Source organism: Citrus clementina, unplaced genomic scaffold, assembly GCF_000493195.1.
Source record: "Citrus clementina cultivar Clemenules unplaced genomic scaffold, Citrus_clementina_v1.0 scaffold_5, whole genome shotgun sequence".
Taxonomy (NCBI): Eukaryota; Viridiplantae; Streptophyta; class Magnoliopsida; order Sapindales; family Rutaceae; genus Citrus; species Citrus x clementina.
In genome coordinates this window covers 33423414-33494104 of record NW_006262201.1, presented here as the reverse complement: position 1 = coordinate 33494104, position 70691 = coordinate 33423414, and the positions used below count along the sequence as shown (strand labels likewise).

The 70691-nt window shown below is 36.2% G+C and overlaps 9 protein-coding genes and 1 pseudogene across 10 annotated transcripts; 8 read left to right on the top strand and 2 right to left on the bottom strand.

Annotated features, from left to right (window-relative positions):
• The first annotated feature begins 9934 nt into the window (after positions 1-9934).
• LOC18042697 (F-box/kelch-repeat protein At3g06240) lies at positions 9935-11304 on the top strand. The gene is made up of 2 exons (XM_006433384.2): positions 9935-11107; positions 11266-11304. The coding sequence occupies exon 1, from the start codon at positions 9940-9942 to the stop codon at positions 11095-11097; it is 1158 nt and encodes a 385-aa protein (XP_006433447.1). The 5' UTR covers positions 9935-9939; the 3' UTR covers positions 11098-11107; positions 11266-11304.
• Positions 11305-12395: 1091 nt separating this feature from the next.
• Positions 12396-13826, top strand: LOC18042696 (anthocyanidin 3-O-glucosyltransferase 5). The gene has a single exon (XM_024184716.1). It carries the CDS (start codon positions 12396-12398, stop codon positions 13824-13826), a length of 1431 nt encoding a protein of 476 aa, XP_024040484.1.
• Positions 13827-16768: 2942 nt separating this feature from the next.
• On the top strand, positions 16769-18722 carry LOC18041594 (probable carboxylesterase 15). Its single transcript, XM_006433382.2, has 2 exons — positions 16769-17436; positions 18401-18722. The coding sequence occupies exons 1-2, from the start codon at positions 16769-16771 to the stop codon at positions 18720-18722; spliced, it is 990 nt and encodes a 329-aa protein (XP_006433445.1).
• Positions 18723-21437: 2715 nt separating this feature from the next.
• LOC18041593 (bidirectional sugar transporter SWEET17) lies at positions 21438-24300 on the top strand. Of its 2 annotated transcripts, XR_002905196.1 has the most exons (7): positions 21438-21640; positions 21728-21764; positions 21900-22110; positions 22309-22470; positions 22677-22796; positions 22909-23671; positions 23760-24300. XR_002905196.1 is itself a non-coding variant. In XM_024183042.1 (6 exons), the coding sequence occupies exons 1-6, from the start codon at positions 21607-21609 to the stop codon at positions 23074-23076; spliced, it is 732 nt and encodes a 243-aa protein (XP_024038810.1). In that variant the 5' UTR covers positions 21438-21606; the 3' UTR covers positions 23077-24300. The 2 variants fall into 2 exon arrangements, 1 of the variants encoding a protein (XP_024038810.1); XM_024183042.1 differs by having other exon boundaries at positions 22909-24300.
• Positions 24301-24877: 577 nt separating this feature from the next.
• LOC18041592 (probable mediator of RNA polymerase II transcription subunit 37b) lies at positions 24878-27561 on the bottom strand. Its single transcript, XM_006433380.2, has 7 exons — positions 27504-27561; positions 27045-27339; positions 26572-26783; positions 25603-26316; positions 25340-25503; positions 25163-25245; positions 24878-25073 (listed from the first exon to the last, which is right to left on the bottom strand). Exons 1-7 carry the CDS (start codon positions 27550-27552, stop codon positions 24878-24880), a joined length of 1713 nt encoding a protein of 570 aa, XP_006433443.2. The 5' UTR covers positions 27553-27561.
• An 8188-nt stretch (positions 27562-35749) lies between these two features.
• LOC112098185 lies at positions 35750-37863 on the top strand. The gene is made up of 3 exons (XM_024183825.1): positions 35750-36326; positions 36702-36893; positions 36950-37863. Exons 1-3 carry the CDS (start codon positions 35750-35752, stop codon positions 37861-37863), a joined length of 1683 nt encoding a protein of 560 aa, XP_024039593.1.
• Positions 37864-55222: 17359 nt separating this feature from the next.
• On the top strand, positions 55223-57173 carry LOC18042908 (probable carboxylesterase 15). The gene is made up of 2 exons (XM_006433378.1): positions 55223-55890; positions 56852-57173. Exons 1-2 carry the CDS (start codon positions 55223-55225, stop codon positions 57171-57173), a joined length of 990 nt encoding a protein of 329 aa, XP_006433441.1.
• Positions 57174-59812: 2639 nt separating this feature from the next.
• On the top strand, positions 59813-63195 carry LOC18042907 (bidirectional sugar transporter SWEET17). Its single transcript, XM_024183060.1, has 7 exons — positions 59813-60103; positions 60192-60228; positions 60364-60574; positions 60773-60934; positions 61143-61262; positions 61375-61552; positions 62024-63195. The coding sequence occupies exons 1-6, from the start codon at positions 60070-60072 to the stop codon at positions 61540-61542; spliced, it is 732 nt and encodes a 243-aa protein (XP_024038828.1). The 5' UTR covers positions 59813-60069; the 3' UTR covers positions 61543-61552; positions 62024-63195.
• A 1027-nt stretch (positions 63196-64222) lies between these two features.
• LOC18041170 lies at positions 64223-66713 on the bottom strand (annotated as a pseudogene).
• A 412-nt stretch (positions 66714-67125) lies between these two features.
• Positions 67126-67931, top strand: LOC18042060. The gene has a single exon (XM_006433375.2). The coding sequence runs from the start codon at positions 67324-67326 to the stop codon at positions 67840-67842; it is 519 nt and encodes a 172-aa protein (XP_006433438.1). The 5' UTR covers positions 67126-67323; the 3' UTR covers positions 67843-67931.
• Positions 67932-70691: the final 2760 nt, after the last annotated feature.

Here is a 70691-nt window from a genome sequence, read left to right as displayed (position 1 = left end):
TTCTTTTCCTTTGCTTCCTCTTGGCCCACCATCATTCTCTTTTTGCTTTTCTAATTTTTCTCTTTTCTTTATCTTCTTCCAGGCTCCATTAACAATTCTCATCCAGGTAAACAATCTTCATTTACTTCTTTTTTTCCTTTCTCTTTCTTGGCCCACCATCACTTTTTCTTTCTCTTTTTCTTTTCTCCTTTCTTTCAGTCAACTCTCTTTTTTTTCTTTTTTTTTCTTTTTCTCATTTTCCTTCCCTCTCGGCTGCACTTCTTTTTGCGCGTTTCCGGTGGGCTCTCGGCGGTTGCTACGACGGTCTCCAGTGCCCGATCTGCCCGGCGTGCGGCTGTATCTCGTGGCTTCCGGCCAGGTCTCCTTCCCGCGGGTTGGCGCGGTGTTTCCCTTCTCCCCCCCCCCCTACATTCACTTCTTTTTCTTCTTATCTCTTTTCTTCCTGTACTGCGTTTTTTTGGCTTTTTTTTTATCATCCAGGCTCCCTTTGTTTTTTTTTTTTGCTTATCATCCCGACTTCCTCTTTTTTTTTTATCATCCAAGCTCACTTTCTTTTTTTTCATATCATCCTGACTCCCTTTTCTTCTCTTTATTATTATTATTTGTGTAGGCGGCTTTCTACCTTAGCCACAGTCTCCGAGACTTTAGTGGCATCTCGGCTACACAGACAGAGGTAGAGAGGCTGCGAGGTGAGGTTAGGCTCGGCCAATCTCAGGAAGAGAAGCTGGGAGAGGAGGTCAGGGCTTTGCATAGGCACTTGGACGACCACGCCCGGGAGAACAGCTGAATGTTCAAGAAGTTAGAAGAGGCGGAGTCTAAGCACGGCAAGCTACTATCTCCTTCTCCCCAACCGGAGATGATGGACAAGGCCTTTACTCTTATCATAACTGAGGTCTGGAGCGTCAACCCAGAGCTAGCGGTACCCTGGGTGGAGAAATGGGTGGACAAGTCGGCCATCCTGAAAGCGATAGAAGACAAAAGGGTAACCCAGGCTCTACCATCTCACAGTCCACTGCGATCTTCGGGGGTACCCTAGGTACCCCAGGCGGATCTCCTTTCTGTTAGCGCTGTTCATGAGGGTAACAACTCTTTGACCGCGAGTGTTCCTGTTGATACCCCCGTTGAGGGGAGTGATGGAGAGGATGTCCCCCCTTCTGCGTGATCTTGCTTGCTATTTAGAGTTTTATCCCATGATATTTCAATAGTTTTCTTTCCTTGTTTCTGTACCTTTTGTAGTTTGGTATCATGCTTTCGATGTGTTGGGATAATTGTCTTTTGGAAGGTTGCCTCGGCAATCTCGCTACTTGTTTTGCATTAAACTTCTGCAATAGACTTGATTTGGCATGTCATCGAATTCCTTGCTTATGATTGATTTGTGCAGATTTGTGGGGGTTCTTCGGGTACCCCCTGATGTGTTTTGGCGCTTGTGTGGTGATTCCCATAGATATGCTCGCTGCTCGTCTTAATAAAGATTATGGCATATCTCAAATAATTTAATAATTCGTGTATCATCATAATATAAAACAAAATTCATAATTGGCGCAACTAGGATATAAATAAAAATTATGGCGTATCTCAAATAGACTTGTGGAGCTTTTCGAGTACCCCAAGTACCCTCTTTTTTTACGAAGACTTTTTAACATAAGTCTTTTTACATAATTCGAGGTACCCGGAGATTTTACGTAAAGATTAAGGCCCGCATACTAGGATATAAATAAAGTCATTTGGTAAATATGCGGGCCTCAACTCGAGGTACCCCGCATAGATTGGGGTACCCCGTATAATTCGAGGTACCCGGCACGGTCAGAGGTACCCCGCATAACTCCAGAGTAACTCGAGGTACCTCACATATCCACCGTCATCTCAATCCTCCTTCACTCCACAAAAAGCCTAAACAGCCCACACGTGCCGAACAAGCGAGATACCCCGTTCCCCGACAAAAATATAAATTTATTGCTCTTGGGTTGGTTTTGTGGTTTTTTATTCATTGACCCAAAATCAGCCGCAAATAATTGGCGCCGTTTGTCGGGACACGCGCAAAAAGCCTCCTCACGGTGCTAAGCTTGCCAGTACGTGTGCTTGCGCAACCATGGCACTCGACGTACCCGCTGATAACCAAATGTTAGGCTGTGATGGAGCGGAGGACCACGGCAGTGATGAAAGGGGTGACTCGACTAGAAGGGCATCCCGCCTAGAGAAAGGCAAATATGTTAAGCAATCAGCTGGTATTCAACCCGACGAGGATTCCGTTACTCATAAACACTTTGAAGATTTAGCTCATGCGATTCTCAAAGCAATAGGATCTCGGGTACCCGAAGCAGCACTTCCCCGATAACTCAAGATGTCCCGCCCCCACGCGATGAGAAACAGATCATACCAAGATCTGAAATACCGAAAAGAAGTAGACCAGAGCATGGGCCGTCAGGCACCTGTTCAAAGTTTCAAACCGGCGGCTCTCGGGAAGAACGCTCCACTGTTTCTTGTTATTCCCTTAGTAGCCAGGGTACCAAACGTAAACAAAAAGTCCATGAAGATCTCCGGCACAAGTTGAACACCAAAAGAGCTTCCCAACCAACTGCGGCATCCTCAGGTGCACCTGGGGTACCCCGCGAGTTCCTGGAAAAAATGGAGTACCTCGAAGCTCAAGTGAAGCTCCTTTCTGAAAAACAAAACCCCACCAATGCTCTAGCGCCAGTAGCGTATAAATCGTCATTCACCATGGAGATTCAGACAACGGTTCTCCTGGAAGCGTTCACCATGCCTCAAATACAACAATACTCGGGTACCTCGGATCCCGTGGAACATGCTGAGTTGTATCGTGACCAAATGATGATTAAAGGAGTGGGCGACAATGCTATGTGCTGGATGTTCCCGCATACCCTCACCGGACCAGCCAAATTATGATTCCGATCGTTGAAAGTAGGTAGTGTATCCTTCTTAGACCAACTCCTAAAAGATTTTGTTCATGAGTTTGGTTATGCATCCGCCCAAGATATAACATCCTCCAAGCTTGCTTTCATCAAGTAAGGGGATTCAGAGCTTTTAGCCGAGTACATAACCCGCTTCCACCAAGAGGTGTTGCTTACCGGTACGTTTGGTCACCAACATACTCTCACTCATTTTAAAAAGAATTTGCATTTAGGGAAGTTATAGCGGTCATTTCAAAAACACCGCCCTCTTTCATATGGGGAAGCTCATTCTCGAGCCCTGCAACAAATAGAAATGAATGAGAAGTGTAACCTAAAGCGGGAAAGAAGCTTCAATGGACCGCCAAGTGCGAAGAGGCTTTTCAGAAGCTAAAAGAGTACCTCATTAATTCACCGTTGCTCGCCAAGCCTAAGCATGGAGTAGTGCTTCTGTTGTACCTCGCTGTTTCCGAGCACGCCACTAGCTCGGTGTTGCTTAGAGAAGATGAAGATGGGGTGCAATGACCTATTTACTACACTAGTAGGGCAATGGTGGATGCGGAAAAGAGGTACCCCGCCACAGAGAAGCTGGTTTTGGCTTTGGTAATCTCTGTAAGGAAACTCCGGCCATATTTTCAGGCCCACACCATTGCCATTGTAACAAACCTTCTCCTTCGACAAATCCTCCCGAAGTTGGACATGTTTGAAAGACTTCTTCGCTGGTCTCTTGAATTGAGTGAATTCGACATCATCTTCAAGCCACGCTCAACTATTAAAGCCCAAGCCATCGTCGATTTCATTACAGAATTCACCAATGACTCCGAGGGTGAGGAGATCCCGGGGTACCCGGGCGAAACTACATCAGCTATTGAAGAAGCGCGTGTTTGGAAAATTTATGTAGATGGTTCCTCCAATTTCGCACAGAAGTAGTGCGGGAGTAATAATCATTGATCTGTTAAGGTATGCACACGCCCACACCTCCATTCTTTTACTTGAGCCAAGTAAAGAATAGATAAACGAAACGAGGTAGGCAAGCATGCCCATCTATTCGCATTATTTTATTAAATATTGATTAGAAGCGGATGGCAAAACAAGCATGTTTTTTACCATTTCTACAAGAAATGTGGGCCAAGAAGGTCCCCGAGAAACTCCACAAATCTATTCGAGATACGACATAATCTTTATTTTATCCTAGTTGTGTCAATTATGAATTTCGTTTTACCTTATGATGATGTACGAATTATTAAACTATTTTGAGATACGCCAAATCTTTATTAAGACGAGCAGTGAGCACATCTACGGAAATCACCACGCAAGCACCAAAAATACATCAGGGGGTGTCTGGGGTACCCGAGGAACCCCCACAAGTCAACACAAATTAATCATAAGCAATGAATTCAATGGCATGCCAAATAAAGTCTATTGCAGAAGTTTAATGCGAACAAGAAGCAAGATTGCTAAGGCAACCTTCCAAAAGACAAGTATCCCAACACACCGAAAGGATGATACCATACTACAAAGGTACAAAAGCAAAGAAATGAAGCTGCTAAGACATCTCGAGATAAAACTCTAAATAGCAAGCAAGATCAAGCAGAATGGGGGACATCCTCTCCACTGTTCCCCTCAACAGGGGCATCAACAGGAACACTCGCGGCCAAAAAGCTGCTACTTGCATGAACAGTGCTAACCGAAGGGAGATCCGCCTAGGGTACATGGGGTACCCCCGAAGATTGTTGTGGGCTGTGAGATGGTGGAGCTCGGGTTACCCTCTTGTCCTCTATCGCTTTCAGGATGGCCGACTTGTCCACCCATTTCTCCATCTGGGGTACTACCAACTCAGGCTCGACGCTCCAGACCTCAGTCATGATAAGAGTAAAGGTCTTGTCCATCATCTCCGGTTGGCGAGATAGTAGCTCGCCGTGCTTAGACTCCGTCTCTTCTAACTTCTTGGACATTCGGCTGTTCTCTCGGGCGTGGTCATCCAAGCGCCTCTACAAAGCCCTGACCTCCTCTCCCAGCTTCTCTTCTCGAGACTAGCCGAGCTTAACCTCACCTCACAGCCTCTCTACCTCGGTCTGTGCATCCGAGATGCCACTAAGGTCTCGGAGACCGTGGCTAAGGTAGAAAGCCGCCTACACAAATAATAATAATAATAAAGAGAAGAAAATGGAGTCAGGACGATATAAAAAAAAGTGAGAGGCGCTCACGTCATGACAAGCTTTGAGCGCTCGGCTATAGCGCTCATTTAAGTCCAATCTATCCGCCTTCATGGCCATGTCAGTGGAAATGCACTCGGAGGAATGGAGGAAGCAATCAGCCAGATGAGATATCCGCTTGTTTGCCACCGGGTCCAGCTCACCCTCCACAAGATCTCCAAGAGCTGTGAACAGAGAGCTAAGCTTCCTCTTGTGAGTAGCCGAGGTACCCCGAGAACCCCCAAAAGAGGAGACGGGCAATTTTTCTTTGCCGCCTGGAACGACAGGAGGTCGGTCACCTTTTGTTGAGGTACCGGAGGAGCTGCCGCTCATGCGACTGAAGAAGGTGTCAAAATCTTCGGCAAGAGGGTCCATGCCTATCCAACATCGAGTAAACAAAAAAAAAAGAGGTAAGACAGAGAGACAAATCAGAAAAATAAACAGCAGAGTCGTCACTAGCAAAAAGGCATATTAAGAAGAAACAAATAAGAGATGATCACCAAAAAAAAAGAATGCATAAAAAAAAGTTTGTTCAAATAATGGGGGCACCCCACAGAGCCAATGAAGGCGGGGTACCCCAGCAACACCACATAGCCATACATGAATCGCCCTCCGAAGAAGACGAAAAACTCTCCTCAATCAGACCATCTCTCGCCAGCCGGGTAGTGCTTAGAACATCACCCTCACTCTGCAAAAACTGGAACTTCTCTATAACACCACTCACTTTCCTCCCCATTTCATGAACTGGGCATGTTCCCTTGGTCCAAGTGATGTATGCAAAAATCCCAAGAAACAATGAATAAGAAGAAAATTCATGTGAGAAATGTATATATACATATAAAGGGAGAGAGGAGGAAAGAAACACATATTATCTTCATTGAATAAGTTCCGAACTTGCACAACTTCATTCCCCGCTAGAATGCTCCTCCCTCACTCGCCCTCAGCCACAAACCACTCATATCTGTAGCCCTTTTTCAGCAAGGGATCTAGTCTCACTAAATTACCATGAACCCCCCAAGTAGCAAAATAAGCTACGGATAAACCAGCGGGCTTCTTCAACTGATAAAGCCCCCTTAGATCTCCATAAGAAATATCCTCCCCAAAAATATCTAGCCACAGAACCTCCAGTCCTGTGAGCAGTCTCCAATCGGGTAAGGATAACTGTCCGGGAGCAATTTTCATCTCAGTAAACATTTTTCTAAAAAATGGCTGAAGAGGTAAACAGAGACCTAAGTCAAAAAGGTCAATATGAAGGGCTACACCATCGGAATGGGGGTGCTCAGGGCGCTCGCCCTTGCGAGGTCCCTAAGGTGGACAGAATGATGTATGTGATATTTAACTCTAACTCTTTCTAAATCTCTCGGAGTAGCTAGCCTACCCCCTAGTGCATAGGGCTTACGAGCTACAGAGACAGAGGGGGAGATCAGGGGAGGTTCTGGAATGCTGACAGGAATAGGAGATTTGAGTCTGGAATTCTTTGCACAAGTTTTTCTATGGGCTGGCTTGGCTGGTTGTCTGCCTTTAGTCTTTGATTTTTTACTAGGTTTGGTTCGAGATAACTTCGAACTAGCTGAAGGGGACCCATCGTCGTCACTAAGGGATATATAAGGGGCTGAATTAGAAAGGGGAGCCTCCTCACTCATCTCCTCCGGCTCTCTGACCACATTACGACCCTTTTTCCCAACAGTTTTTCTCCCTATCTTGTTCCCCTAAAAACACAAGACACAAGTTGAAAAAGAAAGCCTCCACATCAAAACATGCCCCCACAACTTCAAACCTCATCCATCACAAGCCAAACACCAACATCCACCAATAAAAGCATAAACAAAAAAGAAAAAATACCAACACTTCACATGAAAACCAGAAACAAAATCAAAACAATATTTTTCAGAATAAAGAAGCCAAAAATGGGTATAAAAATTCATACCAAAAGTAGCAAATTGAAGGCGCCAAAAAATGCAGATTTGAGGATAAATAGACTGTAAACCGCCGAGAGAAGTTGCGGATCGCCGGAAATTACTCAAAAGATGAAGTTGTGCAGAGGCGGTTTACAGTCTCTTTATCCTCAAATCTGCATTGATTTGTAATATTGTAGGAATTAATTCTATTAGGGTTGAATTACGTAAAGATTTCTATTGAGCCTTAATTATGTCAAATCGAGACTGGCTTATGAATCCTATTCCTTCTAGCCACCCCGTACAATTGAATTTCGTTAAAATAATACTTGATAAATTAATAATTATAATTAAATAATAAATTTTTTCGGTCCTAACTTGAGATCAACATAGTAAATTAATAATGCAATTATTTTATTAGATAATATATCTTTTTTTTTAAAAAAAAATCTCATTTTTTTAGTAGTTTGTTTAGATTAGCTAAAAGTTTTCATGACATTACTTGTCGAACTCGTTCTTGCTTGTGGTCAATTGCTTGTGAAGAGGGTCTCGTTTCACCGCATTGATCTCGTCTTTGTATGAGTACGTACAATATGTATTTTGCTTTGAGATTCGTGTTTGTTTTCAAGTTTCATCTCATGAGTTAAATTTTAGATTTTTTTTTTCCTTATATACTCAATTAGCATGTTTGAATAGTAATGTGTATGTGAAAAGTTACACGTCATTTATTATTATAACGTTCTTTGTGCCACTTATGGCGCAAATGAAATTTTTTGATGTGGTAACAAAAAGTTATTTATATTTGCAATAAATTATTTTTGGCCGAATGGACATCTCCGAATTCAAGAATTAATTGTTGAACAACTTATATAGAAAACTTGTGTGTACCACAAAATTAGTAATATAACCACACGCAAATTTTATCAATTTGTTATCTTTTTTTTTTTACTGAATATAAGTCGACTGTCGAATTCATTTTTTCCATCACTCTCAGTTCCTCACTTTTATTTTAATTTTTCATTTCTTCTTTCTCACTCTCAGATTTTCTTTATTTTCTTTATTCCGAGCCAATCCCGACTTTGGTAGCCCACAGTTCAATACTCAAAAGAATAAATAATAAATTTTAACTAGAAACGTATGTGATTAGTTGAGTTTTATTGATGTTACCATATTGTGGAAATTTATTAAAATAACCCCGATTTTTTTAGGTTTTTCGAAATTGAACCTTCCAGTTTTTTTTATCATAATTAGTCAAAATACAAGTTCTTTTTTTTTTTTTTACCAAATAGCCCACTTAAAAAATCATCAAACCTCACCGCCTCACCAAATCAACGAACCTTATCACTCTTAACAAACTATTAAATTCATCAAACAAATGTAATAATGCATAATGAAAAATAAAATCATCAATTAAAGAGCAAGAAGTTAACGTTAGTATATATTTTTACACAATGTCAGTCTTTTATATTTTTAAGTTTAAGCTTTAAGTTGGAAATTAATGTAGATTTTATTGTAAGGTTGTTATTTTTCATTTATAAAATTATATGGGTTCTTAAAGTAATTAGTTTGAATTGATGGGTCAAAAAAATCATTGAAACCAATAAATATTTGAATTAAAATGATTGGAGATGAAATCTAAGACGTGTGCAACATCTATTATTGCCAATAGGCAAGTTTTAATTATGTGTGATAGGCATTTGTCACCTTACTTGTCATAAAAAAACAGATGCATGTTGTATATACTATGAGAATGTACGATATCTAAGGATATGAAATGTGGGAATGTTCTAGTAGGGGTCAATTTGAAAAACTAAAAATTTTGAAACTATTTTTGTAAATTTCCGATTATATCGTCAACTCCAATTGATGCGACAAAGTGTTAGTAATTATCACTTAACATTTAGGGTTAATTACTTCTGGATGACACATTTTTGATATATTTTAAAAAAGTAACACATTTTAAAAAAATACTTGAGTGGGTGACAATCCGTTAACTTTGCTGTTAAATTTAACGAGAACAATAAATTAATTACAAAAATAACATTTTTGCCCATATAATTAATTATAAAATGACGTTTCTACCCTATAATAGCTACAAAATGACATTTCTATCCTTACAAGTAGTTAAAAATATGTTTTTGCCCTCTACTCAATTATTTTTTTATTTTTAAGTAGAAAAATTATTTAAAAATTACATCTAAATGTAATTAATAGGCTTTTTTTATTAAATCATACAGATTTTAAAAAAAAATTCTTGTTGAATCAAACTTTGCCGTTAATAAGAAAATTTTGTTTGATTAAACAATAAATTTTTGTAAAAAAAATTGTATGACTTAATTAAAAAAAATCCATTAATTACACTTAAATGGAATTTTTTATAATTTTTTTATTTAAAAAATAAAAATAATTGAGTAGGGGAAAAATATATATTTTGTAACTAATTGTAAGGATAAAAATGTTATTTTGTAGCTATTATAGGGGTAGAAACGTCATTTTATAATTAATTCTAGGGACAAAAATATCATTTTGTAATTAATTTATTGTTTCAGATAAAGTTAACGGATTGTCACCCTCTCGAGTATTTTTAAAAAACGTATCACTTTTTTAAAATTTATCAAAAAATGTGTCACCCACGGATAATTAACCCTAACATTTATAATGGAAAAGTAAAATTATAAACCGCAAAAAATTAATAAATACTAATGATTAATATGATGCTATAGTTACAATGATAATAATTAAGACTATTAATTGATAAAAATGTGAATAATTAGGTTAATGTTAAGCCAAATCGAGTTAGAAAACCTAGTGGGACTATACTTCAGCTCTGCGGAGCCGCCGCCGCCACCCCCCCCCCCCCCCCCAAACACACATATATATAAAAACAGAATAAGTGGATTAGTAACAGTAAATTGCATACATGACTCATTCAAGAATGTGAGGATGTTGGATCGTCTTCCTTGTGATATAGTCCTCCAGATATTTTCACGGTTGCCTGTCGAGTCTCTGGCACGAGTTAAATGGGTGTGCAAGGCTTTGCTGTCTCTGACTTCCGGTCCCATCGTCGCTAACATGCTAGCCTCTAGGGGCCCTAGAATCCTTATATTAACACCATCCTCAGGTCTAAAATCCTTGGACTGTTCATCAAAAACGTCTTTTACTGACGAAGATGGGCTGATAGACCTTGATTTTCCCCCGTCGCATAATGACATTGGTGGTGAAAATACTAGGAGATACATTCGTCTTGTAGGCGCTTGCAACGGCCTGGTAGGCGTATCTCTTTGTGATTGCCCCGACAAAAACGACAGAAATTTCTTTTTGTGGAACCCATCTACCGGGTTCCACAAGAAATTACCTGATTTTTTGGGCGGTAGCAACGAGGAAACAAAATATATGTTGGGTTTCGGTTACGATTCAACCATTAACGACTACAAGGTTATTATCGTTCGTGAGACTCTTTTATTTACAGATCGTTATTTTTATACAAACCACAGGTATAGTGTTTTGGAAACTAAAACAGATTCTTGGAGAGAGATTAATTACGACGGTTACTGCGAAAATCACCATGATTATAGCTACTTGTATGGTGCTCTCCCACGAGGGTATTTTTTGAATGGAGTCCTCCATTGGCTTACGAGCACGACTATTTTAGCTCTGGACTTGACATCAGAGAAATTCAGTAACGTGCCAATGCCGAAGGTTCAGGACCAAGTGAATTTCACCACATTGTCAGTTCTGGATGGGTGCCTTTGTTTAGTCTCTAATTCGTCAAGGGATGATCGTTATGTGGAGTTATGGACAATGAAGGAATATGGAGCGCAGTCAAGTTGGCAGAAGCTCTTCAGGGTAACTGAGAATTATGGTGAAATTACTTTTAATACTAAGCTGAGGCCGCTGTGCTTTACAACAACAGGAGATGAGGAAGAAGCTCTATTCTTCTTGGACAATGACGATGAGTTGAGAAGGTTTAAACCCAAAGATAGGACAATCGAATGTTTGACGATAACCGAACGTCCGTTCTATTGTGACAACTGGCTAGCAACGTCAATTGCATACGAACAGAGTCTCGTTTCACTTCGCCCAATTAACGGCTTTGTATGACTGGTCATATGTACGTATTTTGATTTAGTTTGTTATATACAAATTCAGGTTTCAATTTTTTTACGCAAATCTAAATCTCGTATATATGCAGTAACGACTATCTGAATTTTGAATAAGGTTGTGTCTGATACATGATATATTGATTTAGAGCTGTGTTATTTATTTTAGATCGTGTAGGTAATGATGGTTTCGCAGAGTCATGGACAATGAAGGAGTATGGAGATGAATCAACTTGGCATACGAAGAGAGTCTTGTTCCACCCAATTAAAGCCTTTGTATGAGAGCATATTTTAATTTATTTTGCTTTTGCTTTGTTTTATCATTCGGTTTGTGTCTGATCTATGGTAAACTGAGAGTTTTGTTTGCTTTCAAGTTTCATCTTAACTGGGTTATAGTTTAGACTTTTATACAGTCAATAGCATTTTTTATTAGTAATGTGCATGTACTGCGGCAGTGGCAGACTACTATTCTAACACATGTGCTAATCGGAGATGCTTCAATCACTTAAACATTCGAATTAAAAACAATATCTTAATTGATGAGTCTTCTTGGGTGTGTTCTTTAACCTTTAAGAAAAAATTGTAAACTTAAGAAAATCCTGTTTATTGTTTTATTTTTTTATTTTTTCCTTAAACAATGTTACTTTGACAAAATATTGGGCTATAAAATTTTGCACTCTCACCCCTCATTGGATATTGAAGCCTCGAAGGCATCGACTGCATCAACCAATCCATTTCCAGTACTTGGTGGGTCTCTGCTCCGAGGCAATCTCTTCCATCAATAGCTGGCTGGGTATCTCATTGAGGGAAACTAACCCTGTTGCTAGTCTTTGCCTTTCTATTGTCCTCCTCTGACTCTGAACGGCTCTATTCCTTAGGTCGCTCTCAAGAATACGACCGGAGGCCAATCTTCTTAACAAGTTTTTGTCGCATAATATGCCTAGGATGGGAGGGAGTAGGTCTTGCTTCATATCTAATATCTGTTAATTCATTTCAGGTTTACACGACTTCAAGCACCCAAAGCTGTTGTCAAAGCTATGGTTGTCAATCAAGTCGGTGATTTTGGATTAGATCTTGCGATCATTATTCAAACTTTTAATCAAAACTTGTAATCCAATGTTTTGACGAATATAATAACATTTTCCTTTTCTTCAATTTTTTTGTGCCACATGTGACTTGAGTTTGGCGTAAACTCAATTATTAGCCACATGCACACTAATTCCACCTTTGCGGTCATCGGTGAAGCGGTGACTGCGGACATTATATTTGAAAAAAATCACTCTTCTTAATTCAAAGGCCATGGCAGTTGAGAGCTTGCAGCCACATGTGGCGGTCTTGCCGAGCCCAGGACTGGGCCACCTCATTCCTCTCCTGGAGTTCGCGAAGCGGCTAGTCCTGAACCATGGCGTCCACGTCAGTTTCCTTGTCATCACCACCAATGAAGCCTCGGCAGCCAAGAACAACCTCCTCCGTTCACTCCCGCATGGTCTCGACGTTGTTGACCTGCCACCGGTTGACGTCTCAGCCGTCACTAGCGATGACATGCCTGTTGTCACTCGCCTTCATGCCATTGTAGAGGAGAGTCTGAGCAAGTCTTTAAAGTCAGTACTAACTGAATTATGCAACCCAAATGCTCTTGTTATCGATTTATTCTGTACCCAAGCTTTCGAAATATGCAGTCAACTTTCGATTCCAACGTATTCATTTGTTACAACGTCCGTCCACTTCTTTGCCTTCATCACGTACCTTCCCACACTTGACCGCGAGGTACAAGGCGAGTTTGTTGATCTTCCTGAACCGATTAAGATCCCGGGTTGCCCGCCTGTACGACCCGAAGACTTGCTTGACCAGGTCCGAAACAGGAAGATCGATGAGTATAAATTCTTTTTGCTTCACGTTAGCCGTTTGCCTCTTGCAGCCGGAATCTTCCTAAACTCTTGGGAGAATCTTGAGTTTGTCCCTCTCAAAGCAATCAGAGAACACTCTTTCTACCTACAAATTCCAACACCGCCGATTTACCCAATTGGCCCATTGATCAAGGAAGACGAACCGTTGAGTGCTTCAGATGAAGAGTGCCTGGCTTGGCTGGACAAGCAGCCGCCTGATTCAGTTCTCTTCGCGGTGCCGGGTAGTGGCGGCACTTTGACAGCCGAGCAAGTCACGGAGATGGCATGGGGTCTGGAACAGAGCAAGCAAAGATTCATATGGGTTGTACGAATGCCTAGCGATGCTAGTGCCTCTGCTACATTTTTTAACGTGGGAAGTGATGTCAACGATCCAAAAGCATACTTGCCAGAAGGGTTTTTACAGAGGACCCGAGCTCAAGGAGCGGGGATGGTGGTACCGTCGTGGGCCCCGCAGGTCCATATTCTCCGCCATCCATCGACAGGTGGATTTTTATCTCACTGTGGATGGAACTCAACCTTGGAGAGCATATGTCACGGTGTGCCAATGATTGCGTGGCCACTTTATGCGGAGCAGAGAATGAATGCGGCGATGTTGACAGCAGAGGAGACAGGGGTGGCCGTAAAGCCAGAAATAGAACCCGGAAAGAAAGTGATCGGACGGGAAGAGATAGAGAGGGTAGTGAGGTTGGTAATGGAGGGTGAGGAAGGGAAGGTTATGAGGCGTAGGGTTCAGGAGCTCAAAGAAAGTGCCTCCCGAGAATTGGGGGATGGTGGCTCTTCTTCCGATTCGCTTGCTTCTTTTATCAAGAAATGCAAACACTGATCGTCTTCAAATCTAGAGGTTACCCTTTAGCTTGTTTCCTTATATTTCCAGAATTTGAAATAAAGCTGCGTGACCTGCGTCGTTTCCTTCTTATTTACAATTTGAAATAATAACCTGTGTCGTGGGGGTGTCTCGCTCTGTGAATACATTCAGTATACGATGGCCGCCGCATATAAGTGCCATCATTATGCCATCAGGTTACCCATTAGTTTGTTTCCTTCTTATATTTTCAGTGATCATGCGCAGTAAATATATTCTTATACTAACTCAAAGATCGGGTTACTCAGTACTGACAAATTTACCGAAATTCGGTCTATTAAAATTATCAAAATTAATATTTTTCGTTAAAATCAATCTAAAATCGGACGATGGATCATCGCCCACCAAGCCTCTTTGTTCTCAAACTGAGTGATGGGCGGACGACAGTCCATTGCCCGAATTGATCGACAGTTCATAATCCAACCAAAAAAAAAAAAAAGAAAAGTTTCAGTAGATTATGTTTAACGACATCTCAGTGCATGTATCATTTTTGTTATCTGTGTATCTTGAACTACTTGTACAGTGATTTATGTAGCATGAAATATGTCTTCTTTGTAATTTTTATTGAATTTTAATGTGATATTCTTTTGGTCTTCTGAAAATACTCCAAATTCCAATAAGAAAATAAAAAGGGTCAAGTTTTTATTGTATGGACCTCGAGAGACTGGTTAAACCTTGAAGATGAGTGACAGAGTGAGAAGTATAAAATATGTAATAGAGAGATTATGGAGAAGAGGGACAGAGTGGTGGCTTTAATTTTAATAACACTTAATCTCACTATTACAATTAAAATATGTAATAGAGAGATTATAGACTCATAGGTTGGATTGGGTCAAGATTCTAACACTTGAGATGAGTTTTTAAAGCAAAGATTTTGAGTTTAATATCCTTTCGCACGAGTGACCGTGGTTTAATTGTTTTTCAACATTATCACCTCATCTTTCATCGAGATGACAGATGAGCAGCGACTGCATCCTAAAATATCCCGTACAAACACATTAATTAATTAATTGTAAAAGTGAATAACGGGGCAATCCCTATCTTACATGCATGTAAGAAAGAGGGATCCGAATAACGGTAGCCCAGAGCCGAAGATCTTATGACCAGTACTGAAATAATAATAAAGCACGGTGACCTGGAAAAATCTTGTAGATTTAGATTAGATTGACACGTTAGCTAGCTCGTTGCTATCTTATTAACTTGATTATCATAAATATAAATTAGTCACATATCTATCTGTAAGGAAATTAAATCTCCAATCATATTTTCTTGATCGGCTCCGTTCAACAATAAATTATTAATGGGTTGTTAAAAAAAGTTATAAATAAATAAATAAATTACAACAGACAAAATAGGAACTTGTTGATCTTTATAGACTAATAGTCATCTGCCTTAATTTCCTCTTTGTTCCTTTTCAATTGAAAATTATGCTCCAATATAATAATTGTTTGATTTCGTCTTTGACGGTGAATTGTCGGAACTATTTACAAGAGATGTGGAAATAGTTTTGATTGTTCAATAGATATTAATAATATGGGAATGGTTACCTTAGAGTTGCTCTAAGGTAGAGTATAAATTACAGTTATATACATAAAGTGATAAATAATAAAGACACGTTATAACTTTAATTGTATTGTTATGAATATATGTTCTACCTTAGAGCGGTTCCAATATAACGGGACCCTAATAATATTATTATTACTCCAATTTAAAGTTCTTAATTGCTTCGATGGGGTACATAAATCCTAATGAAGGAATAATTAAGTTATAATAATTACTTTTATTGAACCTAGAGTCTGTTCTTGTACTATTGAGTCTTTCAATTTTTTGACGAACAACGATCTATTTACTAAGGGACGATATTTATTTTATGATGAATAATATTATCATATGACACTATTTGATTTCAATAAATAAGAGTTGCACTATTTAATATCAACATTATTTACAGATAACTATAAAATTAAACGACTCGTTTTTTTTTTTTTTCCAAATCACTTTGTAGACGTTAAGCAATCTCAGAATTATACGAAATTGTGTGGTGGCGGCTATGACAATATATAACTTAATAAATCAAATCACATGAATCTTACTGGATATTCATCACGACTACGCTTTCTCATTCAAACTTCAAACACGTATGCAATTATGCAAGGGAACAGTAACTCCTCTCTAGACCAAATTATACAATATAACTGATGTTCAATCAAAATCCGATTTTATTACTTTTTTTATTTGATTAAAAAAATGTTATTGTAACCAAGTGGGTGACCATCGATTCGATATCCTATAATAAGAGTCTAGTGAACGCCAGTCGTGAGAAAAACTTTTCCCGTAAAAAAATATCTGGAAAGATAGAAACGAGACACGGTCATCAAACTAGCTGCTTTGCCCTTAGGAGTATGGTCGGTAGCTGGTCATGGAATTCGAATATTGAAGAGTAGTGTTAAAAAATTAATTTGAATTTGTCCCCTTTTTTGTGGCTCTACCTAAATTAATGTAACTAGCGAAAAATGTACTAGTATAATTTCTAATATACTAAATTGATCAATTAGATTATTGCTACAATGCTATTATAGCTACTTAAAATTTGGTCGTAAATTTATATTAATTAATATGCAATTCTCAGTTGTAGTTGCGAGGCTAGACTACTCCGACTAACTCTAGTTAAACAATAAACATTATATATATGCACACGTATTTTGAATTACAAAATATATTCTAATTTCAAATTCGCATTTTAAATGATCATAATGTCTGCACTAAAACTCCGTCATTGACTACCAAATACTTTATCCAGCATAATCCTTGTATTCTTCTCTATATAATATGACTCTCATAGGCACTATATTGCCAACTCACAAACCCTAACACAATTCGTTAATAAAAGAGAGAGGGATCAAATGGGTTCACTTCCTCAAGTAGTAGAAGAATGCTTTGGCCTCCTCAAACTCTATAGCGATGGCTCCATTTCACGATCCCCAAATATTTCTTTCGACGTTCCTTTTATCAACGACAATTCAATCCTCTACAAAGACCTTATTTTCAACGAAAACATTGATCTTCGTCTTCGTCTCTACAAACCTACATCCATAGTTAATTCTTCAACAAAACTCCCTATTGTCTTTTACTTTCACGGCGGAGGCATCTGCTTCGGCTCCCGCACGTTCCCCAACAACCATAACATCTGCGTCCGCCTCGCCAGCATCCTTCAAGCCGCTGTCATCGAGCCCGACTACCGCCTAGGGCCGGAGCATAGGCTGCCTGCGGCTTTAGAAGATGCATGTTGTGCCCTAAAATGGCTTCAAGGTCAAGCCATAATGCATGCAAATGTAATGGATACGCGGTTAGGTGAAGTTGACTTTGACCGGGTATTTGTGTTGGGTTATTCTTCTGGGGGTAACCTTGCCCACCATTTGGCTGTCCGGTTCGGGCCCGGCTCGGTCGAGCTAGCTCCAGTCAGGGTCCGGGGTTATGTGTTAATGTCTCCGTTCTTTGGTGGGTGTGAGAGAACTAGGTCTGAGGAAGAGAGGCCTATTGATGGAATTTGGACCTTGGGGATGTATGACAGGTACCCACTATCAATAATTTATGGTTGTATATTTATAAACATTTGATTAATTTTACAAGAAAGTTTTGAATATATATAGTATTGTACGGATGACCTCTTATGTCACAAGTTGGTTAATTGAGAATGACCACGACAAGAAATTAAATCCTATCTAAACTTTATGTTAAGTAATTATTTTCTGAAGATTTTCCTTTTTACGTAATAGTATCATTAATTAGAATAAGTCTTTGGTGAATTGTTCCTACCACTAAAAATTGTTGTGATGGTATAAGAAACTTGAGAGTCAAACTTTACTCTCATGGTCTTACATAAAAATGGGTAGAGAATTTAATTTCTTTAGATACTTAAACAAAAAAAAAAAAAATGTTCTTGTATTTACGGTCCAAATTAAAATTATGCATCTAGCTAACATGAAACATTACCTATTTTTGTATTGAGTCCACTCTAGTCGTTGGGAGTATTATATGTTTCATGATCTGTCTTACCCGTTTTATTTTCACACACATAAGATGATCAAATTTATATTTTCCTCATCCTCCATATCTTTGATGTTGTATTGTCCTTATTACATATATGATCGCAACAAGATAATATGTTGTTGCATCAATGGCATTTGTTCACATAATTACGTAGGGTCACTATCTTAAACTTTATTTTAATTAAAGATCAGGATCCTCTCATCGTGATACTTCTCTTAAGTGAATTTTATTTAAAGTGACACAAGATTTTTAAAAGTTCAAAAGAGAATTATATTCCATTAAATTATCGTCTTTGATAACGGATTTAAATAATATCTTCATCAGGCTCAAATCATATATATTTGAATCAGTAAGCAATTAAGCATGATCCATTGAAAATAGTTATTAATCAGATTCAGCTCTTTTGTCGTTGTCCTTCGAATTTTATATAATTTGCGGTAAAAATTTTAATCCTTAATATTGTCCTACCGGAGCTTAATATATAGGTTTTGGAGGCTCTCAGTTCCCACCGGAGCTACTCAAGACCATCCTCTGGTGAACCCATTTGGCCCCTCGAGCCCTAGCCTTGCCACAGTGGACCTTGATCCGCTCGTCGTGGTGGTCGGCGGCAATGAGATTTTGAGGGATAGGGTGGAGAATTATGCGAGAAAATTGAAAGAGATGGGAAAGAAAATAGAGTATGTGGAGCTTGAAGAAGAGCAGCATGGTTACTTCACAGATCACCCATTGCCAGCCGCTGCACAGAGAGTGATCCAATTCATCAAAGGCTTTATGGCTGATAATAGAAAATTAATGATGTTGCGTTGATCAAGAAAACTATACACACACACACACACACAACTAGAATCCTCTCTTGTGCTGGGTTCTTGCCTCCCACAGTACTCTCCTCCCTCTAAGTTTAGTGGCCGTGCTAGAAATTTAATTTAATTGGGGCTAAAATTCAAATAATAATATCTATAATAAGAGTTTAGGAATTATTTAATTTGAGACATATTTAAAATACAATATAATTTTAAAAATTTCAATAATCGCAATCAAGGGCGAAGCTCAAGAGAAAATTCTAAGGGGGTCAAATTTAAAATTCCAATTTTTTTGTTATTATATATTAGTGATTTAGTGGGTTTTAGTGGGTTTGGTTGATTTGTTTCTTATTATTTTGATGCTATCATTAGTGGGCTTAATAGTAAAATTATAATATTATCTAATATATAAATTTTATACATTAATTGTGCAGGGGCCAATATAGACATTTTACATTAACTTTTCATATTTTATAAAAAAATCCTAAAAATTTTTAAAATTCTGCAGGGGCCATGACACCCTTTAGTCTTATATGACCTCCGCCCTTGATCGCAATATTTAGAAAAATAATGGTATTTATCCATGTAGATCAATAGTGGCACTAGAAATGCACTATATAATGTTGTTTTTTAGCTGATGAAACATAATGGGAACACAACTTGACATTAAATAATCTAATAAAATATATTAATAAACATACTATTAAACTTAATTAAATTTCCTTCTTAAGCATTAGTAAATTCTATAATGTTCCTTCGAATTAACACCATTTGACAAATACCAAATAAGGAAAAAGCCGTACATTTGGATTGAAATAGCAAATTTACTAAACAATAAAGAGAACAGCAATATATTTCTCAGTGTGTAAAAGCTTGAAGAAATGGAGGAAGAGGACTGAATGAGAGGAAGGAGTGATTTGGACTAATTAAAATTTTGAGGAATTTTTACTATTTTTTATCATTTAAACGTGAAAAGCCTAAAACTCATAAAGCCACAAAATATTAATATGTGATATTTTTGATATTTTTTAAATTTTTAAATTTTTAAAAGGACTTTTTTAGTGTTTTAAATTAATAATAGGCTAAGTTTAAAAACCCTGTGGACACAATGTAGTGCTACACTGCTACTTATGTCTGAATCCATTAGACTTTAAAATAATTAGATCGTTACATTTCAACGAACAAAGACTGTTAAGCTTGTTTTTAATACTAATATTAACATATATTAACAATGTTTTGTCCTTAATTAATTAGTTCTTGTACCAGAAGAAAAATTATGGTGCAGCTTTTCTATTTGACAAATACATACCTCTCATACATAAAAAATTAGGATATGTAGCAATGAAATGATAAGATAAATAAGGTTTTTGTTATGTTAAATAATCACGTAACATACATGATTATGTAACAGTATCCAACGGTTGTGAAAATATGAGATAAAAAAATCATATTATTTTCATAACTGTTGGATAAAAATCCAACGGTTGCTGCATAATTATGTATATTACATAATTATGTAACATAACAACCTCCGATAAATAATTATTTGACACATCGGTACGGTTATAATGGGAAAGTTGTACAGTTATAAATAACTTATTAGCTTGCAAATTTGACGCAAAAGCGGGGCTACAACTTTCCCCGTTATTTTATTTATGTTTGGGTGACAATCGTAGATCATTTTCATTGTATTTAATTCATCACACCACGAAACTAGTGCTACAGAACTATCCTAATTAACCCAAATATATAAACTCTAGTCAGCTGATATTATTTTAACCTCCAATGAACACCTTTTTTTTGTTTTATATGTGTGTGTTTATTACTTATCAAATCTGGGATTAAACATCAATTACAATATTATAAATCCGTTACTGGACTTTAATCCTAAACTTTATTTTAGATTGAAAATTTTTTCTATATTATCTATTTCTGGTCTGAAATTTTAAAGTGCGGTAAAAGTTCAGTAAAACTTTAAAACCGTGAGATTTAAAAAACTTAAAACACATAAATGGAACGATTTATATATTTTTTTTGGCATCTTCCGCATTTTAAAATTCTAAATTAGAATTTTTTTTTATATATAGATAGATAGATAGATACACACACAGAGAAATGGGTGGATATACAAGAGGAGTCTACAGAACTTGCTGGATAGGTAGCTGTAGAAATTATATGACCGGTCATTTTGCATTTTGACGGGTCGGCGCATTCAAAATCCAACCAATCAGGCAATTACAGCTAGCTATATCCTCAATACAGTCTCATATTCAATGCAGTTACGCACATAATATTTTATTGATATAGTATAAGTGTAGTATAACTGCAGTTCAATGTGATATCTTTTATAATTTTGGTCTGGTTGAGAGTGTAAGCTTGATTTTCATATTTCTTCTGAAATTTGTATGTTTTCACTCTTTTTTTTTTCCTTTTAGTTATTCAAATCCCTCATCCAATACAAGATGGATTGAATGGCCAATTATTGAACGTTCGTGTTGATCGCTTTCAATCATGATCATATTTGTTCTTCTTTTTTTTTTTTTTTACTTTCCTTTTTTTCATCTTTTCAAATACAAAAAGCATTTGGCAACGATGAAAATGATCTCCTTGTCATTTTATGAAGGAACCATTTAGAAAAACGACAGGGACCATGGGGACCAAGAAAGCCATATTCTTAAATCGTGTGGGCATCGGCTCCCATTCAATTTGGATCGTATTTTAATCCAATATTAATTGCATCTGCAAATCTCCGTCTCTCTTGTTCTCTTTGGGAATCTTTTACTATTATTAAAACTTTTTCAAGTCAACCGTACAGTCGCTACTAAGCCAAAAAGCTTTCCAAGCTATCTAGATCTCTTTGTTGTAAATTGGAAGCAATCTTATTTCTCAGCATGGCAAGCTTGAATTTCATTTTTGGGCTTCTAGGTAATCATCAAATTAGCCACACATAGCATTGATGAGCAAATTTATGTTTTTTTTTTTTATATATTTCTTCATTTTGTCTGCTTTCAGGCAACTTAACCACCGGCCTGGTTTATCTTTCTCCTGCGTAAGTGATTCTATTAAAAAAATTTAAAAATAAAAAATTACTTACTTCACTTTTGTGCTTTTAAGCTTTTAGGCTTTAAGCAAAAACAATTAATTGATTGATTTCATATGCACGTAATATATATATGTTTTTCAGGAAAACGTTTTGGCACATAGTACAGCGTAGATCAACGGAGGAATTTGAGAGCATTCCTTATATAAGCAAATTACTGAATGCATACTTTTGGGTTTGGTATGGAATTGTGAAGCCCAACAGTGTGCTTGTGGCCTCTGTTAATGGTTTTGGAGCCGCCCTGGAGATTATTTATGTCATTATATTTCTCATTTTTGCTCCTCCGATGATGAGGGTAAGTTTCAGTTTTTAATGTTTCCGATAGTATTGTAAGCTCAAATTGAATTATTCAGCCCGTTGCGTCGTCCGAGATTCAAACTCAATCAATGAGTCGGCTAACCAAATAAAACTGTTTGAAAACTTTTCGGTCAAACTCTTTGGAAGAAATTATATACGAATAAACGTTTGATTAATTTCCGATGAATTTTATTAGGGTAGAACTGCCGTACTTGCCGGTGTTTGCGATGTGGTGTTTCCCGGCACAACAGTGTTGGTGACTCAAATATTTTTCGACAGGGATGTGCAAATCAAGGTCTCAGGTTTCTTGTCTTTGTGTTTCAGCATGGTCGCCTATAGTTCACCTCTTTCAGCCATGGTGAGAAGATTGCTGTTTCTATATATATAATTTTTTTTTTTTTTGGGAAAAAAATTACTCAACTTATCTATATGTATACACGAAAACTTACATTTGCATTTACGTTTCTGTACAATTCTTTTATCATTATTTCTGATTAGTGTATACAAAATTTTTCTCCATTTCATAAAATAATAGTGGCTTTAATCATGGAAATGAAAATGCAGAAAACAGTGGTGGTGACAAAGAGTGTGGAGTACATGCCATTTCTTCTCTCATTTATCCTATTCATAAATGGGGCAGTTTGGACAGTCTATGCTGTGCTCACAAAAGACCTTTTCATTGGAGTAAGTTTCCATATTATTATATTGTCAATATGTTAATTAATTATCAGAATAAAAAAGACAGGATACATTCTATTTTATATTTAATTATTACTAATAAAATACCCAATCGCAGATACCAAATGGGAGTGGATTTATTCTTGGCGCGGCTCAATTAGTGCTTTATGTGATGTATTGGAAGCCAAAGTCATCGTCAAAGAAAATTTCAGATGATGCTTTGGAGGATGGATGGCAACATGAGCGCCTTATTTCGGCTGAGAATCGTGAAAAGCGTGAAGGCTAATTAATTAATTAATTAATACTCATTTAACTAAAGAGTGAACAAGTTATGGGGCCTTAACTCACTGCTGCAAAATAGTTGCAATAATTTCCTCTCATTTTGTGCCCTTGAATGATAATTTCTCATTCGTAATTAATTTTGGACACTAGGAATAAAGTGAGTTTGCCCGTGGTAAATTTTTATGTAATCAATTACAGAAGCCATTTTGATTCTTGTGGCCATTAAGCCTATAATCAAAGGCCTGATACCTTTTTCTATTTGTGCCTATAAAGTGATTTAATGTTGATAATTCTTGATCCTTTTAATACATTTTATTACTTAATATATATATATATATAGGTACACTGTAGCCGATTTCTTATCCAGACCGGTTACCATGATTTCAAGAAGGAGCCTCCCTCCTTCTTACGCTTGCTTGGTCTGCAGTAGCATGTCAGAGGGTCTTGGAGCGAGTCTAATGTCTATAAGCTCTCAAACCAATTTTGGGCTCGAGAACAGTACTTCGTGTCGCTACCATACAGGCAAGTGCCAACTCAAAACCCATCTTCGTGTGAAGACATCGACTCCATGTGGACAGGATGCTTCACAGCAACGAATGGTTGTGCTCTACCACCTTGACCATTGGTTCTACGAACTCTTTGTGTTTAATCCTTATCACTAAGGAATCTACTTTACAACTCCAATAGGCCTCAGCAGATCCATGAAGCCCGGACGCGAGACTCCACAATGACAATGAAGGGGAGGAGGACATGCAGGAGAGGTACAGAGAATACCTCATGCGCCATCGAAGAGAGCAAGAAGGGTATCCATGGAGAACCCCTGAGATCGACAGGTGGTGAGGAGAGCTTGAAGAGATAGCTAACTGGTTGGACCTAGAACAATGGCCACAACCAAAGCTGGACCCACAACCAGAGGACGTGGATTGGCAAGAACTTGCTGACAGAATGGAAACCCTGTTAGAAGAAAGAAGAGCAAGTCTATCGGGAAGAAGCACGCCAACAAGTGGCAACTCGGGACTGTAGGCGGAAGCATAGTGGACCCCGCAGTGGAATCGGTGGTGGTAATAATGTATGTAATAATTGTATGAGTGCTTCACGTGTGTACAAGAGAGATTTCATTTAGATAAGTATAAGAGTGTGATATAATATAAAGTAGATAATGAGTTGTAAAGTAGATTTCTTAGATGATAAGTATTTTCTTTTGTGTTATTAGCATGTAAAGATTGACCATCTTTATATTATTGGCATGTAAATATTGACTATCTTTATGCTATTGGCATGTAAATATTGACAATATTTATGTTGTCAATGTATGCTTAAACATTGACTATCATATTTATACTATAATTGTTCAAAATTTTGTATTCAAAAAATGAAAAAAGAATGGTTCAAATTTGCACAAGTGTGTGTATTGTACACGATTCACAAATGGTAAATCATTATTATTTGCACATAACCTAATTATCGCATTAAATCAAGATATAAAACATCAAAGATAAAGTTTTGATTCTAATTTCACATCACATAAACAACCTTTACAAGTTATTTAAATCTTTGTATCCCTATTAAATAGATAAAGGATTATAATTGCAAAAATAAAAATAAGAATCCAATTCACAAGTTATTTAATTATTTCTCCTCATATATAAAGGATTAGAGCAACCGAATTCATTTTACATACTATGTAATATGAGGGACTTAAACTGATTATATTTTATACTTGTATGATAAAATATTTATTCTACCTTTACCAATTTTGTCAAATTTATTATTTAAAAATTGTACTTATTAGTTAATTTTTATAGTTACAGTTTCTTTTCAACCCTCTCCCTCTCTGCAAATTCCTCAGCCTCCTTCACCATCCTATCAATCTCTTGGCTGAGCTGCCACATGTTGGTTAAGGTGATGGAATGTTTATTCTTGGCTGCCTTGTCTTCAGCTGCCACATGTAGGATACCATCGGCATGAAGCTCAAATGTGACCTCAATTTGAGGCACTCCCCTGCAACAACATTTAGAACATGCATAAAGATCCAGAATCTCCCAACATATCAAATGCGTGTAGAGATAGAATATTGAAATGTAATTTACCTTGGAGCAGGTGGAATGCCAGATAGATCGAATCTTCCAAGCTCGCGACAATCCTTTGTCAAGCTTCTTTCACCTTCATACACCTGAATTTTTCAAGAATATGTTAGTCCAAAAGTAGAACGAATTAGAATGAATATGCAGCATCATTTTAGCCACGTATTTAACCCTTTGTTATACCTTGATAGTCACCGTGCTTTGTTGGTCTTGGCAAGTGGTGAAAACATGAGATTTCTTTGTGGGCATGATCATAATAGTCCACAAGGGAATCAGCTCGGTCATAACACCACCAACAGTTTCAATACCAAGACTCAAGGGAGTTGCAGGGAGCAGCAAAATATGGCCTGTAACAAACAAAAAGCCCAACCCCATCATGCATTCTGTATACTTACATATTTTAATCAATGGATACTGATACAGAAATTGTGTACTGGATGCTGTACCTTCACCCCATTCACCGTTAAGAATTCTACCCTGAACTGCTGCACCCCGTGCAATAGCTTCATCTGGATTGATACCCTTGCTGGGCTCCTTCCCATCGAAGAAATTCTTCAACAATTGCTGAATCCTAGGGATTCGAGTACTTCCTCCGACAAGTACAATCTCATGAATATCAGTTTGCTTCAATCCAGCATCTTCCAGTGCCTTCTTCACTGGCCTCATAACCTTCTTAAATAAATCCAGGTTCAACTCTTCAAATCTTGCTCTTGTCAATGGCTCCGAGAAATCAACACCATCAAAAAGTGACTCAATCTCAACTCTAACTTGCTGCTGGCCACTCAAAGCTCTCTTGGCCCTCTCACATTCCTTTCGAAGTTTCCCAAGAGCCTTTTTATCCTTCCTAACATCTTTGCTGTACTTCTTCTTAATCAACTTAATGAAATAGTCCATGACTCTGTGATCAAAGTCCTCTCCTCCCAGGTGAGTGTCTCCACTAGAGGCAAGAACCTTAAACACGCCATTATCAAGAGTCAAGATACTAACATCAAATGTACCACCACCAAGATCAAAAACCAAAATGTTCTTCTCTCCCCCTTTCTTGTCTAGACCATGGGCAATAGCTGCAGCTGCAGGCTCATTGATTATCTGAGCCACATTGAGCCCGGCTATGATGCCTGCATCCTTCGTTGCCTGCTTTTGTGCATCATTGAAATAAGCTAAAAGACACCCATATATTAGACTACAATATATGCAAACAGTAGAAATATTCCAATCCGGAATTTTAAAGTGCGGGATCGTCCCGGAAAACACATAAACCGTGCGGTTTAAGCGCTTTAAGTTTTAAGCTTTTAAAACCCCACGATTTTAAAACTTTTCCAGACTTTTCCTGCACTTTAACATCCCGGACCTGAAAACTACTCTGCAAAGAGAACAAGAATATTAAATTATTCATATAGAAATTGAATATATACCCGGAACGGTAAGGACAGCATTTTTAATTTTCATCCCCAAGAATGTCTCAGCTGTCTCCTTCATCTTTTGCAGCATCATAGCACTGATCTCCTCGGGGCTAAATACCTTAGTCTCTCCTTTCACTTTCACTTGAACATAAGGTTTGCCATCTTTGTTCACAATCTTATAAGGCAAGAACTTTATGTCTCTTTGCACTTCAGCATCATCAAACCTACAGGATCATAACCGAACCAAAAGCACAAAGCCGAATAAAAGTGTGTTAAAAGTGCTTTTCGAGAAGGAGAGCCATTTCGAGAGTATTACTTAAAACAGCTTTATACAGCCGTTATAAACATGCGCTAACATGGAAACACGAGTTCATTTTTGATTCTTTAAATTCACATCTGGATGCAGCAAAAGCGCGCATCTAAACACACCCCAACTATCGTAAAATCAGACAAACAGAACAGAGAAAACAGAGAGCGGCACTTACCTTTTTCCAATGAGGCGCTTAACATCAAAGATGGTACGCTCTGGGTCGAGAGCCGCTTGATTTTTTGCAGCTTCTCCAATCAGACGCTCAGTATCAGTGAATGCAATCCATGATGGGGTGAATCTGTTCCCTTGATCGTTCGCTATAATCTCCACATGACCGTCTCTATATAGACCCACACGAGAATATGTAGTCCCCATATCAATACCAATCACTGCGTTCGTTGTACCATGCACCGCAGCTAATGCTAACGAGTTCGTTGTATCATCAACGGCAGCTAATGCTAACGAGAATTCTACAAGATTTAAAAAAATAAAAGAAAGTTTAAGCAAAGTTCAACCAAAACAAAACAATAAAAATAAAAAGACAGAGCATGAAACAGAGCAAAAACAAAACCAAATAGAATGAGAGAGGGTTTCTTAGCAAAACAAAAGAAGATATAGTAAGATCCCATCTTACCTAAAGCAAAGAAGAGCATAATGGCTAATGCTTTGTTCTTGACCTTCATTGTTTTTGCTTTTTCTCTGTGTTTGTTTCTGTTGTTTTTATGAAGTGTTTGCTGTGCTTTCTCTGCTTTCAAGTGCAGCGAATACGAAGGTGCAGTTTTATATATAGTGTTCGCCCAATGGTGATGAAACACGTTAACTTTCGGTTGCTTTTTGCTAGTTGCAGTCTTAAAGGTTAGAATTTTCTCGTGATTTTAACTTTTCTCAAATTCAATTTAATGAGAGAAGTTAAATCCTAACGTAATACAATGATTTTTAAAAGTTGAGATAGATCAGAAAACTTCGAATGATAATTTAACGTTCTACGTAGATAATCTTTTTAAATTCTTACTACGCCTGGACTGTGGACTCATCGACGGATATCAATTGGTGCCACAGAATTCCAATTTTGTTATATATACCCATTTAAAGCCCGTTGGCCCCAGCAGGCCAAGCTCGGTCCAATTTACTCGCACACGAATCGGAATTAACAACACAGCAGCAGATTAGGGATAGCAATGGATTGGATCTGATCTAAGATTCACGTAATTCAAATTCAATCGGATCGAATTTTGGTCGGTTTAAAATAAATTTGGATCGGATTTGGATATTGATGTACGGATCTAAGACGGATCTGGAACAGGTCTGGATCTATCCTAATATCTAAATCTATATCCATATCCATTCATCTTTTAATATAATTTAATTTTATTTTAAAAATCTCTTAACAATTGTTGAATTATAATAATAATAAATTTTATTCATACATATTAGTGGTATTTACCATGCATTTAAACTCTTAAAATTTAAAGGTTAGTTTTGTAAATTTAAAGGTCAGCCAAATGAATAAATTCAATGCATGGCGTCAAATGAATAAATTCTAATGGTTAGTTCATTTTTCTTATTTCATTTAATTGATGCACTGCCTTGTATCTTAGTTATATATATATATATATATATATATATATATATATATCAAATTTCATTCTATCTAAAGTTTATATATATTCATATGCAGGGAATCAAGAGCTCACCAAATTTCCAGTAAAAAAGATTCAAATGCACACTCTATCAAATAACAATGCCAAGAAGTTGTGTAATATTCTTACGAATGTTTCATGGTAGTGGTATGAATTGTAAGAATATGTATGCTATTGTAACCAATTCATGTACGGTTGAAATTATTGATAAAAGACTGTTAGAAAGCTTTTCTTTAATTTTGCTACTGTTATTTATAGCAGAACAATTCAATTACAAATATTACTTATTTCGACTAATATGTAGTATTTTCAATTGGAAAATCAATTGGAATAATACGTTTTTCAACTATATTTTAGTTTTTTTGGCTACTTTCGGCCCTCAAATTTAATATATTTTCCATGGTCATATTTAATTGAAAGTGCTATTACAAAAACTACCGCTGGAGCCAATTGAAAATAGTATTTTTGATGGCTCAAAGTGATCATAAAAATTATTCATTGGTTGTATATATATATCATTTCTGATATGCATTCATCATTTTTCCATGGCTTATTTTACTCGAAAAAAGTATATTTATGGCGGCTGGCTAGAAAAAAAGTATTTCTACCCTAAGTATTATCAACGGCCTGCAACTGCCTTTAGCCATTGAAAAAACATATTTGCAATGGCATTTCACTTGTTCCGACTGTATTTAACAATCATAAAAAATAGTTGTTCTTGTATATTCATGTCAACATCAGGTTCCAAGAAACAATATCAAGTTTTTAATTGATAGTAGATTGAATTGGAGTAGAGACTAGCCTAGCGAAGACATTAAATTAATTAGTCCAGAATAGATTCTGTTAGAAAAATAGCATAATTAAAATGGCCATTTTAAGGCCAATTTTGAGCGAAATGAATATTGGGGAAATATTCTTACATGGATAATTTTGAATCTCTTCCGTAAACTTTTCATAACAAATCATAGAACATTTTTATTGGTATTGGGGTGAATGTGAAATAGGATCTCAAATATCACCTATTGGTTTAGAAAAATAAAGGAAAATTTAATTTGGTTTTCCCCTTTTCTATTGCATTAAAATTTAATTGAAATTAAATCTGAAATGTGTAACAACAATGTCAATCTAGGTATTGATGGCAATAGCAAGAGATTAAAGGAATATTAAAGTATGATTGTGGCCGGTTTTATAAGAAAAAATACAACCTTTTAGGTCATTAAAAGTTAATTAAAGTTATAGATTTTATTCCAAAATTAAATTCAAATAATAAGTTCAAGAGTCAATATTTAATTTTTTTAGACCAAAATGCCCTCGGCAAATTCAATAATATGGCTTCTAAATCATTAGCTAGACACATTAAAGAAAATCCTTCTTTTAAAAAAAATTCTCTAGCTTAGGCTTCAGCGTGATAGGTTCAAACACTAATTTGAAGTTCTTGAAATAGTAAAATTGTGTTACTGAGACTATTTGAATCTTTTGTATCCTAGGAGATAGATGCTAATATAACCTAAGCACAAGGTGGTGAATTTGTTTTAAGGACACTATAATTTTATGGGTCTCGAGTTTTGCTATTCCATATTTTTTGTGAATTTATAATAATTTGATGTTATTTTCAATTTTTTCATGAGAAACTAGTAAAAATACATACGTGGCTTATTAGTAAACTTAAGTATTTTAGGAAGGTTCTGTCAAAAAGGTTGTACATAGCCTATGGAGACTGAGTTTTAAGTGAGGCCACTTATGACCCTTCCAATCTTTATTTGGAATGTAATTAGTATATTTTTTGCATACAACATAAGCTGTCTCATGTCACTTATTATTTGTGTTTTTGCATCAATCTTAAAAATCAAGCCAACATAATCATATTGGTGGGAAATTTGTTCAGTAGGAGGCTAATGTTGAGAGCAGTGAGATTGTAGGACAAATCACTTAGGATATGAAGGCATTTTATCGAAAATGAGTTTTTCCAAGGGTATATAAATATTTTCGAGGCATTTGCCCTCACGAGTAACCCTTTTTGTTGTAGTGCCCTGAAGCTTAGTTTGCACAAAGTTGAGTATTTACACACTTCCTGCAATCTGCTACTTATACTAAAATCTGCTACTTATACTTAAAGAAAAAAAAAGAAAATTCCTCCGCGGGACGAGAAATAGTAAGGAATAGCTACAGGCTCAAAGCAGCAGTGCAAGCAGCACGCTAATCCCAATGCAAAACTAATGTGGGGAAAATGTTTCAAGTGTGGAATGCCTGGGCACAGCTCTAGTGATTGTAGAGCTTTCAAAGATGTAAATTTAGAAGTACCTGAGGGCGGAGAAGCTGTAGAATAAGAACTTTATTTTTGCGAATATGGCATACGGTGCAAATCAATGGGCAATAGCATATTAATACTCAAATTTTTAAATGTATATCATTCTCATAAAAGTATGGATATAGAAAAAAAAATTAAATATAAGTAAACTAAACTTTAAAAGTCATAGTTATAAAATTGCAATATGAACTTACTGGATCAAAAACTTTGATAGTAAAGGCAAATATGTAGTTGTGGCAGTAGTTAGACAGTGGCAGTAAGATGATATCTAATTAATGATTTATATATTAAAGTTTATGAATAAGTAAGATATAATTGTCTTTTTTTGTTAAAACACTAAGGTTATAATAGGAACTTCAACAAGATGTTCTAGCATATTTAATAAGCTATTTATAAAAAACAACCCCTACCTGTTTTTAAGAGTGATGATACAGTTATAAACTCTTGTACAAACTTATTTTGTACAAACTGATATGACATGATAAAATTAGTTGAATTAAATATCTCTTGGCCTACATGATTTCTTTATATTATTTTTATATTTTCGTTCAACCAATGAATTAATGTCACATCAGTTTTTACAAGATAAATTTGTACAGGAATTTATAATTGTATCATCACTCTTAAAAATAAAATATAAATGTCCTATAACACCTTTCTTAATGAAAAAAATAACCTTAAATAAATAATTTCTCGTGGAACCCCAGTATTTCAACTCTTTCTTATTGTTCAAATCCATTTTTTTTTTTTTTTGATTTTCTGCATCTAAGCAAAGCGCTCAAAATTTGTTTGTCTGGTATGCAATTGTGTTCTTACCATAATTCCATTGATGATTGCGCATAGCCTCTATTCCATATTTGATTTGCAAAAGGAATAATAAGGCTTTCGATTTTTTTGGTTTAAAATTAAAAATATATATGTTAATTCAATAGCGAAAGAAAAGAAAAGAGGGTTTTTGGCAGTTGTTTAATAAAAATGTGGGTGTAAATAGTTTTCCCAAAAAGAACATTAATGTTGTTAAATAATAAAAAAAAAAGTATTTTATTAATAAGGTTGGTCACTAAAATTATTGTTTCCTCTTGGGATCTTGCGCTTCTTACTATGTTGAAATAATGGCAGCCATTCTTGTAATTGAACTTTTGCTGATGCAAAGGGTTGACGACACATTTGGTTGGAGTGTGACTTTATGCTTGTTGTTTATCTTTTCTTCGATCGTTCCCTGAATCATTCTTGATGTTTACGGAATTATTAGTAAATTCCTCTAAAATTAGTATTAAAATCTATTCATTTTTCAATTATCAGATTTTTCTATTTAAAAAAAATGAAACCCTCCAAAAAAATATTTTGAGCTATTTAGCATTGTATAAGACTATAAGTTAAGAGATTAGCTAAGGAGATTGGTAAGTGTTTTAAAACATGAAAAAAAATAGTTAATTTCCTCAAATACAAGGATATCTTGGTCAATTTTGTTCTTTCAAATCCGCATATCATGTCCAGATTGTCTCCAATTTATATTATTTAATTAGTAGTGAGTATTAAAAAATAAATTTTATTTTTAATATTATAAATTTTATTTTAAAAAATAAATTTTTAATATTATTTATTTTATTAAAAATAAATTTTTAATATTATTTATTTTATTAAAAATAAATATTATTTATTCCATTTTATTTAATATTATTTAGTCATATGCTTATTATTTTATTTATTCTTTCAAAAAAAAATAACATAAAATAAAATAATCAGTAGGGCGCCTTAAAATAAATATTATTTTTAACTTTTTTTATCTTTTTATTTAAAATTATTTAATCATAGGTTTATTATTATATTTATTCTTTTAAAAATAAATAATATTTAAATAAAATAAAATAATCAGTAGTGAGCCTTAAAAAGAATGTGATTGACACAATGGATACAACTTTGCAGGAATTTGTATTTCGGCATGTTGCTTAATTGTAGGTTGAAAAGTTAAAAGATCACTCATCTCTTGTTTATTTAGCAAATTAATTGACAGACATAATTATATTCTCCATCTTGTGTGGATCTGAAGTAAAATTGTTATGAAGCTGAAAAGTACCCTGCCCAGCTGCACCAATTGTCAGCTTCTGGAGGGCCAGGTCATTTTCCCATGTTATCAGCATGACAGAATCTGTTAATAGCAAACCACATAAAAGTAAATAATGTCGAAGAGAAGGAGTACCAGCGAGCGTGCGAGAGGAGGGAGAGAGAGTCAGCATTTTTTTTTCCTTTTATACCGACTTTTTAAGTTTTTAAGTTTAAAAAAATCTTTTGTTTTTTTTCTGCCAAGAGAAACGGCATTACTGTATGCCGTTTCTCTCGACATTCTCTCGGCGTTCTTGACATCTAGCACTCCTCGAAAGAATTTAATTGAAAAGTTTTGTCTTCTTTATGGGGAAAATAGCAAGCCCGCCATCATAAACTATTAACACCGCCGAGAATCTTTTATCATATCATGTGATCCTTGACTATCTGTCTACCTAACTAAAAAGAGTCGATAATACTTTTATCGCAATAGTATTGTTATGACATTTGATTCAGCTAAAAATAACCAATAACATCGTTTCTCTTCTAATTTGCAATTTATATAAACTCAATCCAATATCGTGATCAATCAAGTCGTTTGAAACTTCAAATAATAATAATAATAACCTCTTGTCAAGGTTTTGGCCAAAAGTTAATAATATCATTGAATTTCTTTCAAGGACAAGGACTATCCACATATTGCTTAATCAAGCAACTTTGTTAATTAGCCCAAATCATAGGAGAAAAGTTGATCAAATTTGTCTAGTCATCGAAATATTTCACGGGTCCAAACATGATGGCGGCTCTTCACATGGGCCAGCCGGGGCCCATTTATGTGGTGAATCACTACATTTAATAAAGACAGGAGAGGAGAAGCGATGAAAATGGGCAATGGCTGCCCACATCATGTTTGCATGTCTTGTTTCTGAATGATTCGCTAGCAGTGCTTATTGACTTCATTGGTGACAACACAAATGAGAGTGCTTTGTTTTGAGACATCACTGAGCTATACCAACCCATATTTGGAATAACAAATGGCACTGTGTCCCAACTAACCGGATAGAGATAGAGATATTTATCAATTATCATCACATGCTTGTTAATAAGTGTATCATTGAGTCAATGATACTTATGTTATTACACCCACGTAGTTCAAGTATTCACTAAACATCCATGTTTACTTGGAAACCAATAATTATTAACTTTACTTTTATAATTTAAAAGTACATTTGTTAGTAGTTTCATTTCACAATAAATATTTAAATAAAAAATTTCAACTTTTTGAGTAGTGTTATACATTTTATTTTAAAAAACTATCTCAATTGATGTGGTATTCATCAATTAATTGGTGAAATAATATAATTAATTCATTTCAATTTTGTAAAGAATAATCAACCATTTTTTATAAATGATGAATTCAATAACTTCAACAATTTATTGAAGTCATTTTCAATTCCCTTGTGAAACAACCACCTTCTAGACGAAATACTCTTTTTCTTGTCCAAGCAAAGTGTCTCTCTTATCATTTTTGTGATGTTACATGTTGATGTTGAAATCTGCTCGCCCTTTATCGGACCAGATCTTTTCACCAACGTTTATGTGGTCAATAGAGAAGATGTCACATTCTTTCTGTTTCAACGATTGCTTGAGTCTCTGGGGTTGGAATCACCATTTCTCCTATTTCTAAGCCTGCGTTCACAAAAACAAATCAGAGACGCCGGTGGTTTTACCGGCGTAAACCCTCTGATGGTTAAGTTAGCACAAGGTGTTTACGGGAAAACTATGTAATTTAAATTTTATGATTTCTTGTAATGCTCTCAAAATTTTGTATGGAATGTAATCTAGTTTCAATTTGGCAGAGTTTTCCCTTTACTCTCAATTTTTCTGTCCTTTTTTTTATCAGTCTCCTGGCTTCTTATAGCCGTTGTCCCCCGTTTCTGCGTATTCTTCATGTCCCCCTTTTTCGGGTGATGGCAGACCCTCATGGGTCTCAAACCACTGGATCGTGGGTTAACGTGGGGTGCCATGTCCTTCCCAATGGTTCGGGGTGTAGCGAAACTATCGCGATTTCGTGAGATCGTGTGCCCTTTCTTTGGGTGATGAGCATCTGGTCGGTATACATCTCTGGTCGGTATATTTCTCTGGAAGGGGCTCGTCTCTAGTTGGTACATACCTGTATAAGATGTTTTACCAGGACTCTTCTCGTGCCATTCAGCTGAGGAGATTCGCCTCAGGGTGAGAGATGAGGGCATGGTCGAGCTAGTTCTTTTCATTACTTAACACCAGTCCCCCAGTTTTTAGTCTTGCGAGTGAAACGAGTTGAGACTAGAAACTAAGAATTGGATCTGGCAATCCTCGGGCCACGTTCCTCGGGTCCTTGTTTATTGTAATGGATCCGAGGTGATATCTCTTGCTTAAAGGGTTCTCGGCCCAACTAGGGCCTTCGTGAACGGATCCAATGCGCTGCTGGGCTGACATCTCTCCATGCCTTTTTAATGACCAGTGACGTGTCGCTCTTTGGCCTGTTGATTCTGAAATTTGAAACGGTGGCTTATCTGCCCTCAATACGCGGCGATTGAGCTAACATTCGCGTAACTTAAACGCCTCTGTTCCCCTTTTGTCTTAAATCCCTAAATTGAAATTGCCATTGCGCTTCATTATCTATCGTTCCGCTGTAATCCAACTCCTTCTTTGGCCCTTAATCGCACTTTCCGCACCAAAGACTTCCTTTTGCTGGGCTCTTTCTCCGTCGCGGCAACGCCACCAGTGTCGATTTATTCCAGGTATCGTCTTTAACTTCTCCTGTGGTTGCTGTTGCTTGGATTCTGTATTGTCCCTTTTGTACCAATATACTTAGATTTATTGTGCTTTTCCTTTTAAGATTTCACTATGTCAAACCGAAGAGGAAAATTAATTGTAAATGAGAGTGACGAAGAGGTAGAGGATTCGTACCCCAACCAGTTAAGACCCACTGGTCCTCTACACCCTTCCAGTAGTGTAGGCCCCTCCTATGATAGGGATACCCCTGAGTACCCTCGTCCCAAGGCCATTTTGCCTTCCTCTGACTTTGAGCCTATGGGAAACCGTGGGGGGCAAGCATCGGGTTCTGGTGAAAATCACAGTTCTGAGGGGGCTAGGGTCCCTGAGGAAGTGGGTGACGGTGAGGAGAGCAGTTCCAAGCTGAGCAGACCCTCTAAGAAGAGAAACATCAGTCATAGGATGGAGGCAGATGCTTACCTCATTGACTATATTACTTGTGCTACTACCCACACTGACCTACTCAAGCTTAGAAATCTTTATAATATCCCTGAGGAGGTTCTCCTTGTAATCCCTGGGAAAGGTGACGTCCCCAGTCGGCCTCCAAATGGGTATGTGACGATGCATCTAGAGAGTTTCAAGTTAAGGGCTCGGTTGCCCCTTCAACCTTATTTTGCCAGGATATTGGGTGGCATGTATCTGGCTCTAGGTCAGCTTCACCCGAACGGGTAGAGGGTTCTTTCAACCTTGTTTGTGCTATGGGAAAAGTGTGGACTCGGGGAGCCTTCCCTTGTGGAAGTAAAGCATTTGTATCAGCTGAGGAGCAGCCCAAGGGAAGCAGGCTGGTACTACTTCATGTCAAGCTCTGCGAAGAGGAAGCCTATCACCAGCTTTCCTTTCTCATGTAAAAACTGGAAGAACAAATTTTTCTTTGCTGGGGGAAATTGGTGTCCAGCAATCCATTCGCTTGGTGGTGATATTCACCTTCCAACGCGTTTTGTCACCCCAGGTTGTTTATTTTTCTGCATACTTCACTTCTCTGATCGTTACTTATTGGGTTCCTTAACCTTGTTTATTCTTTCAGAGTCGTGGGGCCTGATCAAGAATCTTGACGATACACCGTTGCTCAATGTGAAAACTGCTCTGGTGAATGCGTCTACTTGTCAAGATCTCCTATCGTCAACAAATCTTGTTAGGTCACGCTTAGTGGACGTAGCTGCTGGGATGGATAACAAGATCCTCAGCGCTATGTCAAGGAAACGTGCTCGGGGTTCAGGTGGCTCCAGCAATCCCCCCTTCCTTTGAAGAAGACCAATGTTGGTTCTTTTAAAGCTCCTGCTCCTACTCTGCCCCCTCCCCCACCTCGAAAGAATGGCGGTGAGAAGGTATGCGACAAGAGTCCTGAGATCAGCGTTCAATCTAGAGATCGATCCTCTCCTCTTCCGCCTCGGGACCAGGGTGACTATTTGTCCCCATATCAGAGGGACTATGGCAAGTCGGTGGGACCCAAAATGGTCGAAGATATTGAGAGCATGAACCTTAGTGAGTTAGCTGGTTACGTTCAGAGGGTCTCCTTTAAGCTGGCTACTCTAGTTTCTTGCTACAAGAACAAGTCCACGGGCCATGAGAGGAGGCTTCAAGCTGACAACCAGGACTTGACGAAGAAAGCTGAGTCTGCTGATCGCTCCAAGGAGAAGCTGCTTGAACTGCACAAGCAGATCATGGACATGGAGGAGAAAATGGCCATTGCTGAATCCAACTCCTCCAAGCTTGAGAGCGAGTTGGGTGACCTGAAGTTCGATCTCCAAGCTACTCAAAGTGAACGAGATACCTTGAAGACGACCCTCGAGGAGCAAATCAAGTCCTTGAATGATCAGGTAGCCGAGCTGAAAGGTAAATCTACTGAGGTGGACAATCGGCTGGATGCAGAGTATAACTCTGGGCTCGCCTTTTGCTACAAGTGCATCATGTTTGTGCTTAAGGAAGAATATCCAGAGCTTAACATGAGCAAGCTGGATGTGGGAGTGCAGAAGTATATGGCCGAGTCAGATCAGGTGGATAAAGACCGGGGGGACCAGGATCAGGTTGAGGCACCTTCAAGTGGGGTGCAGGAGGAGGAAGCAGGGGATCATGCTCTGGAAGCAGGTCAGGGATCAATGCCTGCTCCTCCAGAAGTCGCTGGTTCTCCTCTTTCCGAGATTGTTGATCTTTCTCCTGCTGAGGCTGCTGAACCTCATAATCCTTAGGCTTGCCTTTTATGTAAATTCTGAATTTCATTTATTTACAAACGCTTGAATGTTTATAAACTTTTGATGCTTTCCGGTTGCTTTCTTGCCATGACTTTGCTTAATCGTTGTTTCAACAAATTACCTTAAAAAATATGTTTGCTTGTCTCTGAGTGACCGAGGAAAAATAGGCGATTCCTTGCCTTAACGGTTTCGCAGAATTTTGCCTGGTGGTCCTTCAACGACCGAGCAGGAGTTGGCACATGTTTGCCTTAGTAGAATTTTGTAGGATTTGCCTGCTGGTCTCTTAGGCGACAGAGCAGGAAGAGGTACTCGCTTGCCTTAACAACTTAATAGTTTTTGCCTGCTGGTCCTTTAGTCAACCGAACAGGAATAGGCACTTGCTTGCCTTAACAAATTTAATGGATTTTGCCTGCTGGTCTTTTGGGCGACCGAGTAGGAATAGGCACTTGCATGCCTTAATAAACTTAATGGACTTTGCCTGCTGGTCCTTAGGTGACCGAGTAGGAATAGGCACTTGCTCGCCTTAATAAACTTAATGGATTTCCCCTGCTGGTCCTTTAGGCGACCTAGCAGGAATAGACACTTGTTTGCCTTAGTAAATTTATTGGACTTTGCCTACTGTGCGACAGGCACCTGTTCCACTTGCATGTCTCACTTGTTCTGAACTTCGGTTTTTGCCCCATTTTTCTGTGTTTTCAATGATTTTTCTTCATTTCTCAACTCAAACTAAGTGCTTTAACAAATCACATTGTTTTATGAATGAAAAATAACAATATTTGCAATAAAACCGACTTTAATTTCGAACTTAGTTGATAAAATCAATAGATTAAAGGTTTACATTGTGTAAGAATATAAACTAATTTTAAGAAGCTCTCCCATTGATGATTATATATTCAATTATGCAATTGATTTATCGAGAATGATGAAGTTTGTTGAGAGTGATGAAGGTTTGTTAAGTTGTTGAGGAAGATCCGTATTTACTTGTACTGGAATTGAAAAAGTGGCATGGCTTTGTAAATTTGATGAAAGTGATGAGGGTAATGTAGTCCAAACATAGGGTGTTTGGCTAGTTATGATAGAAAAAACTTTGGAGGGTTAAAGTTCAAAAACGCAAAAGTTTTATGGCCATTTTTGTAAATTTCCCCCTATTATTAGTACACCATAATAAATCCAAAAACTAATAATACCTATTAAAATTGTAACAACATATTTGTGAATTTGTAGATAACAAAAATTTACAACAATATACACTCATAAACCTTGATGATTTTATTATATTTTTAATTGTTTTTATTTAACTCCTGAGTATATTGTTATAGGTCACGCAAGTGTTGCAGACAAGACAACTATTTAAGTACTCAATTATTGCGTGAGTACTATCTTATATGTATCAACCAACAATATTGTTTAGTCCTTCCTGTTATGCATTTTTCACATTATTTGTTTGATACTTTCTCTAGCAGTAAAGCTAATTGATGGGCTACCATTAACTTAAAAAGAAAAAAAAACGACCTAGTTCTGATCTGCTCATGATATTTGCTGATAGCCTAGAATTTTCTCCTAATATAGTCGAGTAAGAAGTGAAGGCAATTGAATAAGTCGAGTATCTAGTCGAGTACAAAATTGGGTATAAAGTATGGTAAGTTGAGTATTCAGTCGAGTAAATTAGCCCAACTCTGCTCCGTCAGTTGAGGACGAACAGGCAAAATTCACAAAAATATTCATGAGGCACAGGTTTGCCAAAACCTGCTCGGCACCTGAGGACAGGCAGGCAAAAATAAAAACCATCTCATCTATTTCACTGGGCTTGTAATTTTGAAATTGTCATTTCAAGCTTCAATTTGACTTTTCTTAAATCACTACTGTCAATACGACGAAACAGGAAGCTGAAGTATGATGGAGAGTAGAAATCATAGGCTCTAAACGGGCAAACAAAACTAAGGCTCTGACCCTCTGAGAAGGCGTGCGCTCCCGTCTTATGCTTGCATTGCCGCAGCAGACTAGGTCTAGTCTATATAATAAAAGAGAAAAAAAAATTAAAGTAAATTCGAGGATAAAAGAGGGATAAAATAGATAGACAACTTGAAGCATTAAATGGACTGTAGGAGGGACTAGCGCCGCTGGTCAGTATAGAAATCAAAATTTATCTCAGAAAAAATTAAAAACAGATATACGATGTTTCATAAAGCTAGGGTGGCTATTAATTGTTATGTCTCTCTCTTTCTTTCTGTCGTTATCGTGTGTTTTTATTTTAAAATTATTTTATTACTATATAAATTGTTCGAAAAAAATATGAATTACCCATTACGGATCTCCCAATGTTACTGCTTATGTATGTTACAGCCCATGATGTGACAAAAAATTTCGTAAGAGCGCGCCATGTGTGAAAATTTTAATGATTTGATAACTGTCTCATCCAGTTCCAATCCGGTAACAAAATTCTTTTCGCCTATTACAGCCAGTTGGATATAACTTAAAATGCTAATGTTAAATTATATGCATGAATCTTATAACCCTCTTATATAAATAGTAAATAAGCTCATATTATTTATTATTTATATAAGAGAGTTGTAAGTTACATGTATATGACATATGGGAATCCAATTTAAAATTATAGTGTTTGTGCCATCTGAATTTCTTTTCTTTTCTTTTCCTTTTTTTCTTTATGGATATTCTATATGCAATAAATGAGACATAATAATTGAAATTTAGATATTAAGATTTTTAATACTATTATTAGAGATTATCCTTTACGCTGTTTAAATCAAATTTAAATGCTAAAATAACATTTTTTTTAAAGGCCCGTAGAATGTACTCATCGCAAGGATAGATTAAACTTAATTTAGAAAGTAACCATAATCAATTTTGGTTCTATTGTGACGAGCTTTCAGGATCATTAGCTTGAAGCGACGAACAGCGCCAGATGAACACGTTGTTTGGAATAAAACATGGCGGCAGGTGGTGCCTTTGGCTTTCAATTTGATCAGTAACCGTACGTCCGTCAATTGTGAGTAACAACATTGGCGTAACTTTTGTGCAAGATATAAACAAGAAGAGAACAGAATACTGAGAATGCAAATGCGAAATAAGAAGAGTATTATTATGAAGGTCTTCAACTACCTGAAACTGTGGACGATTGTTTCGACGAACGGAATATTATGCTGAAACAAATGACAATCGAATGTTTGTCATGCATGCACGCTAAGCAAGTAAGCTAGTTACCAACATAACACGGCTCATATTACATAAACAAATGGATACGGAGAGTGTCAGGTTCAGTTGCAAACATTCGAATGTGATAAAGTGCATATCGTATAATCGAAAACAGAAGGATTAAAGTTAGCAACTGTAACGGACGGATGCTGACAAGCAAAAATTCTTAATAATGCCCATGATGAGATTGCAAATTTTTGGACAACAACGTTATTAGTTAAGGCCAAGTTACCCACCTTGTAAGATGAATAAAAGCAGAAGCACACCCTCTGTGTAACCCCATAAGTCTGTGGTGGAGATTTTCCAAAGTTTTCCCGTCAACGGATGGCTTGCATCGAACGGTCATCGTAAGCAATACTCTGGAATGATTCAGCAGGTACTCCGCCAGACGCATGTGAGAGTTTTCTTTGCCAAGTCCGTTAATTTCGATTATGTTAACATGGTCGCTCAAGCAACTGGGAACGGTAGCTGTATCTGTCCATCGGGTTTGTTCGTCGTTCAAAACGTACCAATCTGACTGCTCAGAGGGGAAAAAAGATTACTGAATGTAAAGCAGCAGAAAGGACAACCAATTACATTGAACGTTGATGTAATCCTCACCAGGTGCAAGACAAAGGTGTGGAGGTTTGGCGAGCACCCGAGGATGGTAGGTAGCATGGTGCATCCAAACTGACCAACCGTAACATGCAAATAGGTAAGCGCAGAAAATTGAGGGAAGATATTATCGCCGCGACGATTAAGTGCCTGGGGAAAATCGGGAAAACAAAAAACCAACCAGAAGAGTAAAAAGTCAAGTGAAATTAGTGCAGATGCAACGGTGCATGAATGTAATAATCACAACACTTTAGAAGCGAGGAATAGAAAAATGCGCAACAACGTTGGGCAGGACTATGCGCACCAACACATTGAGACATGACGTCAGTATGGAAGGAAATACCATAATGAATGGAAGCAAGAAGCAAACATAACAGTGGGGATGATAATACATTAATACTTACATGAAGCACCCCAGCAGACAGAGTTAGACACTTGGTTTTTGTCATACCCGCCAGCAGCTGTACAGGAGGTCTCCGGTCAATGGGTGGCCATTCAGAGAACATAACATAGTAAACTGCTTTGTGAAGGGAGGGAAGTTGATGCACCGCATAGGACACCGCAAGATCGTCGGTGATATCTAAAAATTCCAGGTTGGGAGCAACAATAGTGACAGTGTGCTGATTAGGGGCCGATGAATGACTACAATACATAACCTCCAACACAAACGTCTTCAGAGTTGCGGAAGAAATAATCAAGTTGGAGGCAGGATTGGCCGCAGTGAAATATACCGTCAGGGACAGATGTTGAAGGCAAGGGCATCTGGAAAACAAGTTATGAGGCAAGTGGTTGGTAGGCTGCTGCAGCATCAGGTGAAAAGTCTTCAATCTGGGAAAGCATACACCGTCGGGAGGAATCTTTAGGGCAAAGTAGGAGCGAAGTCGAAGAACTTCAAGTGTTATGGAGCGGTAAATACTGGCGGGTAAGGGAATGCGTTCGTGGTCCCGCAGATCAATTTCGATCTCCCGAACGTTACGACTGATTGCCGAAGACACCCAGTAATCAAACATACCGAGTGAACGTAAATATGAACATCGGAGCGAAAACTTCTCAACCGATGAAGGGTGAGTCCGAGCGAGCACTGAGTGGACGAACTTCTCGAAGGCAGCCACTGTGATGCCTGAAACTTCATCACCCATGACGCTTAACTCATCGTCAAAGCACAGATTACGAACGGATGTCCAAGCATGCTTCCATCTTGGCGATAGAATGGATGTGGCCACGGCGTCTTTTGTGGGTGGAACAGAAAGAATTTGGCAGAGAATAGAATCGGGCAAACAACTTATCCGATCTTCGGACCCATTGTCAACCCGACGACACTGTGTCTTCGGACTGGTAGACACCATCTCTGGGGAGTTCATCGAAAAACGCCCAGGCCACCCTGAGAAATAGAAACATGCACCAAGTTTGCATAACCGGGTTCATATGATGCATAAATAAATATGAAAGGAAAAAAGCTTGAAGGAACGCAATATAAAATACGCTAGCAATACGGAGGTTGCAATTAATTAACACTAAGTATCCACAACAAATATATGGTATAAGTTTGGAAAATATCAGCCTTCAACTACAAAGCGGAAATGGAAATAGCGAAGTCGATAAAACGTACCACAGCGTTTGAAGATACAGCAGTCCTAAGAAAAAGGGGTTACCGACCTCCTTTAATTCTTTTCAGTCTAAGGAGAGAAATGATAAGAACACTGAAAAGAACTGCTGCAACATTTGGGACCCACTCTACCAGTACCATTCTAGAGAATGATTCCCTGCAAGCCGCATAAATTTGTGTGTGTGTGTACGGGCATTGCACCATTAATCCATCAATGCTTTCAATGTTTCTTCTAGCTAATACTAATATTTTTTTTAATTTTTAGGGGCCAAAAATATGATCTCCAATGTCATTCAAATGTTTCTTGAGCTCTGATTGCCCTTAGTGGAAGAGATTATCTTGCTTCACAAGCACCACGTGGCCACCGACACTCACCCAATGCGACGATGATTTCTCGAACAATCTGTCGAACCATATACATGCAAATGCAAAATTGATGACGTTATTTTAAAAGCTAATTAAACTAGGTACACGCTCCGTTAGTTATTAAGTATAAACAATCAGAAACATAATCTCAGGCCCTTTTTGTATAACAATAAGAAAATAAAAATAAAAATCTGAGAAAAAGCCAAGATGGATGACTGGGGTAACGTGTTAAAATCTATATAGTACACAAGTTAATTATTTAACCCACGTCCAATACCTAATGAGTCATGATGACTAATGTAATGTTGTTAACGAGAGGATTTACATATCCACTCCATGGATCATGTTTACAGCAACATCAATATCTTCTAAAGAAAATTAAATATATAAATCCCTTCTTCTATGATTATTATTGAAAAAGTATATGTGATCTTGGTAATAATAATAACAATAGATAATAAGCTCATAATCTGACAGAAATACCTACGAAAGCAAGAGCCTGAGAGATTTTTCTAATGCGGAGCCGGAGAGGCTACAAGCATGGGTGGCTTTAGGTATAGGCGAACAAGGCAGTCGCCTAAGGCCTCATATTTTAAAAAGGTCTCATATTTTTAGTATTTCTTTAATAATTCTTTAATTAATAAAAAAATTTAATATGTATTTTAAGAAATCAAAAAGTTTATTAAACATCTATCTATTCTTAATTATCCTACAATTAAGAAATATTTTTGATAAAAAAAATCTATATTTGGGAACCTTAATTTTAAAGAAATATAATTAATAATATGATTTAACCATTAGTTCATGTGTTATTAATATTTCCAAAAAATTATTAACCTTTTTAATTATTCAATGTTAGAATCTTGACTTTTAGTATTTCTTTTAATTTTTATTAAAAACCTTATAATCTCAAGAATTAGTAAATGAAAAAAATTTATTGTTCTTTTCTCTACAAAGAAAATTATTATATTCATTAGTTCATTTAAAAAATTAGTTTCTTAAAATATAAAGTCCGTTTTTATTTTTGAACATCAATTTATCATTTCAAATTTTTATATTCTATCTTTCTAAATATTCTATTTGAAAATAATATTTTCTTTATTTATTTGTTTGTTTGTTTTTAACGGTTTTAATGGAATACAAAAATATATCTTCTTGACTATTTTTTAGGTTCTATTTTTAAAATTTTTTTATCTTTTTTTAATTATTGTTGAAATTCAAGAATAAAAGATTAAATAAATTTTGATCCTTTTTATATATCTTTGAGTATTGAAATTGTAAAATAAATAAAGGCCTCATAAAAAAATTTCGCCTAAGGCCCCTCTGACTCTAAAGCCGGCCCTGGCTACAAGGACAAGTTTATACCCAAGTTTACTCGGAGAATAAGCCAGAACGATTTTAGTTCAAAAAATGAAAATATAATAATTATTCAAAGATTGGGTATTTTGGCGAATCCCCTATAATCATTTAGGAATTCCCTTCCTTTCCTCTCAGACAATTCTGACATAAACAAAAAGAGAACGAACACATATATATACTGCGAGTCGATATTCCGTGGGATTATCATTTATTAAGATGCATGTAGGAGTCGATAATAAAAATATTTCACTATATTATTATTAACGTTTCGGCTTTCCCAAGCTACTAGTTTTCAAAACAGTGGCTTTGAACAAAATGCATTGCAGCTTGCAGGACTGCCACCTCTCTGTAGACTGCGCAGCTTGAGCCCTGAAGCCTGCATTCTGCATAAGGGTCCCAACAGAGCACAGACTTGTACTGGATTGTTTTGAGTTGCCAGATGCATACAATAATTTTTTTTTTTTGGGTATGGTTAATTAACTGATATTAAAGATGGTATGAGTGTCAAAGATCATTTCAAAATCAATCATGTCGTGAGACAGCTCAAAAATTAACTAAATATGCAATTAGCAATCCAAGCTATTTAATTAGGTTGGAGGAAGGTTCTAGCACACGTAAGTTTGTTAATTTAAGTGTTTAATCGAAGCTTTAATTTCCGAAATAGTAATAATACTAATAGGAATAACAAGAATAATAATTCTTCATTGCGCATCATTTTCTATTTTTTTGACTCACAATCATTAACTCACTCGCTTAAGAAAATAAAACCGCCTCTGATAACAAACAATATAATATATATTTAACTTTTAAGGAATAAAAAAAAATAACGAAAGAAAATAGTTAGACATGTATGAGAATCTTGACTTCCTCTCATCTTCACAAAAAGCTTTCTTTTCATCTTTTTGGGGTCATCTTTTCGGGTCTTCCAGATTATGTGGTAAGACTTCTGAGGAAGCGGAAAATACATATAGCTAGCCTGATTTAGTCTCATTCATCCCTTTTGAAAAATATGACTCTTTTTCAATTTCTGAAAATATATTAAACTGAGAAGGCATCACATCACAACTCACAACAAATATAATATATACGCCGAGCTCCTGAGGATGGAAAATTTACGGGATTTTGTTTTTGTGTGCAGAGGTGAGGTTCTTCGCATAAACTTCTTTCGTTTTTTTTCATCGTGCTTTGATTAGAAAGGGGTCTGAAAATCCATTAATCTTCTAAGTAGTATAAAAACTGCTTAGACTTCGATTACTTTTATTCAACTTTTCTTTTCGTTTTCCTCGAAAAGGAGGATAAATTTGCAGCGGTTCATTGGCTTTTTGGTAACCAACGATTTTGGTAAATGAGAATACTGCTATTGTGTGCTGTTGCAGCAAACGGTTACAAAGGCAGCGAGTGCAACAGTCGCTTGCTAGCACTGCTCTTATTCTTTCTACTTTTCGCTGCAACAACACAATTGCAGCATGCTACGAATGATGGAAAAATAACTAATAATTTTTTTCATGATACGTATCAAGTGTTAATGTCGTTCTCTACGTACAAAAGCCCCCAGTCTTTGTTTACTTCCCTAGCAAGCAAATCAATTTTAAACATTTTGGACGCTTTTAGTCTCTTTAATTTCCAACATTAGCAAAAAAAACTCACAGTCGCACTCTATCTCTTGCTCTCTCAGCTCGACCTCGTTAATTCGCATGTACGGCAATATTATTCTTTTTTACTTTTTGCTGCAGCAACACACTGTTGCAGTATGTAAATGTAATGATGGGAGAAAAACTAATTCCAAAAATAAAAATAAAAACAAGAACTTGATGGAAAAAAAAAAAACTGATTGGTTTGGCATTCGGAGCCAGCCGTCCATACAACGATCGATATGGATTCTGGTGACAAAATGACAAAAATTGTCCATAAGAGCCTTTCTCTCTCTCTCTCTCTTTTTTTTTGGACTTTTTATCCCATGCAAGCACTCTCACCAAACGTATATTCATGATTGATCCATTTTAGGCTAATCCATTTATCTCAAATCTCAATCATGATCACAAACGTTCTCCTGGGTAAATATTTTGTCTGATTATAAACCACTAATTTTAGTCGGTCAAACATTATTAAACAAGAGTTATGCTGTTTTGACAAAAGTTGGTTCACAAAATTTTGACAAAGCCCGCATTGCTTTTTGGTTTATTCACAGCAGCACACATTTTGACCCATTTGTTTCCAGTTTCAGCATTGAAACATAGCGCTATTAATAGTCCCAAATCCCAAGTACTCATTATTGACTGAGTACTCATGTTTTTGAGATACAGGAATATTTACTTTTTTTTTTTTTTGCTGGTTGAATATTTACTTGATTAAGCTTACGATTAGAGATTTTATCCAACTTAAATTAACTTCAAGATTCTCTAACACTTCAAGTCATTAAGCTTGTTTCCAAAATTCTATGTACAAATTAATCCAATTAAGTACAGAATAACGTTTTCAAAGTTGCCTAGATCATAACTTAATTAATTTTTGTTGCATCAAATTTTATGTCTTTATTTCATCAGCTGGTCGTTGGAAAATAGCCCTTTGCTACTCTCACTTCTCTTCTTTACTCCAAGAATTTAATGATATTTGAACTAGACCCACCAATTATTGGGTTCATTAATACTTTAACCAAATCTACATACAATCTATTGAAATGAAAGTTAGTTCACAATGTGTATACTAAAAATGACAAGAAAAAAAAATCATGAAATTAGAAGTCATAACCCACATGGACCTGCCAATTACTTAAAATTGGTCAAATTTAGAAATTGTTACATTAATTACGCTGCAATTTCACTTTCATCATTCTCTGCTTGCGGGCAAAGTATCAAAATTTATCAATAATCCAAACATTTCATCATGTTATAGAATCTGCTGCTCATTTATACCACTGTTTAATTAAACCAGTCATTTGAATTGAGAGTCTTATTTTTCATATGCAAATATCAAATATTCAAAGGACAAAAGCATTATCTCCAAAAAAGAGGGGAAAAAAAAGAAAAAGAACAGAAGCATTAAATAGAACGTATGAGGGATTAGAGGTGTTTTCGACAGATTTTGGAGGTAGGAAAAGCCAAACCTATCTAGAACAATGAATTTGTATTTTTGAGGGAGATGGGGTACCTCACTGGTTTGTTGTGTGTGGTGCGGTGTATTTGAATTTCAGGAGAGGTGAGAAGGGGAGAGGGAGAGGTAACAATGGTGAAATGTCAGCACCAAGAGAGATGTCCTTCAAAATGAGCTTCACGCCTGCAAAATAGTGAAATAGAGGTTAGAATCTGCTAGCAAATTCAAATCAACTTCTTTGACAAAGAATTAGTCATGAAGGATCCTGCGACCACTTGATAGATGGCAAGTGCAGCTGCAGAGATGTAGGGCAACTGATCAAGAATAGTATAAAAGTACCTATGCTGTATTTATAGGGAATTTATTGGTCTCACTTTCTACCAAAAAAACCGAGGATGCAAATGTTGCAGTCAATATGATATGTTAATAATGTAACTAGACAGATCCTAAGGCAACACATTGTCTTGGTGTTTGGCATTAATAACATGATTATAAAACTCTAGAGCTCGATGATTTACAAAATATTAAGAAACAAATAAAACGACTATACAGTTCTTTTACAATGAAATCATTCAACCATTGTATAAAATGAACGGAATAGCTAAACTAAACGAACTTTACCATAAACCTTTGTAGTGATTGATCTGCTTAGACGACTTATAATATCAATCGATGCTCAAGATTATTCACAAGATCAGTACAAGTTGTACGCACCAGAATTAAGATCTTCTTGGATTCAGTTCAATTGAAACAACCTTAATCCAGATCTCCATAACAAGTTTAGACGAAAAGAAACAGAATTAAGATCAACTTAACAAAGAACAAAAGGGTATTATCAACTAAGCAAGCAGTTCCTTACTGCATTAGATTTTTATCCACAACGGAGTTTTGTTAATAGGCATCCAACTTGCTTTGGTTTACTTGGCATTTTATTGAATGATTTGTGCTGTTAATTTGACTTATGACATAGTGGTAGTATAGTGATAGAGTTTAGTTTTGAAACAATAGGCTGTCATGTGTGTGAAAGGTTAAAAAAATAATAATTAAAAGAATAAAAATAAAAATAGGCTTGGGGTAATCTTGATGACAAATGAATAATAATTAAAACAAATGATTGTGTTTGGGGAATAAAAATAGGGTGACCAGGATCTCCTTAAAGTAAAGAGTGAGCGAATGGTTGATAGGCTATCAGGAGAAAATTCTAGTGCCTAGAGCAGATAACCTCGACCAGGTGATAATCTTGATGACCATAAGAATAATACCTCGACCAGGTAGTAATCCTTGAGGTTATGAACAGACACCTCGACCAGAATATCATGAGCTGATCAGAGCCAGGTCGGTTGTTCAAAAAACCTCAACCAACCACAAACTGTCAAGCTCCTCCCAGAAATTCAACCATAACGTCTATGCACACCCAGCTGTTATAATTGCAGCTCAATAACTACTCTGTAACGGACGCATTAACTCATAATTAAAGCGGCGCATTAAACCCATCAACGCCAATGCTTTGAAGATGGTATGATAATCCCGGATGCTTATAAAACTACTGAAAAGTTCAAAGAAGGGGGAGAGCTCTCCTTTTCAATTTTGACTCTTTTATTATATTTATCTGAGATTATTTCTTCAATAAAAAATATGAATTATTTTATTTTTATTATTTTTCCTGAAAAGGCCCAGAAACTTACTTGAGCGTCAGAGGGTTCACGCCGGAAAAACTTCCGGCGTCTCTGACCGTCTTCTGTGATTTCAGGTATTCGTAGGTTAATCGCTAGTGGTCGCAGGACATATTGACAATTGGCCAACCGATTCTCCACCAAATAAATTTAGTGCTGGTGCTAAAGTCTGATATTAAATCCTAATCGACTAGATCAGATTTCGACAAATCTATATTTGTTTTCATGAAACGAATGGTTATAATTTGCATGGCATAATTTTCAATAACTGTTGAAAAGTGCTAGAAGTATGAAATGGTTAGCACAGATTGTTTAGGGCAAGTGCTAGCCTGAGGCTGGCTCTTATTGTTTCCTCGGACACAAAATGCTTATAGGCGGCTAAGAACAAAATAGCATGATGTTTATACATAGTTTGAGCTTTAGAGCATTTTCCTAACAGGGTTGTAAACCATGACTTTGAATAAAAAGGATGCATAATGAAAAAAAACTCAATTCATTCTTCTTTTATCAATTTCGAAAATACTATAAGACAAATAAAAGGATCAAAGTCTCAAAGCGTGCTCAAGGCGAGACAATGGTCAGAAATTTACCTGCTCATACTGGACCAGAGAAGCCGAGCAGATAGTCAATTTAAAAAATTTACCTTTTAATTTTGTAGTATTCTATTTTTAGCTGTATTGGCATTTAGCAAATGATTTTGAGATTTCTGTGAGAGTACATTTGACCTTAGGCATAGACATTGTTTTTTATAGCCTTAAAACAGTAAATGTTATTAGTCATTCATTGCTATGCTTTTGTTTGCATATTTTGTAATTACCCTTATTTTAGTGTAGTCAGATGTCACAACATTGTTTCTCTTGTTTGCTGCATTAAACTTGTTTAGCCGCATTTTGAGTTTGTTCTACACTTTGATGCCATGAAAGTTAATTTTAAACAGCTTCTGTTTTTCTGTTTCCTTTAAATCTTTTCTTTTCTTTTGGTAGTATTAACACAAAAGTAATGTGACAATTTCTTGTGGTCATCCTAATGTGTAGCACCGGGATTTGAAAAATTGAACATTAGCTCAAAGCATTCCACAAACTGTTTATTAAATGTTTAGGCTGTAACTTATTGAGTGATGGCACATTCTCTTAGTACTTTATTGGTGGGCTGACATATTCCGAAGAACCTCCAATAGAGGCAGACCAGGTTGGCGTGGAGCATGGATACTAGATTTTAAATTTCAGATCCATTATATGAGCTATTTAGTTTTGACATTTCTCTTTTAATATTACGGACTCCTTACTCTGATGATGGGTTTGCATGTCTAACTATTAGAACTATTTGCTTGATTCTTTTGAGTGTCTTCCTCTGTTGGGTCAAGCATCATTCACCACGTGCGACTTACATCCTCCATTAGTTACGTGTTATATAATTTTCTACGAGTCAGGAATGTTAATTCTTTGGTTAAGTTTATTGCTATTTTGTTGCTGTTAATTGGCTTATATGTAGGACCAGCAAAGGGAAAACGGGGGAGGAAAGTTTGGGAAGACACATCTGTTATCCCCTAAATCTTCATAACATCCAGATTAAATTACTGAGAAATACGAAAGCGGAAGCATACCTGAATCCATGGTGATTCGTAGTGAATCCAAGAAATTGCTCCACCAGCCAATAGGTAAATATAGCCTGATGTGGATCTTCTGCTGTCTTGGCATCCAGCAAAATCAGAGTCGGAATACCCAATGATCTCTAACTAATCCGACCTCCTATATGTGAGCATATGCTCATTTGTTCTCTGTAAGTACCTCATAACCCGTTTGGCTGCTTTCCAATGATCCATCCTGGGATTGCTCAAATATTTGCCCAACATGCCAACTATGAACGCAATATCTGGACGCGTACATACTTGAGCATACATAAGACTCCGTATAGCTGAAGAGTAAGGAATCTTCTCCATTTTCTGGATTTCAAGATTGGTCTTAGGGCATTGACTAAGGCTGAATTTATCTCTTTTGGCGACAGGGGTGTCACATGGTTTACTATTTTGCATGCCAAACCTCTTCAAAACTTTATCGATATAGTTCCTTTGTGACAATCCCAGAATACCCCGAGAACGATCTTGATGTATCTCGATTCCTAAAACAAATGAGGCATCACCAAGATCTTTCATCTCAAAATGTTTTGATAGAAAACTCTTGGTGTCGTGTAGTATGCCTATATCATTTGTGGCAAGCAATATGTTATCAACATATAAAACCAGGAATATGTGTTTACTCCCACTGAACTTATGATACACACATTCATCAATAACATTTGCCTCAAAACCATATGAGATAATTATTTGATGAAACTTAGAGTATCACTGACGAGAAGCTTGTTTGAGCCCATAGATGGATTTGGTTAGCTTATAAACCATTTTTTTTGGGTCTCCCAACACAAAGGTTTCTAGTTGTACCATATAAATTGTTTCCTCAATGTCACCATTAAGAAAAGCAGTCTTAACATCCATCTGATATAACTCAAGATCAAAATGTGCAACAAGTGCCACAATTGTCCTAAAAGAGTCTTTCGTAGAAACCGGAAAGCTGCGTGACCTGCGTCGTTTCCTTTTTATTTACAATTTGAAATAATAACCTGTGTCGTGGGGGTGTCTCGCTCTGTGAGTACATTCAGTATACGATGGCCGCCGTATATAAGTGCCATCATTATGCCATCAGGTTACCCTTTAGTTTGTTTCCTTCTTATATTTTCAGTGATCATGCGCAGTAAATATATTCTTATACTAATTCAAAGATCGGGTTACTCAGTACTGACAAATTTACCGAAATTCGGTCTATTAAAATTATCAAAATTAATATTTTTCGTTAAAATCAATCTAAAATCGGACGATGGATCATCGCCCACCAAGCCTGTTTGTTCTCAAACTGAGTGATGGGCGGACGACAGTCCATTGCCCGAATTGATTGACAGTTCATAATCCAACCAAAAAAAAAAAAAAAAAAAGTTTCAGTAGATTATGTCTAACGACATCTCAGTACATGTATCATTTTTGTTATCTGTGTATCTTGAACTACTTGTACAGTGATTTATGTAGCATGAAATATGTCTTCTTTGTAATTTTTATTGAATTTTAATGTGATATTCTTTTGGTCTTCTGAAAATACTCCAAATTCCAATAAGAAAATAAAAAGGGTCAAGTTTTTTTTGTATGGACTACGAGAGACTGGTTAAACCTTGAAGATGAGTGACAGAGTGAGAAGTATAAAATATGTAATAGAGAGATTATAGAGAAGAGGGACAGAGTGGTGGCTTTAATTTTAATAACACTTAATCTCTCTATTACAATTAAAATATGTAATAGAGAGATTATAGACTCATAGGTTGGATTGGGTCAAGATTCTAATACTTGAGATGAGTTTTTAAAGCAAAGATTATGAGTTTAATATCCTTTCACACAAGTGAACGTGGTTGAATTGTTTTTCAACATTATCACCTCATCTTTCATCGAGATGACAGATGAGCAGCGACTGCATCCTAAAATATCCCGTACAAACACATTAATTAATTAATTGTAAAAGTGAATAACGGGGCAATTCCTATCTTACATGCATGTAAGAAAGAGTGATCCGAATAACGGTAGTCCAGAGCCGAAGATCTTATGACCAGTACTGGAATAATAATAAAGCACGGTGACCTGGGAAAATCTTGTAGATTTAGATTAGATTGACACGTTAGCTAGCTCGTTGCTAGCTCATTAACTTGATTATCATAAATATAAATTAGTCACATATCTATCTGTAAGGAAATTAAATCTCCAATCATATTTTCTTAATTGGCTCGGTTCAACAATAGATTATTAATGGGTTGTTAAAAAAAACATAAATAAATAAATAAATTACAACAGACAAAATAGGAACTTGTTGATCTTTATAGACTAATAGTCATCTGCCTTAATTTCCTCTTTGTTCCTTTTCAATTGAAAATTATGCTCCAATATAATAATTGTTTGATTTCGTCTTTGACGGTGAATTGTCGGAACTATATATTTAAAAGAGATGTGGAAATAGTTTTGATTGTTCAATAGATATTAATAATATGGGAATGGTTACCTTAGAGCTGCTCTAAGGTAGAGTATAAATTACAGTTACATACATAAAGTGATAAATAATAAAGACACGTTATAACTTTAATTAAATTGTTATGAATATATGTTCTACCTTAGAGTGGTTCCAACATAGCGGAACCCTAATAATACTATTATTACTCCAATTTAAAGTTCTTAATTGCTTCGATGGGGTACGTAAATCCTAATGAATGAAGAATTAAGTCATAATAATTACTTTTATTGAACCTAGAGTTTAAGACGTAGAGTCTGTTCTTGTACTATTGAGTCTTTCAATTTTTTGACGAACAACGATCTATTTACTAAGGGACAATATTTATTTTATGATGAATAATATTATCATATGACACTATTTGATTTCAATAAATAAGAGTTGCACTATTTAATATCAACATTATTTACAGATAACTATAAAATTAAGCGACTCTTTTTTTTTCCAAATCACTATGTAGACGTTAAGCAATCTCAGAATTATACGAAATTGTGTGGTGGCGGCTATGACAATATATAACTTAATAAATCAAATCACATGAATCTTACTGGATATTCATCACGACTACGCTTTCTCATTCAAACTTCAAACACGTATGCAATTATGCAAGGGAACAGTAAGTCCTCTCTAGACCAAATTATACAATATAACTGATGTTCAATCAAAATCCGATTTTATTACTTTTTTTATTTGATTAAAAAAATGTTATTGTAACCAAGTGGGTGACCATCGATTCGATATCCTATAATAAGAGTCTAGTGAACGCCAGTCATGAGAAAAACTTTTCCCGTAAAAAAAAATCTGGAAAGATAGAAACGAGACACGGTCATCAAACTAGCTGCTTTGCCCTTAGGAGTATGGTCGGTAGCTGGTCATGGAATTCGAATATTGAAGAGTAGTGTTAAAAAATTAATTTGAATTTGTCCCCTTTTTTGTGGCTCTACCTAAATTAATGTAACTAGCGAAAAATGTACTAGTATAATTTCTAATATACTAAATTGATCAATTAGATTATTGCTACAATGCTATTATAGCTACTTAAAATTTGGTCGTAAATTTATATTAATTAATATGCAATTCTCAGTTGTAGTTGCGAGGCTAGACTACTCCGACTAACTCTAGTTAAACAATAAACATTATATATATGCACACGTATTTTGAATTACAAAATATATTCTAATTTCAAATTCGCATTTTAAATGATCATAATGTCTGCACTAAAACTCCGTCATTGACTACCAAATACTTTATCCAGCATAATCCTTGTATTCTTCTCTATATAATATGACTCTCATAGGCACTATATTGCCAACTCACAAACCCTAACACAATTCGTTAATAAAAGAGAGAGGGATCAAATGGGTTCACTTCCTCAAGTAGTAGAAGAATGCTTTGGCCTCCTCAAACTCTATAGCGATGGCTCCATTTCACGATCCCCAAATATTTCTTTCGACGTTCCTTTTATCAACGACAATTCAATCCTCTACAAAGACCTTATTTTCAACGAAAACATTGATCTTCGTCTTCGTCTCTACAAACCTACATCCATAGTTAATTCTTCAACAAAACTCCCTATTGTCTTTTACTTTCACGGCGGAGGCTTCTGCTTCGGCTCCCGCACGTTCCCCAACAACCATAACATCTGCGTCCGCCTCGCCAGCATCCTTCAAGCCGCTGTCATTGAGCCCGACTACCGCCTAGGGCCGGAGCATAGGCTGCCTGCGGCTTTAGAAGATGCATGTTGTGCCCTAAAATGGCTTCAAGGTCAAGCCATAATGCATGCAAATGTAATGGATACGTGGTTAGGTGAAGTTGACTTTGACCGGGTATTTGTGTTGGGTTATTCTTCTGGGGGTAACCTTGCCCACCATTTGGCTGTCCGGTTCGGGCCCGGCTCGGTCGAGCTAGCTCCAGTCAGGGTCCGGGGTTATGTGTTAATGTCTCCGTTCTTTGGTGGGTGTGAGAGAACTAGGTCTGAGGAAGAGAGGCCTATTGATGGAATTTGGACCTTGGGGATGTATGACAGGTACCCACTATCAATAATTTATGGTTGTATATTTATAAACATTTGATTAATTTTACAAGAAAGTTTTGAATATATATAGTATTGTACGGATGACCTCTTATGTCACAAGTTGGTTAATTGAGAATGACCACGACAAGAAATTAAATCCTATCTAAACTTTATGTTAAGTAATTATTTTCTGAAGATTTTCCTTTTTACGTAATAGTATCATTAATTAGAATAAGTCTTTGGTGAATTGTTCCTACCACTAAAAATTGTTGTGATGGTATAAGAAACTTGAGAGTCAAACTTTACTCTCATGGTCTTACATAAAAATGGGTAGAGAATTTAATTTCTTTAGATACTTAAACAAAAAAAAAAATGTTCTTGTATTTACGGTCCAAATTAAAATTATGCATCTAGCTAACATGAAACATTACCTATTTTTGTATTGAGTCCACTCTAGTCGTTGGGAGTATTATATGTTTCATGATCTGTCTTACCCGTTTTATTTTCACACACATAAGATGATCAAATTTATATTTTCCTCATCCTCCATATCTTTGATGTTGTATTGTCCTTATTACATATATGATCGCAACAAGATAATATGTTGTTGCATCAATGGCATTTGTTCGCATAATTACGTAGGGTCACTATCTTAAACTTTATTTTAATTAAAGATCAGGATCCTCTTATCGTGATACTTCTCTTAAGTGAATTTTATTTAAAGTGACACAAGATTTTTAAAAGTTCAAAAGAGAATTATATTCCATTAAATAATCGTCTTTGATAACGGATTTAAATAATATCCTCATCAGGCTCAAATCATATATATCTGAATCAGTAAGCAATTAAGCATGATCCATTGAAAATAGTTATTAATCAGATTCAGCTCTTTTGTCGTTGTCCTTCGAATTTTATATAATTTGCGGTAAAAATTTTAATCCTTAATATTGTCCTACCGGAGCTTAATATATAGGTTTTGGAGGCTCTCAGTTCCCACCGGAGCTACTCAAGACCATCCTCTGGTGAACCCATTTGGCCCCTCGAGCCCTAGCCTTGCCACAGTGGACCTTGATCCGCTCGTCGTGGTGGTCGGCGGCAATGAGATTTTGAGGGATAGGGTGGAGAATTATGCGAGAAAATTGAAAGAGATGGGAAAGAAAATAGAGTATGTGGAGCTTGAAGAAGAGCAGCATGGTTACTTCACAGATCACCCATTGCCAGCCGCTGCACAGAGAGTGATCCAATTCATCAAAGGCTTTATGGCTGATAATAGAAAATTAATGATGTTGCGTTGATCAAGAAAACTATACACACACACACACACACAACTAGAATCCTCTCTTGTGCTGGGTTCTTGCCTCCCACAGTACTCTCCTCCCTCTAAGTTTAGTGGCCGTGCTAGAAATTTAATTTAATTGGGGCTAAAATTCAAATAATAATATCTATAATAAGAGTTTAGGAATTATTTAATTTGAGACATATTTAAAATACAATATAATTTTAAAAATTTCAATAATCGCAATCAAGGGCGAAGCTCAAGAGAAAATTCTAAGGGGGTCAAATTTAAAATTCCAATTTTTTTGTTATTATATATTAGTGATTTAGTGGGTTTTAGTGGGTTTGGTTGATTTGTTTCCTATTATTTTGATGCTATCATTAGTGGGCTTAATAGTAAAATTATAATATTATCTAATATATAAATTTTATACATTAATTGTGCAGGGGCCAATATAGACATTTTACATTAACTTTTCATATTTTATAAAAAAATCCTAAACTTTTTTAAAATTCTGCAGGGGCCATGACACCCTTTAGTTTTATATGACCTCCGCCCTTGATCGCAATATTTAGAAAAATAATGGTATTTATCCATGTAGATCAATAATGGCACTAGAAATGCACTATATAATGTTGTTTTTTAGCTGATGAAACATAATGGGAACACAACTTGACATTAAATAATCTAATAAAATATATTAATAAACATACTATTAAACTTAATTAAATTTCCTTCTTAATCATTAGTAAATTCTATAATGTTCCTTCGAATTAACACCATTTGACAAATACCAAATAAGGAAAAAGCCGTACATTTGGATTGAAATAGCAAATTTACTAAACAATAAAGAGAACAGCAATATATTTCTCAGTGTGTAAAAGCTTGAAGAAATGGAGGAAGAGGACTGAATGAGAGGAAGGAGTGATTTGGACTAATTAAAATTTTGAGGAATTTTTACTATTTTTTATCATTTAAACGTGAAAAGCCTAAAACTCATAAAGCCACAAAATATTAATATGTGATATTTTTGATATTTTTAAATTTTAAAAAGGACTTTTTTAGTGTTTTAAATTAATAATAGGCTAAGTTTAAAAACCCTGTGGACACAATGTAGTGCTACACTGCTACTTATGTCTGAATCCATTAGACTTTAAAATAATTAGATCATTACATTTCAACGAACAAAGACTGTTAAGCTTGTTTTTAATACTAATATTAACATATATTAACAATGTTTTGTCCTTAATTAATTAGTTCTTGTACCAGAAGAAAAATTATGGTGCAGCTTTTCTATTTGACAAATACATACCTCTCATACATAAAAAAATTAGGATATGTAGCAATGAAATGATAAGATAAATAAGGTTTTTGTTATGTTATATAATCACGTAACATACATGATTATGTAACAGTATCCAACGGTTGTGAAAATATGAGATAAAAAAATCATATTATTTTCATAACTGTTGGATAAAAATCCAACGGTTGCTGCATAATTATGTATATTACATAATTATGTAACATAACAACCTCCGATAAATAATTATTTGACACATCGGTACGGTTATAATGGGAAAGTTGTACAGTTATAAATAACTTATTAGCTTGCAAATTTGACGCAAAAGCGGGGCTACAACTTTCCCCGTTATTTTATTTATGTTTGGGTGACAATCGTAGATCATTTTCATTGTATTTAATTCATCACACCACGAAACTAGTGCTACAGAGAACTATCCTAATTAACCCAAATATATAAACTCTAGTCAGCTGATATTATTTTAACCTCCAATGAACACCTTTTTTTTGTTTTATATGTGTGTGTTTATTACTTATCAAATCTGGGATTAAACATCAATTACAATATATTATAAATCCGTTACTGGACTTTAATCCTAAACTTTATTTTAGATTGAAAATTTTTTCTATATTATCTATTTCTGGTCTGAAATTTTAAAGTGCGGTAAAAGTTCAGTAAAACTTTAAAACCGTGAGATTTAAAAAACTTAAAACACACAAATCGAACGATTTATATATTTTTTTGGCATTTTCCGCATTTTAAAATTCTAAATTGGAATTTTTTTTATATATATAGGTAGATAGATAGATACACACACAGAGAAATGGGTGGATATACAAGAGGAGTCTACAGAACTTGCTGGATAGGTAGCTGTAGAAATTATATGACCGGTCATTTTGCATTTTGACGGGTCGGCGCATTCAAAATCCAACCAATCAGGCAATTACAGCTAGCTATATCCTCAATACAGTCTCATATTCAATGCAGTTACGCACATAATATTTTATTGATATAGTATAAGTGTAGTATAACTGCAGTTCAATGTGATATCTTTTATAATTTTGGTCTGGTTGAGAGTGTAAGCTTGATTTTCATATGTTTTCTAATTTAATTTCTTCTGAAATTTTTATATTTTCACTCTTTTTTTTTTCCTTTTAGTTATTCAAATCCCTCATCCAATACAAGATGGATTGAATGGCCAATTATTGAACGTTCGTGTTGATCGCTTTCAATCATGATCATATTTGTTCTTCTTTTTTTTTTTTTTTTACTTTCCTTTTTTTCATCTTTTCAAATACAAAAAGCATTTGGCAACGATGAAAATGATCTCCTTGTCATTTTATGAAGGCACCATTTAGAAAAACGACAGGGACCATGGGGACCAAGAAGGCCATATTCTTAAATCGTGTGGGCATCGGCTCCCATTCAATTTGGATCGGATTTTAATCCAATATTAATTGCATCTGCAAATCTCCGTCTCTCTTGTTCTCTTTGGGAATCTTTTACTATTATTAAAACTTTTACAAGTCAACCGTACAGTCTCTACTAAGCCAAAAAGCTTTCCAAGCTATCTAGATCTCTTTGTTGTAAATTGGAAGCAATCTTATTTCTCAGCATGGCAAGCTTGAATTTCATTTTTGGGCTTCTAGGTAATCATCAAATTAGCCACACATAGCATTGATGAGCAAATTTATGTTTTTTTTTTTTTATATATTTCTTCATTTTGTCTGCTTTCAGGCAACTTAACCACCGGCCTGGTTTATCTTTCTCCTGCGTAAGTGATTCTATTAAAAAAATTTAAAAATAAAAAATTACTTACTTCACTTTTGTGCTTTTAAGCTTTTAGGCTTTAAGCAAAAACAATTAATTGATTGATTTCATATGCACGTAATATATATATGTTTTTCAGGAAAACGTTTTGGCACATAGTACAGCGTAGATCAACGGAGGAATTTGAGAGCATTCCTTATATAAGCAAATTACTGAATGCATACTTTTGGGTTTGGTATGGAATTGTGAAGCCCAACAGTGTGCTTGTGGCCTCTGTTAATGGTTTTGGAGCCGCCCTGGAGATTATTTATGTCATTATATTTCTCATTTTTGCTCCTCCGATGATGAGGGTAAGTTTCAGTTTTTAATGTTTCCGATAGTATTGTAAGCTCAAATTGAATTATTCAGCCCGTTGCGTCGTCCGAGATTCAAACTCAATCAATGAGTTGGCTAACCAAATAAAACTGTTTGAAAACTTTTCGGTCAAACTCTTTGGAAGAAATTATATACGAATAAACGTTTGATTAATTTCCGATGAATTTTATTAGGGTAGAACTGCCGTACTTGCTGGTGTTTGCGATGTGGTGTTTCCCGGCACAACAGTGTTGGTCACTCAAATATTTTTCGACAGGGATGTGCAAATCAAGGTCTCGGGTTTCTTGTCTTTGTGCTTCAGTATGGTCGCCTATAGTTCACCTCTTTCAGCCATGGTGAGAAGATTGCTGTCTCTATATATATAATTTTTTTTTTTTTTTTGAAAAAAAAATTACTCAACTTATCTATATGTATACACGAAAACTTACATTTGCATTTACGTTTCTATACAATTCTTTTATCATTATTTCTGATTAATATATACAAAAATTTTCTCCATTTCATAAAATAGTAGTGGCTTTAACCTTGGAAATGAAAATGCAGAAAACAGTGGTGGCGACAAAGAGTGTGGAGTACATGCCATTTCTTCTCTCATTTATCCTATTCATAAATGGGGCAGTTTGGACAGTCTATGCTGTGCTCACAAAAGACCTTTTCATTGGAGTAAGTTCCCATATTATTATATTGTCAATATGTTAATTAATTATCAGAATAAAAAAGACAGGATACATTCTATTTTATATTTAATTATTACTAATAAAATACCCAATCGCAGATACCAAATGGGAGTGGATTTATTCTTGGCACGGCTCAATTAGTGCTTTATGCGATGTATTGGAAGCCAAAGTCGTCGTCAATGAAAATTTCAGATGATGCTTTGGAGGATGGATGGCAACACGAGCGCCTTATTTCGGCTGACAATCCTGAAAAGCGTGAAGGCTAATATAATTAATTTTAATTTCCCTTAATGAAAGATTATCATTCGTATACTCTATATTTGTTCTACATTTGTTCTGATATCAAAAATATTATAACATTTTGAGGGTATATCAATCGTCCACTCTTAGTTGACAAAATGTATCAGCTGACCACCAAACCGTTAGTTGCCGTTTGAAAGTTAACAGAATTACAGTGAATTGATGATTTTACCCTTGAAAATTATCACTTGTATATCCTTAAATTCTCTTTTTATCACTTGTATACCCTTAAATTATCACTTGTATACTCTTAAATTATCACTTATATTATATGAAAAGACCAGATTACCCTTCTGACGTCATCATATTTAAACGGCAATTAACGGTTTGGTGGTCGACTGATACATTTTATCAATTTAGGGTGGACGATTGATACACCCTCAAAATGTTGTAGTATTTTTTATAATGGAGTAAACTAAAGGTATACAAATGATAATTTTCCTTAATTAATACTCATTTGACTAAAGAGTGAACAAGTTATGGGGCCTTAACTCACTGCTGCAAAAGAGTTGCAATAATATCCTCTCATTTTGTGCCCTTGAATGATAATTTCTCATTCGTAATTAATTTTGGACACTAGGAATAAAGTGAGTTTGCCGGTGGTAAATTTTTATGTAATCAATTACAGAAGCCATTTTGATTCTTGTGGCCATTAAGCCTATAATCAAAGGCCTGATACTTTTTTCTATTTGTGCCTATACAGTGATTTAATGTTGATAATTCTTTATCCTTTTAATACATTTTATTACTTAATATATATATATATATAGGTACACTGTAGCCGATTTCTTATCCAGACCGGTTACCATAATTTCAAGAAGGAGCCTCCCTCCTTCTTACGCTTGCTTGGTCTGCAGTAGCATGTCAGAGGGTCTTGGAGCGAGTCTAATGTCTATAAGCTCTCAAACCAATTTTGGGCTCGAGAACAGTACTTCGTGTCGCTACCATACAGGCAAGTGCCAACTCAAAACCCATCTTCATGTGAATACATCGACTCCATGTGGACAGGATGCTTCACAGCAACGAATGGTTGTGCTCTACCACCTTGACCATTGGTTCTACGAACTCTTTGTGTTTAATCATTATCACTAAGGAATCTACTTTACAACTCCAATAGGCCTCAGCAGATCCATGAAGCCCGGACGCGAGACTCCACAATGACAATGAAGGGGAGGAGGACATGCAGGAGAGGTACAGAGAATACCTCATGGGCCATCGAAGAGAGCAAGAAGGGTATCCATGGAGAACCCCTGAGATCGACAGGTGGTGAGGAGAGCTTGAAGAGATAGCTAACTGGTTGGACCTAGAACAATGGCCACAACCAAAGCTGGACCCACAACCAGAGGACACGGATTGGCAAGAACTTGCTGACAGAATGGAAATCCTGTTAGAAGAAAGAGGAGCAGGTCTATCGGGAAGAAGCACGCCAACAAGTGGCAACTCGGGACTGTAGGCGGAAGCATAGTGGACCCCGCAGTGGAATCGATGGTGATAATAATGTATGTAATAATTGTATGAGTGCTTCACATGTGTACAAGAGAGATTCCATTTAGATAAGGATAAGAGTGTGATATAATATAAAGTAGATAATGAGTTATAAAGTAGATTTCTTAGTGATAAGTGTGTGTATATATATATATATATATTAAACACTTACTACCGGCAGTAAATTTATTTGGTATGTAATATTGACTATCTTTATATTATGCAATATAAATATTATCTTTTGTGTTATTAGCATGTAAATATTGACCATCTTTATATTATTGGCATGTAAATATTAACTATCTTTATGCTATTGATATGTAAATATTGACAATATTTATGTTGTCAACGTATGCTTAAACATTGACTATCATATTTATACTAGAATTGTTCAAAATTTTGTATTCAAAAAAATGAAAAAAGAATGGTTCAAATTTGCACAAGTGTGTGTATTGTACACGATTCACAAATGGTAAATCATTATTATTTGCACATAACCTAATTATCGCATTAAATCAAGATATAAAACATCAAAGATAAAGTTTTGATTCTAATTTCACATCACATAAACAACCTTTACAAGTTACTTAAATCTTTGTATCCCTAGCCACTCGGCCTTTGGCCGAGTGGTGAGAGCTGCTTGGAGAGCAGCAGTTCGAACCCCCACAATGCATGTGGGGGTGTTTCCTTCCTCAAATAAAATTGAGTGAAGGCAGTCTGCTATCTTGCCCCCGTGCGAGAAGTAGACATCCCTTGAATATTTGAGAGGGTTAAAATCTGGGCAGCGCTCCATTAGCTTTGATGTATGTTGATCCCAGTTATAGTCTGATTTGTACATATCAGTTATATTCTCATGTAATATGAGTTGTAATCTGAGCAATAGTCTCATGTAATCAAAAAAAAAAAATCTTTGTATCCCTATTAAATAGATAAAGGATTATAATTGCAAAAATAAAAATACGAATCCAATTCACAAGTTATTTAATTATTTCTCCTCATATATAAAGGATTAGAACAACCGAATTCATTTTACATACTATGTAATATGAGGGACTTAAACTGATTATATTTTACACTTGTATGATAAAATATTTATTCTATCTTTACTAATTTTGTCAAATTTATTATTTAAAAATTGTACTTATTAGTTAATTTTTATAGTTATAGTTTCTTTTCAACCCTCTCCCTCTCTGCAAATTCCTCAGCCTCCTTCACCATCCTATCAATCTCTTGGCTGAGCTGCCACATGTTGGTTAAGGTGATGGAATGTTTATTCTTGGCTGCCTTGTCTTCAGCTGCCACATGTAGGATACCATCGGCATGAAGCTCAAATGTGACCTCAATTTGAGGCACTCCCCTGCAACAACATTTAGAACATGCATAAAGATCCAGAATCTCCCAACATATCAAATGCGTGTAGAGATAGAATATTGAAATGTAATTTACCTTGGAGCAGGTGGAATGCCAGATAGATCGAATCTTCCAAGCTCGCGACAATCCTTTGTCAAGCTTCTTTCACCTTCATACACCTGAATTTTTCAAGAATATGTTAGTCCAAAAGTAGAACGAATTAGAATGAATATGCAGCATCATTTTAGCCACGTATTTAACCCTTTGTTATACCTTGATAGTCACCGTGCTTGTTGGTCTTGGCAAGTGGTGAAAACATGAGATTTCTTTGTGGGCATGATCATAATAGTCCACAAGGGAATCAGCTCAGTCATAACACCACCCACAGTTTCAATACCAAGACTCAAGGGAGTTGCAGGGAGCAGCAAAATATGGCCTGTAACAAACAAAAAGCCCAACCCCATCATGCATTCTGTATACTTACATAATTTAATCAATGGATACTGATACAGAAATTGTGTGCTGGATGCTGTACCTTCACCCCATTCACCGTTAAGAATTCTACCCCGAACTGCTGCACCCCGTGCAATAGCTTCATCTGGATTGATACCCTTGCTGGGCTCCTTCCCATCGAAGAAATTCTTCAACAATTGCTGAATCCTAGGGATTCGAGTACTTCCTCCGACAAGTACAATCTCATGAATATCAGTTTTCTTCAATCCAGCATCTTCCAGTGCCTTCTTCACTGGCCTCATAACCTTCTTAAATAAATCCAGGTTCAACTCTTCAAATCTTGCTCTTGTCAATGGCTCCGAGAAATCAACACCATCAAAAAGTGACTCAATCTCAACTCTAACTTGCTGCTGGCCACTCAAAGCTCTCTTGGCCCTCTCACATTCCTTTCGAAGTTTCCCAAGAGCCTTGTTATCCTTCCTAACATCTTTGCTGTACTTCTTCTTAATCAACTTAATGAAATAGTCCATGACTCTATGATCAAAGTCCTCTCCTCCCAGGTGAGTGTCTCCACTAGAGGCAAGAACCTTAAACACACCATTATCAAGAGTCAAGATACTAACATCAAATGTACCACCACCAAGATCAAAAACCAAAATGTTCCTCTCTCCCCCTTTCTTGTCTAGACCATGGGAAATAGCTGCAGCTGCAGGCTCATTGATTATCTGAGCCACATTGAGTCCGGCTATGATGCCTGCATCCTTCGTTGCCTGCCTTTGTGCATCATTGAAATAAGCTAAAAGACACCCATATATTAGACTACAAGATATGCAAACAGAAAAAGAATGTTAAATTATTCACATAGAAATTGAATATATACCTGGAACGGTAAGGACAGCATTTTTAATTTTCATCCCCAAGAATGTCTCAGCTGTCTCCTTCATCTTTTGCAGTATCATAGCACTGATCTCCTCAGGGCTAAATACCTTAGTCTCTCCTTTCACGTTCACTTGAACATAAGGTTTGCCATCTTTGTTCACAACCTTATAAGGCAAGAACTTTATGTCTCTTTGCACCTCAGGATCATCAAACCTACAGGATCATAACCAAACCAAAAGCACAAAGCCGAATACAAGTGTGTTAAAAGTGCTTTTCGAGAAGGAGAGCCATTTCGAGAGTATTACTTAAAACAGCTTTATACAGCCGTTATAAACATGCGCTAACATGGAAACACAAGTTCATTTTTTATTCTTTAAATCCACATCTGGATGCAGCAAAAACGCGCATCTAAACACACCCCAACTATCGTAAAATCAGACAAACAGAACAGAGAAAACAGAGAGCGTCACTTACCTTTTTCCAATGAGGCGCTTAACATCAAAGATGGTACGCTCTGGGTCGAGAGCCGCTTGATTTTTTGCAGCTTCTCCAATCAGACGCTCAGTATCAGTGAATGCAATCCATGATGGGGTGAATCTGTTCCCTTGATCGTTCGCTATAATCTCCACATGACCGTCTCTATATAGACCCACACGAGAATATGTAGTCCCCATATCAATACCAATCACTGCGTTCGTTGTACCATGCACCGCAGCTAATGCTAACGAGTTCGTTGTATCATCAACGGCAGCTAATGCTAACGAGAATTTTACAAGATTTTTTTTAAAAAAAGAAAGTTTAAGCAAAGTTCAACCAAAACAAAACAATAAAAATAAAAAGACAGAGCAAAAACAAAACCAAATAGAATGAGAGAGGGTTTCTTAGCAAAACAAAAGAAGATATAGTAAGAACCCATCTTAACTAAAGCAAAGAAGAGCATAATGGCTAATGCTTTGTTCTTGACCTTCATTGTTTTTGCTTTTTCTCTGTGTTTGTTTCTGTTGTTTTTATGAAGTGTTTGCCGTGCTTTCTCTGCTTTCAAGTGCAGCGAATACGAAGGTGCAGTTTTATATATAGTGTTCGCCCAATGGTGACGAAACACGTTAACTTTCGGTTGCTTTTTGCTAGTTGCAGTCTTAAAAGGTTAGAATTTTCTCGTGATTTTAACTTTTCTCAAATTCAATTTAATGAGAGAAGTTAAATCCTAACGTAATACAATGATTTTTAAAAGTTGAGATAGATCAGAAAACTTCGAATGATAATTTAACGTTCTACGTAGATGATCTTTTTAAATTCTTACTACGTACTGTGGACTCATCGACGGATATCAATTGGTGCCACAGAATTCCAATTTTGTTATATATACCCATTTAAAGTCCGTTGGCCCTAGCAGGCCCAGCTCGGTCCAATTTACTCGCACACGAATCGGAATTAACAACACAGCAGCAGATGTAGAGCAAGCCCGTTCGTTCCAAGTTCCAACTACCATTCGGTGTTGCAATACAAAATATAGAAGGAAAGAAGATCAAACAGGCAATTACCAGACAAAAGAGACAAACATAGATACAGAGGAGAAAAAAATGGTTTTTGATTCATTTTTCTCCGGACGATTCAATTTTTTCCCACAAATTCTCTGCCTTTTAATTCTTTTAATCACAGTAACACCGTCTTTTGCCGAGGAACCAACAGCCTATGAAGTTCTGAAATCCTTCAACTTCCCCATTGGGATTCTCCCCAAAGGGGTCACTGGCTATGATCTTGAATCATCAACAGGTAAATTCTCTGCATACTTTAATGGCTCCTGCAGTTTCTCTCTTGAAGGATCATATCAACTCAAGTACGAGCCAACCATTAAAGGGTACATCACAAAAGGCAAGCTTTCGAGCTTAGAGGGTGTGAGTGTGAAGCTTTTCTTCATGTGGGTTGATATTGTTGAGGTCTCTAGACACGGCGATACACTTGATTTCTCTGTTGGGATTACTGGTGCTGACTTTCCTGTTGTTAATTTTGAAGAGTGTCCTCAGTGTGGGTGTGGGTTGAATTGCTATGGTGAGAATATAAGGAAGATTAGGACAAATCTATTAGTCTCTTCCTCATAGTAATGAATTTGGATAGTTTAATTGTTTTGTTGGGATACTGAATTATGGATTTGTGTTTAATTGTCATTAATGGGAATGGGATTAGCATATTTTGATAAATTTGTTATTGTTTATGCAATTATTTCTCTTGTGTGTGTTAGTTTCGTGGTTTCTCCTGGCTAAATGTTGGCACTTTAACAATACTCAGTTATAGTCAGAAACGGATGAAATAGTTTAAGCAACATGGGGAGAGTTTTCAGGGCAGCTTAATTTGTGATTAAAGTTATTGCCTATATCATTACAAAAGAAGTCTGGTTAAACTGGTGTTCGGTTCGTTTGTTGCTCATTGGTAAAACTATGCATGATTGCATTCTCTAAATTTTTTCACTAATTTTCATTTGATTTCAAGAGAAATGGGGAAAGTAATGAAATTGGAGAACTGAGGTCCTACTTTTGATTAACTTAAATACAAAGGCTTTACCCTTTGTCTACTCTGAACTGTTTAGCTAAGCTCAAGTAGACTTGATATGGGTAATGTCTTAGTGATGAAGTTAGAAGGCTTTACTAAACAGTTCAGAGTAGACAAATGGTAAAGCCTTTGTATTTAAGTTAATCAAAAGTAGGACCTCAATTCACCAATTTCATTAGTAGACTTGATATGGGTAACGTCTTAGTGATAAAGTGTTAAAGAGAGGAATGCAAACAGAATGACTTGGAGACAATTGAAAGTTCCTCGCATGCTATTAGTCTGAATCTGTCGTTGTAGCCTTGGGGTGTGTTTGTTTCTGATTGTTGATGTTTTTAAGGATGAACATGTGATGGGTATTGTTGTGTCTTTTCTGTCTGAATGGTATTCTGTTTTTTACACCTTCTCAATGTCTGATGAGTAGCTGAGATGTATCCTCTGGGAAGAATGCAAGAAAAAGGCTTAACTCATGCTAGAGTTTCATTTGAAACAAAAAGATAAACTTTGTATGGTCGTTCTTAGAAGTAATATCAATTTTTTTAAAAGAGTAGCTTCTTTTAACTGTTGTAACTTTATACCGTTGACATTCATGTTCGTGGAGCCTCATTCTGAATCTACTTTCTGGAAATAACTGAAAAACACTGGTTCTGCAGCAGATTCTAGACTTGTTTTTGCTGGAGTCCTACAGCTTTTTAACACATCAAATACCAGACAGTGCCTCAAAATTCATTAAATAATTGCTTAACAAATAGTTGTGAAGAATATAGATGTCAACGTGTGTTCCAATTTTTAGACATGAATCAACTCCTATTGCCAAATTTTACTCCACGTTTAGGTTAACTAGACTGGGCAAAACATATTTGATTTTGTAAATTCCTCTTCTTTTTCTTACCTCTGAAAAGGTGAGAACAATTTAGAAATTGCAAAGGTGTAGAACAGATTATCGATTATTGCTGAGCTTAAAGTTGATTCTTGCCCTTGCCGTGGGGACAAGTTATTTCTTTTTCTTATTTTTGTTTGGTTGTTTTGGCGGAAATGAAGGCCTCACCTGTTCACTTTCCTATAATCCTATCTACACAAAGTGCCTGCATGCATAAGGAAACGTGTGCCCTTTTAAAAGTGTAACTTTGCTGACATTTTTCAATTGGGTGATGAAGAAAGCCCACTTACACCATTTGATCCTTACCCTATTGGATTTCTTGGTGTTTTTATTGGCCTTGGTTCTTCCAAATAAGCTGTTGGAGGGATATGTCTATAAATTTGAGTCTGCTGTATATCATGTGATGGCCATTGCAGTTCTTTCACCTTGCCTGTGCGTGCACGTCATCATGGCGATTATTTTCAGAAGAGATCTGATCTAGCGCGACTGTATGGTGATCTCTCACTGGGGGGCTGTGTGCCTCACAGAAGACCTCCCTCAATGAGAGCTCGCACTAGATCAAACTCCATTTTTAGAATATCAGCGTGAAACCAATATGAGCAGTATGCTATTGCCAAATTCTGTCGGCAACCAAATTAAACACGTGGGCAAACGACATTCGGAATGATACTGGTTGAAACTGAAAATCACTGAAACTTCTAGCTATCAGTTTTTAGCTTGAACTTGCCAATCCTGCGATAAGCATATATATTCACAGGGGGGAAAAAAGAAAATTACTGTGCTAATCTCTAGGCTAAAATGTTAACATCGTAAACATCCTCCTTAGTTTCTGCCTTCTGGAATTGCCATCCTTAAGGATTTTGATCTCCAGGATAGGACTTGAATTTCTTGATCAAATTAAGGACTCTGATACTGTACCAGATTTCAGAACAAAAGCTACAAATCTAATAGAAGCTATGCTAAACACGATCACGTTTATAATATAATTGAACTGTACTGTAATGAGCTTCAATCTCTTTATAAAAGTCAGCATTTCATTCTTTGGTATGCTTTTTGAATCATTTTTGCAAAGTCTTTATTGACTCTTTACTGTTAGTTTGTTTAATCAAATAACCTGTTCAAATATAAGTTGCGATTGAAATTATCCATTTTGTTGCAGAAGTGTAAAACCAGTCATTATGCTACCTAACCAAAAACTTGCCATTTAACATACAAATATTTTATTTGGTCAAAGGAAGGCATCTTTAGTGTTCACAATAATGAATTTGAAGAAGAGACCCAAAAAAACAAAACAAAACACAACAGGATTTTGGGTTGTTGAGTGTACAAATCGCATCCCAAAAGTAAGTAAGTTGACTCAATTTCGAGAATGTTTTAAATGTGCTTGCAGACACAATGCATCAAAATTTCATTTGAACTCAACCAATCCAAACACAACTTTAACAGAAACTAATAATTTGGTGGATGAATGATGCATATTGTAAATTTAAAAAAGGAGATGAATAATATAACTTGAGAACATTG

Coding starts and splice junctions, on each gene's coding strand:
- LOC18042060 (XM_006433375.2), top strand. CDS start 67,324: ATGGTTTTTGATTCATTTTTCTCCGGACGATTCAATTTTTTCCCACAA.
- LOC112098185 (XM_024183825.1), top strand. CDS start 35,750: ATGTCAAACCGAAGAGGAAAATTAATTGTAAATGAGAGTGACGAAGAG. Junction 36,327..36,701: donor TGGCATGTATCTGGCTCTAG/GTCAGCTTCACC, acceptor TTATTCTTTCAG/AGTCGTGGGGCCTGATCAAG. Junction 36,894..36,949: donor GAAACGTGCTCGGGGTTCAG/GTGGCTCCAGCA, acceptor GTTCTTTTAAAG/CTCCTGCTCCTACTCTGCCC.
- LOC18042696 (XM_024184716.1), top strand. CDS start 12,396: ATGGCAGTTGAGAGCTTGCAGCCACATGTGGCGGTCTTGCCGAGCCCA.
- LOC18041593 (XM_024183042.1), top strand. CDS start 21,607: ATGGCAAGCTTGAATTTCATTTTTGGGCTTCTAG. Junction 22,111..22,308: donor TTGCTCCTCCGATGATGAGG/GTAAGTTTCAGT, acceptor GAATTTTATTAG/GGTAGAACTGCCGTACTTGC. Junction 22,797..22,908: donor CAAAAGACCTTTTCATTGGA/GTAAGTTTCCAT, acceptor ACCCAATCGCAG/ATACCAAATGGGAGTGGATT.
- LOC18042908 (XM_006433378.1), top strand. CDS start 55,223: ATGGGTTCACTTCCTCAAGTAGTAGAAGAATGCTTTGGCCTCCTCAAA. Junction 55,891..56,851: donor ACCTTGGGGATGTATGACAG/GTACCCACTATC, acceptor CTTAATATATAG/GTTTTGGAGGCTCTCAGTTC.
- LOC18041594 (XM_006433382.2), top strand. CDS start 16,769: ATGGGTTCACTTCCTCAAGTAGTAGAAGAATGCTTTGGCCTCCTCAAA. Junction 17,437..18,400: donor ACCTTGGGGATGTATGACAG/GTACCCACTATC, acceptor CTTAATATATAG/GTTTTGGAGGCTCTCAGTTC.
- LOC18042907 (XM_024183060.1), top strand. CDS start 60,070: ATGGCAAGCTTGAATTTCATTTTTGGGCTTCTAG. Junction 60,935..61,142: donor GTTCACCTCTTTCAGCCATG/GTGAGAAGATTG, acceptor ATGAAAATGCAG/AAAACAGTGGTGGCGACAAA. Junction 61,263..61,374: donor CAAAAGACCTTTTCATTGGA/GTAAGTTCCCAT, acceptor ACCCAATCGCAG/ATACCAAATGGGAGTGGATT.
- LOC18042697 (XM_006433384.2), top strand. CDS start 9,940: ATGTTGGATCGTCTTCCTTGTGATATAGTCCTCCAGATATTTTCACGG.
- LOC18041592 (XM_006433380.2), bottom strand. CDS start 27,552: ATGAAGGTCAAGAACAAAGCATTAGCCATTATGCTCTTCTTTGCTTTA. Junction 27,340..27,503: donor TATGCTCTTCTTTGCTTTAG/GTAAGATGGGAT, acceptor TAAATCTTGTAG/AATTCTCGTTAGCATTAGCT. Junction 26,784..27,044: donor AAGCGCCTCATTGGAAAAAG/GTAAGTGCCGCT, acceptor ATGATCCTGTAG/GTTTGATGATGCTGAAGTGC.